Raw genomic sequence first — 72,089 nt, forward strand, 5'->3', positions numbered from 1 at the left:
AGGAGAGGAACATCAGAGAGGAGAGGAACATTAGAGAGGAGAGGAACATTAGAGAGGAGAGGAACATCAGAGGAGAGGAACATTAGAGAGGAGAGGAACATTAGAGAGAAGAGGAACATCAGAGAAGAGGAACATTAGAGAGGAGAGGAACATCAGAGGAGAGGAACATTAGAGGAGAGGAACATCAGAGAGGAGAGGAACATCAGAGAGGAGAGGAACATTAGAGGAGAGGAACATCAGAGGAGAGGAACATTAGAGAGGAGAGGAACATCAGAGAGGAGAGGAACATCAGAGAGGAGAGGAACATCAGAGGAGAGGAACATTAGAGAGAGAGGAACATTAGAGGAGAGGAACATCAGAGGAGAGGAACATCAGAGAGGAGAGAACATCAGAGAGAGAGGAACATTAGAGAGAGGAACATTAGAGAGGAGGAACATTAGAGAGGAGGAACATCAGAGGAGAGGAACATCAGAGAGGAACATCAGAGAGAGGAGAGGAACATCAGAGAGGAGAGGAACATCAGAGATGAGAGGAACATTAGAAGAGAGGAACATCAGAGATGAGAGGAACATTAGAGAGGAGAGGAATATCAGAGATGAGAGGAACATCAGAGATGAGGAACATCAGAGAGGAGAGGAACAGAGAGGAACATCAGAGAGGAGAGGAACATCAGAAGAGGAGAGGAACATGAGGAACATCAGAGGAGAGGAACATCAGAGAGGAGAGGAACATTAGAGGAGAGGAACATCAGAGGAGAGGAACATCAGAGAGGAGAGGAACATCAGAGAGGAGAGGAACATCAGAGGAGAGGAACATTAGAGAGGAGAGGAACATTAGAGGAGAGGAACATCAGAGAGGAGGAACATCAGAGAGAGGAACATTAGAGGAGAGGAACATCAGAGAGAGAGGAACATCAGAGAGGAGAGAACATTAGAGAGGAGAGGAACAGAGGAGAGGAACATCAGAGGAGGAACATTAGAGGAGAGGAACATCAGAGAGGAGAGGAACATCAGAGAGAGAGGAGAGGAACATCAGAGGAGAGGAACATTAGAGAGGAGAGGAACATCAGAGAGGAGAGGAACATCAGAGAGGAGAGGAACATCAGAGAGGAGAGGAACATTAGAGGAGAGGAACATCAGAGAGGAGAGGAACAGAGGAACATCAGAGGAGAGGAACATCAGAGAGGAGAGGAACATCAGAGAGGAGAGGAACATTAGAGAGGAGAGGAACATCAGAGGAGAGGAACATTAGAGAGGAGAGGAACATTAGAGAGGAGAGGAACATCAGAGAGGAGAGGAACATTAGAGGAGAGGAACATTAGAGAGGAGAGGAACATTAGAGAGGAGAGGAACATTAGAGAGGAGAGGAACATCAGAGAGGAGAGGAACATCAGAGAGGAGAGGAACATCAGAGGAGAGGAACATCAGAGGAGAGGAACATCAGAGAGGAGAGGAACATTAGAGGAGAGGAACATTAGAGGAGAGGAACATCAGAGAGGAGAGGAACATTAGAGAGGAGAGGAACATTAGAGGAGAGGAACATCAGAGGAGAGGAACATTAGAGGAGAGGAACATCAGAGAGGAGAGGAACATTAGAGGAGAGGAACATTAGAGAGGAGAGGAACATCAGAGGAGAGGAACATCAGAGAGAGAGGAACATCAGAGAGGAACATCAGAGAGAGAGGAACATCAGAGAGGAGAGGAACATCAGAGAGAGGGAGAGGAACATCAGAGAGGAGAGGAACATCAGAGAGGAGAGGAACATCAGAGAGGAGAGGAACATTAGAGAGGAGAGGAACATCAGAGAGGAGAGGAACATTAGAGAGGAGAGGAACATCAGAGGAGAGGAACATCAGAGGAGAGGAACATCAGAGAGGAGAGGAACATCAGAGGAGAGGAACATCAGAGAGGAGAGGAACATTAGAGAGGAGAGGAACATTAGAGGAGAGGAACATTAGAGGAGAGGAACATCAGAGGAGAGGAACATCAGAGAGGAGAGGAACATCAGAGGAGAGGAACATTAGAGAGGAGAGGAACATCAGAGAGGAGAGGAACATCAGAGGAGAGGAACATCAGAGAGGAGAGGAACATTAGAGGAGAGGAACATCAGAGAGGAGAGGAACATCAGAGAGGAGAGGAACATTAGAGGAGAGGAACATCAGAGAGGAGAGGAACATCAGAGGAGAGGAACATTAGAAGAGAGGAACATTAGAGAGGAACATTAGAGAGGAGAGGAACATCAGAGAGGAGAGGAACATCAGAGAGGAGAGGAACATTAGAGGAGAGGAACATTAGAGAGGAGAGGAACATCAGAGGAGAGGAACATCAGAGAGGAGAGGAACATCAGAGGAGAGGAACATCAGAGAGGAGAGGAACATCAGAGAGAAGAGGAACATCAGAGAAGAGGAACATTAGAGAGGAGAGGAACATCAGAGGAGAGGAACATCAGAGGAGAGGAACATTAGAGGAGAGGAACATCAGAGAGAAGAGGAACATCAGAGAAGAGGAACATTAGAGAGGAGAGGAACATCAGAGAGGAGAGGAACATTAGAGGAGAGGAACATCAGAGAGGAGAGGAACATCAGAGGAGAGGAACATCAGAGGAGAGGAACATTAGAGAGGAGAGGAACATCAGAGAGGAGAGGAACATTAGAGAGAGGAGAGGAACATTAGAGAGGAGAGGAACATCAGAGAGGAGAGGAACATTAGAGGAGAGGAACATTAGAGAGGAGAGGAACATCAGAGAGGAGAGGAACATCAGAGAGGAGAGGAACATAACATCAGAGGAGAGGAAACATCAGAGAGGAGAGGAACATGAGAGAGGAGAGGAACATTAGAGGAACATCAGAGAGGAGAGGAACATCAGAGAGGAGAGGAACATTAGAGAGGAGAGGAACATCAGAGGAGAGGAACATCAGAGGAGAGGAACATCAGAGAGGCGAGGAACATTAGAGAGGAGAGGAACATCAGAGAGGAGAGGAACATCAGAGAGGAGAGGAACATCAGAGGAGAGGAACATTAGAGAGGAGAGGAACATCAGAGGAGAGGAACATCAGAGAGGAGAGGAACATCAGAGAGGAACATTAGAGAGGAGAGGAACATTAGAGAGGAGAGGAACATTAGAGAGGAGAGGAACATCAGAGGAGAGGAACATTAGAGGAGAGGAACATCAGAGAGGAGAGGAACATCAGAGGAGAGGAACATCAGAGGAGAGGAACATTAGAGAGGAGAGGAACATCAGAGAGGAGAGGAGAGGAGAGGAACATCAGAGAGGAGAGGAACATCAGAGAGAGAGGAACATTAGAGGAGAGGAACATTAGAGAGGAGAGGAAACATTAGAGGAGAGGAACATGAGAGGAACATTAGAGAGAGAGGAACATCAGAGAGGAGAGGAACATTAGAGAGAGAGAACATTAGAGAGGAGAGGAACATCAGAGAGGAGAGGAACATCAGAGAGGAGAGGAACATCAGAGAGGAGAGGAACATTAGAGAGGAGAGGAACATCAGAGAGGAGAGGAACATCAGAGGAGAGGAACATTAGAGAGGAACATCAGAGAGGAGAGGAACAGAGAGAGAGGAACATCAGAGAGGAGAGGAACATTAGAGGAGAGGAACATTAGAGAGGAGAGGAACATCAGAGGAGAGGAACATCAGAGAGGAGAGGAACATTAGAGGAGAGGAACATCAGAGAGGAGAGGAACATCAGAGAGGAGAGGAACATCAGAGAGGAGAGGAACATTAGAGAGGAGAGGAACATCAGGAGAGGAACATCAGAGAGGAGTGGAACATGAGAGTGGAGAGGAACATCAGAGGAGAGGAACATCAGAGTATAGGAACATCAGAGAGGAGAGGAACATCAGAGGAGAGGAACATTAGAGGAGAGGAACATCAGAGGAGAGGAACATCAGAGAGGAGAGGAACATTAGAGAAACATTAGAGAGGAGGAACATCAGAGAGGAGAGGAACATTAGAGAGAGAGGAACATCAGAGAGAGGAACATCAGAGAGGAGAGGAACATCAGAGGAGAGGAACATTAGAGAGGAGAGGAACATCAGAGAGGAGAGGAACATTAGAGAGGAGAGGAACATCAGAGGAGAGGAACATCAGAGAGGAGAGGAACATCAGAGAGGAGAGGAACATCAGAGAGGAGAGAACATTAGAGAGGAGGTACATCAGAGAGAGGAACATTAGAGAGGAGAGGAACATCAGAGGAGAGGAACATCAGAGGAGAGGAACATCAGAGAGGAGAGGAACATTAGAGAGGAGAGGAACATCAGAGAGGAGAGGAACATTAGAGGAGAGGAACATTAGAGAGGAGAGGAACATCAGAGAGGAGAGGAACATTAGAGAACATTAGAGAGGAGAGGAACATTAGAGGAGAGGAACATCAGAGAGGAGAGGAACATAGAGGAGAGGAACATTAGAGAGGAGAGGAAAGAGGAGAGGAACATCAGAGGAGAGGAACATCAGAGGAGAGGAACATCAGAGAGGCGAGGAACATTAGAGGAGAGGAACATTAGAGAGGAGAGGAACATCAGAGAGAGGAACATGAGAGGAACATTAGAGAGGAACATTAGAGAGAGAGGAACATCAGAGAGGAGAGGAACATCAGAGAGGAGAGGAACATTAGAGAGAGGAACATTAGAGAGAGGAGGAACATCAGAGAGGAGAGGAACATCAGAGAGGAGAGGAACATCAGAGGAGGAGAGGAACATCAGGAGAGGAACATCAGAGAGGCGAGGAACATTAGAGGAGAGGAACATTAGAGAGGAGAGGAACATTAGAGAGGAGAGGAACATCAGAGAGGAGAGGAACATCAGAGAGGAGAGGAACATCAGAGAGAGGAACATCAGAGGAGAGGAACATCAGAGAGGAGAGGAACATCAGAGAGGAGAGGAACATTAGAGAGGAGAGGAACATCAGAGGAGAGGAACATCAGAGGAGAGGAACATCAGAGAGGAGAGGAACATTAGAGGAGAGGAACATTAGAGAGGAGAGGAACATCAGAGGAGAGGAACATCAGAGAGGAGAGGAACATTAGAGGAGAGGAACATCAGAGGAGAGGAACATCAGAGAGGAGAGGAACATCAGAGAGGAGAGGAACATCAGAGAGGAGAGGAACATCAGAGGAGAGGAACATTAGAGAGGAGAGGAACATTAGAGGAGAGGAACATCAGAGAGGAGAGGAACATCAGAGAGGAGAGGAACATTAGAGAGGAGAGGAACATCAGAGAGGAGAGGAACATCAGAGAGGAGAGGAACATTAGAGAGGAGAGGAACATCAGAGGAGAGGAACATCAGAGAGGAGAGGAACATCAGAGGAGAGGAACATCAGAGGAGAGGAACATCAGAGGAGAGGAACATTAGAGAGGAGAGGAACATCAGAGAGGAGAGGAACATCAGAGGAGAGGAACATCAGAGAGGAGAGGAACATCAGAGGAGAGGAACATTAGAGGAGAGGAACATCAGAGGAGAGGAACATCGAGAGATCAGAGGAGAGGAACATTAGAGGAGAGGAACATCAGAGGAGAGGAACATCAGAGAGGAGAGGAACATCAGAGGAGAGGAACATTAGAGAGGAGAGGAACATCAGAGGAGAGGAACATTAGAGAGGAGAGGAACATCAGAGGAGAGGAACATTAGAGAGGAGAGGAACATTAGAGAGAAGAGGAACATCAGAGAAGAGGAACATTAGAGAGGAGAGGAACATCAGAGGAGAGGAACATTAGAGGAGAGGAACATCAGAGAGGAGAGGAACATTAGAGGAGAGGAACATTAGAGAGGAGAGGAACATCAGAGAGGAGAGGAACATTAGAGGAGAGGAACATTAGAGAGGAGATGAACATTAGAGAGGAGAGGAACATCAGAGAGGAGAGGAACATTAGAGGAGAGGAACATTAGAGAGGAGATGAACATTAGAGAGGAGAGGAACATTAGAGGAGAGGAACATCAGAGAGGAGAGAAACATTAGAGGAGAGGAACATTAGAGAGGAGATGAACATTAGAGAGGAGAGGAACATTAGAGAGGAGAGGAACATTAGAGAGGAGAGGAACATCAGAGAGGAGAGGAACATTAGAGAGGAGAGGAACATTAGAGAGGAGATGAACATTAGAGAGGAGATGAACATTAGAGAGGAGAGGAACATTAGAGGAGAGGAACATTAGAGAGGAGAGAAACATTAGAGGAGATGAACATTAGAGAGGAGAGGAACATTAGAGAGGAGAGGAACATCAGAGAGGAACATCAGAGAGGAGAGGAACATTAGAGGAGAGGAACATCAGAGAGGAGAGGAACATTAGAGAGGAGAGGAACATTAGAGAGGAGAGGAACATCAGAGAGGAGAGGAACATTAGAGAGGAGAGGAACATTAGAGAGGAGAGGAACATCAGAGAGGAGAGGAACATTAGAGAGGAGAGGAACATCAGAGGAGAGGAACATTAGAGAGGAGAGGAACATGAGAGAGGAGAGAGGAGAGGAACATTAGAGGAACATCAGAGAGGAGAGGAACATGAGAGAGGAGAGAGGAGAGGAACATTAGAGAGGAGAGGAACATCAGAGAGGAGGAACATCAGAGAGGAGAGGAACATTAGAAGAGAGGAACATCAGAGAGGAGAGGAACATTAGAGAGGAGAGGAACATTAGAGAGCAGAGGAACATCAGAGAGGAGAGGAACATTAGAGAGCAGAGGAACATCAGAGGAGAGGAACATCAGAGGAGAGGAACATCAGAGAGGAGAGGAACATTAGAGAGGAGAGGAACATCAGAGAGGAGAGGAACATTAGAGGAGAGGAACATTAGAGAGGAGAGGAACATCAGAGAGGAGAGGAACATTAGAGAGGAGAGGAATATCAGAGAGGAGAGGAACATTAGAGGAGAGGAACATTAGAGAGGAGCGGAACATTAGAGAGGAGAGGAACATTAGAGAGCAGTGGAAGATCAGAGACGAGAGGAACATCACAGAGGAGAGGAACATCAGAGGAGAGGAACATCAGAGGAGAGGAACATTAGAGAGGAGAGGAACATTAGAGGAGAGGAACATCAGAGAGGAGAGGAACATTAGAGAGGAGAGGAACATTAGAGGAGAGGAACATCAGAGGAGAGGAACATTAGAGGAGAGGAACATCAGAGGAGAGGAACATCAGAGAGGAGAGGAACATTAGAGGAGAGGAACATTAGAGAGGAGAGGAACATCAGAGGAGAGGAACATCAGAGGAGAGGAACATTAGAGGAACATTAGAGGAGAGGAACATCAGAGAGGAGAGGAACATCAGAGGAGAGGAACATTAGAGGAGAGGAACATTAGAGAGGAGAGGAACATCAGAGGAGAGGAACATCAGAGAGGAGAGGAACATTAGAGGAGAGGAACATCAGAGGAGAGGAACATCAGAGAGGAGAGGAACATCAGAGAGGAGAGGAACATCAGAGAGGAGAGGAACATTAGAGAGGAGAGGAACATTAGAGAGGAGAGGAACATCAGAGAGGAGAGGAACATCAGAGGAGAGGAACATCAGAGAGGAACATCAGAGGAGAGGAACATCAGAGAGGAGAGGAACATTAGAGGAGAGGAACATTAGAGGAGAGGAACATTAGAGGAGAGGAACATCAGAGGAGAGGAACATCAGAGAGGAGAGGAACATCAGAGGAGAGGAACATCAGAGAGGAGAGGAACATTAGAGAGGAGAGGAACATCAGAGAGGAGAGGAACATCAGAGAGGAGAGGAACATTAGAGGAGAGGAACATCAGAGAGGAGAGGAACATCAGAGATGAGAGGAACATTAGAGAGGAGAGGAACATCAGAGATGAGAGGAACATCAGAGAGGAGAGGAACATTAGAGGAGAGGAACATTAGAGGAGAGGAACATCAGAGAGGAGAGGAACATCAGAGAGGAGAGGAACATCAGAGGAGAGGAACATCAGAGAGGAGAGGAACATCAGAGAGAAGAGGAACATCAGAGAAGAGGAACATTAGAGAGGAGAGGAACATCAGAGGAGAGGAACATCAGAGGAGAGGAACATTAGAGGAGAGGAACATCAGAGAGAAGAGGAACATCAGAGAAGAGGAACATTAGAGAGGAGAGGAACATCAGAGATGAGAGGAACATCAGAGAGGAGAGGAACATTAGAGAGGAGAGGAACATTAGAGAGGAGAGGAACATCAGAGAGGAGAGGAACATTAGAGGAGAGGAACATTAGAGAGGAGAGGAACATCAGAGAGGAGAGGAACATCAGAGGAGAGGAACATCAGAGAGGAGAGGAACATTAGAGAGGAGAGGAACATCAGAGGAGAGGAACATCAGAGAGGAGAGGAACATTAGAGGAGAGGAACAACAGAGAGGAGAGGAACATTAGAGAGGAGAGGAACATTAGAGGAGAGGAACATCAGAGGAGAGGAACATCAGAGAGGAGAGGAACATTAGAGAGGAGAGGAACATCAGAGAGGAGAGGAACATTAGAGGAGAGGAACATTAGAGAGGAGATGAACATTAGAGGAGAGGAACATTAGAGAGGAGAGGAACATTAGAGAGGAGAGGAACATCAGAGAGGATCATCAGAGAGGAGAGGAACATCAGAGAGGAGAGGAACATTAGAGGAGAGGAACATCAGAGAGGAGAGGAACATTAGAGGAGAGGAACATTAGAGAGGAGGAACATTAGAGAGGAGAGGAACATTAGAGAGGAGAGGAACATCAGAGAGGAGAGGAACATCAGAGGAGAGGAACATCAGAGAGGAGAGGAACATCAGAGAGGAGAGGAACATTAGAGGAGAGGAACATCAGAGGAGAGGAACATCAGAGAGGAGAGGAACATTAGAGAGGAGAGGAACATTAGAGGAACATCAGAGAGGAGAGGAACATTAGAGGAGAGGAACATTAGAGAGGAGAGGAACATCAGAGGAGAGGAACATCAGAGAGGAGAGGAACATCAGAGGAGAGGAACATCAGAGAGGAGAGGAACATCAGAGAGGAGAGGAACATCAGAGGAGAGGAACATCAGAGAGGAGAGGAACATCAGAGAGGAGAGGAACATTAGAGAGGAGAGGAACATTAGAGGAGAGGAACATCAGAGAGGAGAGGAACATCAGAGGAGAGGAACATCAGAGAGGAGAGGAACATTAGAGAGGAGAGGAACATCAGAGGAGAGGAACATCAGAGGAGAGGAACATCAGAGAGGAGAGGAACATTAGAGGAGAGGAACATTAGAGAGGAGAGGAACATTAGAGAGGAGAGGAACATCAGAGAGGAACATCAGAGAGGAGAGGAACATTAGAGGAGAGGAACATCAGAGAGGAGAGGAACATCAGAGAGGAGAGGAACATTAGAGGAGAGGAACATTAGAGAGGAGAGGAACATTAGAGAGGAGAGGAACATTAGAGAGGAGAGGAACATCAGAGAGGAACATCAGAGAGGAGAGGAACATCAGAGAGGAGAGGAACATCAGAGAGGAGAGGAACATTAGAGAGGAGAGGAACATCAGAGGAGAGGAACATCAGAGAGGAGAGGAACATGAGAGAGGAGAGGAACATTAGAGGAACATCAGAGAGGAGAGGAACATTAGAGAGGAGAGGAACATTAGAGAGGAGAGGAACATCAGAGAGGAGAGGAACATCAGAGAGGAACATCAGAGAGGAGAGGAACATTAGAGAGGAGAGAGGAGAGGAACATGAGGAGAGGAACATCAGAGAGGAACATCAGAGAGGAGAGGAACATCAGAGGAGAGGAACAGAGAGGAACATCAGAGGAGAGGAACATGAGGAGAGGAACATCAGAGGAGAGGAACATAGAGGGAGGAACATCAGAGGAACATTAGAGGAGAGGAACATTAGAGAGGAGGAACATCAGAGAGGAACATCAGAGGAGAGAGGAACATCAGAGGAGAGGAACATAGAGGAGAGGAACATCAGATCAGAGAGAGAGGAACATTAGAGGAGAGGAACATGAGAGGAACATCAGAGGAGAGGAACATCAGAGGAGAGGAGAGGAGAGGAACATTAGAGAGGAGAGGAACATCAGAGGAGAGGAACATTAGAGAGGAGAACATCAGAGGAGAGGAACATCAGAGAGGAGAGGAACATTAGAGGAGAGGAACATTGAGGAACAGAGAGGAACATCAGGAGAGGAACATCAGAGGAGAGGAACATCAGAGAGGAGAGGAACATTAGAGAGGAGAGGAACATCAGAGGAGAGGAACATCAGAGAGGAGAGGAACAACAGAGAGGAGAGGAACATTAGAGAGGAGAGGAACATTAGAGGAGAGGAACATCAGAGAGGAACATCAGAGGAGAGGAACATCAGAGAGGAGAGGAACATTAGAGAGGAGAGGAACATGAGAGAGGAACATCAGAGAGGAGAGGAACATTAGAGGAGAGGAACATTAGAGAGGAGATGAACATTAGAGGAGAGGAACATTAGAGAGGAGAGGAACATTAGAGAGGAGAGGAACATCAGAGAGGAACATCAGAGAGGAGAGGAACATTAGAGGAGAGGAACATCAGAGAGGAGAGGAACATCAGAGAGGAGAGGAACATTAGAGGAGAGGAACATTAGAGAGGAGAGGAACATTAGAGAGGAGAGGAACATTAGAGTGGAGAGGAACATCAGAGAGGAACATCAGAGAGGAGAGGAACATCAGAGAGGAGAGGAACATTAGAGAGGAGAGGAACATTAGAGAGGAGAGGAACATCAGAGGAGAGGAACATCAGAGAGGAGAGGAACATGAGAGAGGAGAGAGGAGAGGAACATTAGAGGAACATCAGAGAGGAGAGGAACATTAGAGAGGAGAGGAACATTAGAGAGGAGAGGAACATTAGAGAGGAGAGGAACATCAGAGAGGAACATGAGAGAGGAGAGAGGAGAGGAACATGAGAGAGGAGAGGCACTGGAGTTAGAGTTCAGAGGGTCACGATCCCACGCTGGAGTTCAGAGTGATGCCGAGGCTCCGAGGGGAGGAGCCGTCTCAACACGGCTGAAGATGCAGATCCTCCAACGGCCACCAGGGGGCGTCTCCACCAACAGTTCTCCACATAGAAACAAATACTCTGGATAGCTCATGTCTTCTTGGACCATCAAGGGATACACCGTGATGTAGTGTGGAGTAGGGAAACACACACATCCTGGATCCTGCATCTCCCATAATGCAATTCTGTGACACAACTCAGTTCAATTGACTTTTTAGTTCTTTTTTTACTCTAACTGACATGGAGGCAGCAGATGGAAACTCTGAGCTCAGACATGGCCTCTTAATGGCATTATGTTACTTCAGGTTGCTGCAGCGGCCGGTTGTGACGATGTGATGTTGTGACATTGTATCTTGTGATGTCGGGACGTTGTATATTTTGACGTTGAATGTTGTGACATTTTGACGTTGTGATGTTGTGATGTTGTGACATGTATGTTGTGATGTTGGGACATTGTATGTTATGTTGTGATGTTGTGACATTGTATGTTGTGACGTTGTGACATTGTATATTGTGATGTTGGGACGTTGTATATTTTGACGTTGTATGTTGTGATGTTGTTACATTGTATGTTATGTTGTGACGCTGTGCTGTTGTATGTTGTGACATTGTATGTTGTGACATTGTATGTTGTGACGTTGTGACATTGTATGTTGTGACATTGTATGTTCTGACATTGTGACATTGTATGTTGTGACGTTGTGATAGAACATGCTTCTTCTCCTCCTTTTAAACATTGTTGTTTTCCTACGTCTGACTGTTGCAGAACCATCACGAGGAGCAACCTGCACACCATCCAGGCCCGAGCGTTCTCCAAGAACCCCCACCTGCACTACATGTGAGTACACACACACACACACACACACACGAGTACACTGTAATGGAGCGCTGCAGCCAGCAGGGACACAACTCATCTCTCTAACGTCACCGCCCGGTGAGAGAGGGGCGTGGCCTGTGTGAGAGGGGCGTGTCCTGTCTGTCGCTCTGGAATCATGAAACAACGCTCACGCTGCGTGTCGAATGCCTAAGAAAAGCTCTCATCGTGATGGAGCCACTCGTCACCTCCTTCACCTGGTCCTCACTAGTCCCCTCACTAGTCCCCTCACTAGACCCCTCACTTGTCCCCTCACTTGTCCCCCTGAGTGTCCTGTGTTTTCCCGATGAAGCCCTCCAGTGCTCCTCTCGGTGCTCGTCTAGTTCTGCCTGTGTGGTTGCTGCCGGTCCTCTGAGACAAAGATCATTCTTTGCGGTGCTGTTGGGTTCCATCTCCTCGCTCCGTGACGGTCCAGTTGACCCGGTTCTGACCTGGCTGTGGATCGGTTCTGACCCGGCTGTGGATCGCTGCCCGGTGTCTCTGAATGTGACTGAGCCGGCGGATCAGAGAGTTTGTGGGTCACAGTCTTGGTTCCACCTCGCCGTCGTCAGAACCCTGTCCAGGAACAGCTCGGCGAAGACTTCAACTAGGGCAGGACGGACATGTACATGACCTTCAGTTGGCAGGTCACATGACCTTCAGTTACATATCACATGACCTTCAGTTACATATCACATGACCTTCAGTTGGCAGGTCACATGACCTTCAGTTGACATATCACATGACCTTCAGTTGGCAGGTCATGTGACCTTCAGTTGACATATCACATGCCCTTCAGTTGGCAGCTCACATAACCTTCAGTTACATATCACATGACCTTCAGTTACATATCACATGACCTTCAGTTGGCAGGTCACATGACCTTCAGTTGACATATCACATGACCTTCAGTTGGCAGGTCACATGACCTTCAGTTGACATATCACATGACCTTCAGTTGGCAGCTCACATAACCTTCAGTTGACATATCACATGACCTTCAGTTGGCAGCTCACATAACCTTCAGTTACATATCACATGACCTTCAGTTACATATCACATGACCTTCAACGGCATGTCCTTCAATGGACATAGAGACACACGACGAAGAGGACAGAGTCAAACTCTACGTGATGAAGATACACAGGAGGCCAGTGTTTTGAGTTTGACCTCCATTTCAGAATGGTTGTTATTGTCTCTGAGTCAGAGAGATGAGGACACAAGGGGACACAAGAGGACACGAGAGGACAGAAGTGGACACAAGGGGACATAAGTGGACACGAGAGGACACAAGGGGACAGAAGTGGACATGAGAGGACACAAGGGGACACTAGGGGACACGAGGGGACAGAAGTGGACACGAGAGGACACGAGGGGACACGAGAGGACACGAGGGGACACGAGGGGACACAAGTGGACACGAGAGGACACGAGAGGATACGAGGGGACACGAGAGGATACGAGGGGACACGAGAGGACACTAGAGGACACGAGGGGACACGAGAGGATACGAGGGGACACGAGGGGACACGAGGGGACACTAGGGGACACGAGAGGACACGAGGGGACACGAGAGGACACGAGGGGACAGAAGTGGACACGAGGGGACACGAGAGGACAGTGGTTGTGCTGCAGTGGCCTCAGCCCTCAACACCCTGCAGACCTCAGAGGTCAAAGACATTTGCCCTTCAAGAGAAGTTCCACTGGTGCACATGTCATGGATGTGATGGTGCCTCCAGGGCATCGTAGACCAGGTCTAGGGGTTTAGGGGTCTAGGGTCCTCATGTCTCCTCCTCCTCATGTCTCCTCCTCCTCCTCCTCATGTCTCCTCCTCCTCTACACTCACCTCCTCTACACTCTCCTCCTCTACACTCACCTCCTCTACACTCTCCTCCTCTACACTCTCCTCCTCTACACTCTCCTCCTCTACACTCTCCTCCTCTACACTCACCTCCTCTACACTCTCCTCCTCTACACGCACCTCCTCTAGACTCTCCTCCTCTATACGCACCTCCTCCCTCCTCTAGACTCACCTCCTCTAGACGCACCTCCTCTACGTTTGGGGCGATGCGATGTGGCCGACTCTGTCACGATTTCTCCACCTTCCTAGTTAAATTCATCCTGCTTACATGTTTAATGAACTCTCCTGTCCTTCCAGATCCTGTCCTCCTCACCTGATTGTCTCATTCCCTTCACCTGGTCCTCACTCCCTTCTCACCTGCAGCCCCTCCCCTCATTAGTCCCTCACTATTTAGCTCCCTCACTTCGACTTGTCCTCTGCCAGATTGTCTTGTGTGTTGCTGCCAAACTCTCCAGTGTATTCCTAGTTCTGATCTGCCTGTTCCGACCCTGTTTGCCTGTTAACCCGACTTCAGATGTTTTCCTGCCCCTTTTGGATTTGTTGCCCTGTTTGACTGACCACCTGGTTCTGACCCGCCTGAAACATTAAGTAAACAGCCTCCTCCTGCATTTCTATGTTTGCGGTGCTTTTGGGTTCCAGTACCTGTAACCTTTACAGACGCGTTGACAGCGGCGCGTTTTCGCCCCGAGTTGAAATATTTCCACTTTGAAGCGTCATCTCGTAACTCGGGCCAATCAGCTCTTGAGTTCTCTCTCGTAGCTGGAAGCGGAAGTCTTCCAGACGGAACAGTGACTTCATCGGTGAAAGTGACCGAGCTGAGTGAGCCTACGGGTGATGGCATGTATATATATATATTAATGTCATGAACCCAAGCACGAGGGCGTTGGTGTGTGGGACGTCTTCAACAAGTATAAAGCAGAACTAGTGGTGAGTTATTCTGGTAGATGAAGGACATGATAACGGTCTTTACGGAGACGAGACACAGAGATAAGCCCCGCCCCTCGCGGAGCGTCTCAACGCTTAAGGTGAGAACACGCGTTTTGGGCGACGCGAAAAATCTCTTTGCTTTTGGTGTGAACGCACATTTAGGAGGACGATGGCAGCCAATCAGGGATCAGCCGGCTCCTCGTGGGGGCGGCCATCGCTGCTGAGACTTCCCGAGCAGCAGGAAGTGGGCAGATGGTGTGTGCGTCTGTGTGTGTGTCTGCGTCTGTGTGTTGCTAGGATAGCTGCGCTCGTTGAGTTCAATTGAAATGTTGAGTAGATTATTCATAGAAAGGAACATTGGCATGAGCTCATGAGCCACTCGGTTGTCAGCCAATAAGGAGCCGGGATCCGTTGCTGCTGCAACTCCCCCCCGAGAGCGTGACGCTAACGATAGCCTCGCTCTTATGTCATCAGCACCACATCCACACACACTCTAAAAAAAAATAAGTTGAGTCAACTTAAAAAAGTGAGGCAACCAGCTGCAAAGCCTTTTTGAGTTCACTCAACTAAGGGCTAATGTGTTGTGTCAACTTATGATAAGAAGTTCACTCAAAGTGATATCTTAAGTTTGTCAAACGTAACATTACTATTCAGACGTACTTATGTATTTAAGTTAACACTACTTAAAATATTGCATTTGATAGTTACATCTACTCATGTACTTAAGTTAAGAACACTTAAAATATTAAATTGGAGAAACTTTAAATTGTGTGTTCTTGTAGATTGAAAACATACATCAACAGCACTTAACATTTTTTGTTGAGAAATGTTTTGTTGAGAGAACTTACTTTTAACTTAAAATGTTTTGTTGAGAGAACTTACTTTTAACTTAAAATGTTAAAAAGTTGTGCTGGACATACACTGAATTTTTTTAAATGTTGGATTCACTTAATTTTTTGGAGGTAAGTGATTGCACGAAATAAGATCATCTAAATCCAGACATATTTTTTAAGTTGAGTGTACTAATTATTTTCAACTAATTTCAGCCAAATTATATTTATATTTTCTGCTCAACGATTTTGATTAGTTAACTCAATTTTATTAAGAAATTCCAACTAAACTTTACTAAAATGGATTAAGTAACTTAAATAAAAAATTTTGTTTATATGCAAATCAATTTAATGTTTACATTTTGACATACTAAAATTAAGTTAAATTAAATACGATTCGCCATTATTAGCATCTTCTTTTATTCAAATAAAGCAAACAGTATATTTCAATACAACTGTTACTAAATGTTATTGAAACAAAATGTAATAGCACCATTCACTGAAATGGTGTACCATAAAAACAACTTCAGTGCCATTCATAACAACAAATATACCAATGGAAGTATTCCTACATGAAGCACGTAATTCACACATGAATTCAGCTCTTCTCCTCCTTCGCCCACTACAAATAGTGACAATGAAAACATCAGATCTGTTGAGCAATGGGGAAACCGTAACATTCCACACATGAAACAAAACACGAAGTGTCATATTTTCATGAAGATTTCCACATTTTTTTCCACAACTAGAAAAAAAAGAAAATAATCTCACATGTTTACTGAGATACAAAAGTTGGTGTATTAAAAAAAGGTGCATTGGGAACAGACTTGGCGAATAAATCAAGACGTAACATGAAACATGTGACTTAAACATCCAGATAAGCTTTTACTCTGAGATACTAGCGAAAAATGAAACAGTAGATCTGTGTGCAGCGATAACGAGACAAAAACCTTCACATCAATAAATGAAACAAACATTATAACATCCTCTTTTCATTAAGTGTGCCACATCGTTTACTCTGTTTGACTGGTGCTTTTTTCATTATCTTGACTCGTACCCTCTTCTTTTTGCAATGCTTTGATGGCACCAGTTCAAATAAGCGGCAAACGATTTCCTAGTCCAGCATATATGTTGTTCTTCAGTCCAAGGAGTTTGGGGGAAAGCTTTTCCCCATCTATTCGAAAGAGCACTTTCTGAATGAATTCATAGTAGTATCTTAGCTCTTTGGGGTAAGCCATGTTCAGAGCGAAGATGATTCCCAGCATTATTGCAGAAGCCTGGGCCACAGATCCACAGTTGTCGAGAATGATGAGTCCTTCAACAAAAATTCCAATGTCATCATCATGTCCCATTTCTCCACCCTCCTGGTTGATGACATATGCTATGCTTTTGCAAGTCTCTCAGGATATCATCTCCTTGGATATCCTGTATGTTTAAACAAAATAGAAGAAAAAAACCCACGTATTCATGAAATATATTTAATTTCAATGACATATACATTACTGTATGAACATTGCTACCACATATTAATCCCTGAAAAAGAATCTGATCATATTTTTTTATTAAACTATATATCTGTGAGGTGTTATTACAAATTTGACAGCTTCGTTCTGAGTGCCATAGATAAAATAGGATTGAGAGATGGACTTAGACATTGGTTAGTTAGAGTTTAAAAAAATGATTTAATTCAATTCAATTCAGTTTATTTGTATAGCCCAATTTCACAAATTACAAATTTGTCTCGGAGTGCTTTACAATCTGTGCATATAGACATCCCTGCCCCAAAACCTCACATCGGACCAGGAAAAACTCCCAAATAACCCTTCAGGGGGGAAAAAAGGGAAGAAACCTTCAGGAGAGCAACAGAGGAGGATCCCTCTCCAGGATGGACAGATGCAATAGATGTCATGTGACCAGAAGGACAGATTTAGAGTTAAAATACATTCAATGAATATGACAGAGTGGATGAATAGTTCATAGTCGGCATATTCCACGATGGAGACCTCCACGATCCATCAGATGGAGGTAGAGAGGAGGAGTGGGCGGAGTCTCAACAGTGGGCGGAGTCTCAACAGGACAGTGGCGTAGTCAGGAGCAGGAATTCCACGACCCAGACCTCGATGCTCCATCAGCAGATAGGATCTATGCCGTCTCATAGGGTCCGATGACCCCATGAGACGTGAAGTCAAAAGGACTCCGGGGAGAAAGCAGAGTTAGTAACGTCTGATTGAGAGATGAACATTCATCCATAAGGAGAGAAGAGGAGATAGGTACTCAGTGCATCCTAAACGTCCCCCGGCAGCTATAAGCCTATAGCAGCATATCAAGGCGCTGGACCAGGTGAACCTGATTCAGCCCTAACTATAAGCTATAAACTTCCTGTATGAAGTGAACACACATGTTCTACTTCCTGTGTGAAGTTTCTTAAAGTCTCGTTTACAGTGAGAGTTTTAAAACCCGATGGCTGGAAAACAGAGACAAGCACTCATGTGACTGACAGGTGAGGCAGCCGAAGCCCCGCCCACACACACAGAGAGAGACACACACACACACACACACACACGGAGACACATACACACACATACACACACACAGAGACACACACACACACACGGAGACACATACACACACACACACACACACACACAGAGACACACACACACACGGAGACACATACACACACACACACACATACACACACACACAGAGACACACACGGAGACACATACACACACACAGACACACAGACAGAATGACTGACAGTTTTAATTACCGTGGCAACACCTGTCATTTCACAGCCGCGTGAGTTGCTCTGAAAATAGCTCTTGCTAATCAAGTGTGTGCGTGTGTGTGTGCGTGTGTGCGTGTGTGTGTGCGTGTGTGTGAGCTTCATCGTTGACAGTCATGATAGATGATGAGCATGACTACCATATAAAGTATGCAGTAAATGGAGAAAACATTATAAACACAACGGAGCTGTTGGTGACCTCTATGGTGACCTCTATGGTGACCTCTACGGGGACCTCTACGGGGACCTCTATGGTGACCTCTATGGGGACCTCTATGGTGACCTCTACGGGGACCTCTATGTTGACCTCTATTGTGACCTCTACGGGGACCTCTATGGTGACCTCTATGGTGACCTCTACGGGGACCTCTATGGTGACCTCTGTGGGGACCTCTATGGTGACCTCTGTGGGGACCTCTATGGGGACCTCTATGGTGACCTCTACGGGGACCTCTGTGGGGACCTCTATGGGGACCTCTATGGTGACCTCTGTGGGGACCTCTATGGTGACCTCTGTGCGGACCTCTATGGTGACCTCTGTGGGGACCTCTATGGTGACCTCTATGGTGACCTCTGTGGGGACCTCTATGGTGACCTCTGTGGGGACCTCTGTGGGGACCTCTATGGGGACCTCTATGGTGACCTCTATGGTGACCTCTGTGGGGACCTCTATGGTGACCTCTGTGGGGACCTCTATGGGGACCTCTATGGTGACCTCTGTGGGGACCTCTATGGGGACCTCTATGGTGACCTCTGTGGGGACCTCTATGGTGACCTCTATGGTGACCTCTGTGGGGACCTCTATGGGGACCTCTATGGGGACCTCTATGGTGACCTCTATGGTGACCTCTGTGGGGACCTCTGTGGGGACCTCTATGGTGACCTCTATGGTGACATCTATGGTGACCTCTACGGGGACCTCTATGGTGACCTCTGTGGGGACCTCTATCGTGACGCACGTCTCTTTTAAAAGTCACGATGAAGGAAGTGGGACAAAGTTTAATCTGCTTGTGTGTACTGGGACTGCTACTCCTCCTCCTGCTCCTCCCCCTGGCACACGGCAGGAGGAGGAGCCTAGAGCTCTGACACTCTGACATCAGAGCCTGGTGTGTCTGGCCCTGTACGTCTTCATGCCACACGCTGCGTTGTTGATGTCACGGATGAAGCCGTGACCTCTGACCTGAGGGCCCCATGCAGCTCCTCTCAGGGTTCTCCTCTCTCCTCAGAAACCTGTCCAAGAACCCCACGCTGTCCTCGCTGTCCTGGCAGATCTTTGAACATCTGCAGGTCTTCGAACTGTAAGTTTGTTTGTTTGTTTGTTTGTTTGATGCCAATGTTCCCCACTATGTCCGTAACCAGGCTCCGCTTCTACTACCGCTTCATAACGTTGACCACGAGCAACAACAGAGCGCTGGTTCCAGCCCCACTGACCTCGCTGACCTCTCTGACCCCGCTGACCTCTCTGACCTCGGTGACCCCACTGACCTCTCTGACCCCACTGACCTCGCTGACCTCTCTGACCCCACTGACCACTCTGACCCCGCTGACCTCGGTGACCCCACTGACCTCTCTGACCCCGCTGACCCCGGTCACCTCGAGGGTTTGCAGCAGGTGGTTTTCCCTCCAGAAGGAACCAGACGTGTCTGAAGGCCGGCTGGTGACCCCGTGGTCATCTGGACGGTGACCTCACACGCCGTGTCACATGACCTCCAGGCTGAGGGCGTCCGTTGAGTCCGGCAGGAAGCGCTGCCTTCACTTCCTGTCCAGTCCCAGTGTGGCCCCCTGAGCGCTCAGTGGGGGTCCCTGTGGGGGTCTCAGTGGGGGTCTCAGTGGGGGTCCCTGTGGGTGTCTCAGTGGGGGTCCCTGTGGGGGGTCTCAGTGGGGGTCCCTGTGGGTGTCTCAGTGGGGGTCTCAGTGGGGGCCCCTGTGGGCCTGCTGATGTCCTCATCACTGTACACCCCCCCTCTCGGGCCCTCCTGACTCCTGCTCCCCTCAGGCTCCTGGAGGACGTGCTGTTCCTCTGCGGCTGTGAGGTCCGCTGGCTGCAGCTATGGCAACAGAGAGGGGAGGCGGGGCTTAGCAGCCAGCGGCTGTACTGTGCTGACGGAGAAACCCGGATACCACTAGAGGACATGAGCATCAGCAGCTGTGGTGAGACACACACACACACACTCACACACAGACACACTCACACTCACACACACACACAGACACACTCACACTCACACACACTCACACTCACACACAGACACACACACACACCTCTAGAGGATGTCTCTCATGTGACCTCTGACCTCTAGAGGATGTCTCTCATGTGTCCTCTGACCTCTAGAGGATGTCTCTCATGTGACCTCTGACCCCTAGAGGATGTCTCTCATGTGACCTCTGACCTCTAGAGGATGTCTCTCATGTGACCTCTAGAGGATGTCTCTCATGTGACCTCTGACCCCTAGAGGATGTCTCTCATGTGACCTCTGACCTCTAGAGGATGTCTCTCATGTGACCTCTGACCTCTAGAGGATGTCTCTCATGTGACCTCTAGAGGATGTCTCTCATGTGACCTCTGACCTCTAGAGGATGTCTCTCATGTGTCCTCTGTCCTCAGACCTTCCAGACATCAGCGTCAGCCACAGCAACCTCACCGTCGTCGAGGGCGACCGCGTGACGGCCATCTGCAACGGCTCCGGGTCCCCGTTACCCGAAGTGGACTGGCCCGTGACCGGCCTGCACTCCATCAATGCTCAGGAGGTGGAGGACACACACACACACACACGTGGTGGTCACATGTCACGTCGTGGTTGTTTTGTGTCTCATGGTCTATTCATACGTCGCCACGGTGACCTGTCCTCCACAGGAAGTCACTGGGGTACATGCTGAGAGGTCAAGGGTTACATTGGTCACTGTGGTGGAGGTCACGATGAGGTCAAGATGAGGTCATGATGAGGTCATGATGAGGTCAGGATGAGGTCAGGAGGTCATGATGATGTCAGGATGAGGTCATGATGAGGTCATGATGAGTTCAGGAGGTCATGATGAGGTCAGGAGGTCATGATGATGTCAGGATGAGGTCATGATGAGGCCATGATGAGTTCAGGAGGTCATGATGAGGTCATGATGAGGTCAGGAGATCATGATGATGTCATGATGATGTCATGATGAGGTCAGGATGAGGTCATGATGAGGTCATGATGAGGTCAGGATGAGGTCATGATGAGGTCAGGATGAGTTCAGGAGGTCATGATGAGGTCAGGATAAGTTCAGGATGAGTTCAGGATGAGGTCAGGATGAGGTCAGGATAAGGTCAGGATGAGGTCATGATGAGGTCATGATGAGGTCAGGATGAGGTTACGATGAGGTCATGATGAGGTCAGGATGAGGTCATGATGAGGTCATGATGAGGTCAGGATGAGGTTATGATGAGGTCATGATGAGGTCAGGATGAGGTCATGATGAGGTCATGATGAGGTCAGGATGAGGTCATGATGAGGTCATGATGAGGTCAGGATGAGGTCAGGATGAGGTCATGATGAGGTCATGATGAGGTCAGGATGAGGTTATGATGAGGTCATGATGAGGTCAGGATGAGGTCAGGATGAGGTTATGATGAGGTCATGTGAGGTCAGGATGAGGTCATGATGAGGTCATGATGAGGTCAGGATGAGGTCATGATGAGGTCATGATGAGGTCAGGATGAGGTCAGGATGAGGTCACGTGAGATGTCCGTCCTGTTGGGATGGAGCGTGGCGCGTTTGTTGTGGAGAAGCTCACATCCTGTCTCCTCTGTCCTTCTGTCCTCCCTCTGTCCTCTTTCCTCTGTCCTCTTCTGTCCTCTGTCCTGCTTCTGTCCTCTCTCCTCTTTCTGTCCTCTTCTGTCCTCTCTCCTCTTTCTGTCCTCTGTCCTCCTTCTGTCCTCTCTCCTCTTTCTGTCCTCCTTCTGTCCTCTGTCCTCTTTCTGTCCTCTGTCCTCTCTCCTCTTTCTGTCCTATTCTGTCCTCTGTCCTCTTTCTGTCCTATGTCCTCCTTCTGTCCTCTCTCCTCTTTCTGTCCTCTTCTGTCCTCTGTCCTGCTTCTGTCCTCTCTCCTCCTTCTGTCCTCTCTCCTCTTTCTGTCCTCTTCTGTCCTCTGTCCTCTGTCCTCTTTCTGTCCTCTTCTGTCCTCTGTCCTCTTTATGTCCTCTTCTGTCCTCTGTCCTCTTTATGTCCTCTTCTGTCCTCCCTCTGTCCTCTTTCTGTCCTCTTTCTGTCCTCTTCTGTCCTCCTTCTGTCCTCAGGCCCGAGTCCTCGACAACAACACCATCCACTCCATCAACATCACGCTGGTCAACGTGAGCCGGGAGGACAACAACTTCCTGTTGACCTGCAGGGCCACGAACATCGTGGGCATGAGCAACGCCACGGTGACGCTGACCGTGCACTGTGAGGACACACACACACACACACACACAGACACAGACACACACACACAGACACACACACACACACAGACACACACTCACACAGACACACACCTACACACACACGTGATGACCGCTCTGTCTCCTCAGTCCCTCCCTCCATCGTGAAGCTGAAGGAGCCGGAGCGTCGCCATGACACCTGCATAGAGTTCACGGTGCGGGGCTCGCCCCCCCCCACGCTGCAGTGGTTCTACCGGGACACGGTGAGCTCCAGCAGCCATGTGACCTGAACTGTTCCCTTAGAAGAAGAACAACGAGGAGCCCCGTGACCTCTGACCCTTCGTGGCTCCGGACTGAAGGCCTCTGGACGTCCACATGTTCTGAGTGACTGACGTGTTCACATCCTGGTCTTCACCGGTTCTGCTGGAGACGACCAGCAGCGGTCCAGTGGGTCTCGGTTCCGGCCTGACCCACGGCGTGCGGTTCCTCTCTTTTCCTCTGCAGGAGATCTCCCACACGGAGTACGTGCGTCCAGACATGGACGTCTACCAGGACTACACCGAGGGCTGCCTGACCTTCAAGAACCCCACGCACCACAACAACGGCAACTACACGCTGATCGCCAGCAACTACCTGGGCGTGGCGGCCGGCAGCGTGTACGGCCACTTCCTGGACACGCCCTTTGAAGGTGAGGCGGCCATGTTGACCCACCTGATCCCACAGAACCACCATGACGGATCGTGACGCACCGTGACGCATCGTGACGTATCGTGACGTGACGCACCGTGACGCATCGTGACGCACCGTGACGCACCGTGACGCACCGTGACGCACCGTGACGCACCGTGACGCATCGTGACGTATCGTGACGTGACGCATCGTGACGCACCGTGACGCACCGTGACGCACCGTGACGCACCGTGACGTGACGCATCGTGGCGTGGCGACGTGACGCACCGTGACGCACCGTGACGCACCGTGACGCACCGTGACGCACCGTGACGCACCGTGACTCACCGTGACGCACCGTGACGCATCGTGACGTATCGTGACGCATCGTGACGCACTGTGGCCGTCGTGGCACCGTGACGCACCGTGGCGTTTCGTGATGCACCGTGGCGTCGTGATGCACCGTGGCACCGTGCGCCGTGGCGTGAGCACCGGCGAACCGTGACGCATCGCGTGGCGCACCGTGACGCAACGTGACGCACCGTGACGCACGTGACGTGCGCACCGTGGCGCACCGTGACGCACCGTGACGCTTCGTGATGTATCGTGACGTGACGCACCGTGACTCGCCGTGGCGCACCGTGACGCACCGTGACGCCGTGACGCACCGTGACGCACGTGATGCACCGTGACGCACCGTGGCGCACCGTGACGTGATGCACCGTGACGTTTCGTGATGCACCGTGACGCACCGTGACGCACCGTGATGCACCGTGACGCACCGTGGCGCATCGTGATGTATCGTGACGCACCGTGGCGAACCGTGACTCACCGTGGCGCACCGTGGCGACGCATCGTGACGTGGCACCGTGGCGAACGTGACACGTGGCACCGTGACGCACCGTGGACGCACCGTGACGCTTCGTGATGCACCGTGACGTGGCGCAGCGTGACGCACCGTGACGCACCGTGACGCACCGTGACGTTACCGTGACGCACCGTGACGCACGTGGCGCATCGTGACATCGTGACGCACTGTGACGCGTCGTGACGCACCGTGACGCACCGTGACGTTTCGTGATGCACCGTGACGCACCGTGACGCACCGTGACGCATCGTGACGCATCGTGATGCATCGTGACGTGACGCACCGTGACGCACCGTGACGCACCGTGACGCACCGTGACGCACCGTGACGCACCGTGACGCACCGTGACGCATCGTGATGCCTCGTGACGTGACGCACCGTGACGCATCGTGATGTCGTGACGCACCGTGGCGTGCACCGTGATGCACGTGATGCCGTGACGCACCGTGACGCACGTGACGCACCGTGGCGCACGTGACGCATCGTGACGCACCGTGACGCACCGTGACGTCGTGACCGTGACGCACCGTGACGCACCGTGACGCACCGTGATGCACCGTGACGCACCGTGGCGCCGTGATGTATCGTGACGTGACGCACCGTGACGCACCGTGGCGTGACCGTGACGTATCGTGACGCACCGTGACTCACCGTGACTCACCGTGACGCACCGTGACGTATCGTGATGTATCGTGACGCATCGTGACGCATCGTGATGCATCGTGACGCATCGTGACGCACCGTGACTCACCGTGACTCACCGTGACGCACCGTGACGTATCGTGACGTATCGTGACGCACCGTGACTCACCGTGACTCACCGTGACGCACCGTGACGTATCGTGATGTATCGTGACGCATCGTGATGCACCGTGACGCACCGTGACGCATCGTGATGCATCGTGACGTGACGCACCGTGACGCATCGTGACGCATCGTGACGTGACGCACCGTGACTCACCGTGACGCACCGTGACGCATCGTGACGTATCGTGACACATCGTGACGCACTGTGACGCGTCGTGACGCACCGGGACGTTTCGTGACGCACCGTGACGCACCGTGACGCATCGTGACGTGACGCATCGTGATGCATCGTGACGTGACGCACCGTGACGCACCGTGACGCACCGTGGCGCACCGTGACGACGTGCACCGTGACGCATCGTGGCGCATCGTGACGTACGCACGTGACGCATCGTGACGCACCGTGACGCACCGTGATGCACGTGACGCGTGACGCATCGTGATGCACCGTGACGTGATGCACCGTGACGCACCGTGACGCACGTGATGCACCGTGACGCATCGTGGCGCACCGTGACGCGACGCACCGTGACGCACCGTGGCGCACCGTGGCGACGTGACGCACCGTGACGCACCGTGACGCACCGTGACGCATCGTGATATCGTGACGCACGTGGCGTGACGCACCGTGACGCGTGACGCACCGTGGCGCACCGTGACGCACGTGACGCATCGTGACGCACTGTGGCGTGACGCACCGTGACGCACCGTGGCGCACCGTGACGCACCGTGGCGCACCGTGACGCACCGTGACGCATCGTGACCGTGACGCACCGTGACGCACCGTGACGCACCGTGACGCATCGTGACGCATCGTGATGCATCGTGACGCACCGTGACGCACGTGACGCACCGTGACGAACCGTGACGCACCGTGATGCACCGTGACGCACCGTGACGCACCGTGACGCACCGTGACGCACCGTGACGTGATGTATCGTGGCGTGGCGCACCGTGGCATCGTGACGCACCGTGACGCACCGTGACGAACCGTGACGCACCGTGACGCACCGTGACGCACCGTGACGCACCGTGACGCATCGTGACGTATCGTGACACATCGTGACGCACTGTGACTCGTCGTGACGCACCGTGACGCACCGTGACGTTTCGTGATGCACCGTGACGTTTCGTGATGCACCGTGACGCACCGTGACGCATCGTGATGCATCGTGACGCATCGTGATGCATCGTGACGTGACGCACCGTGACGCATCGTGACGTGACGCACCGTGACGCATCGTGATGTATCGTGATGTATCGTGACGTGACGCACCGTGACGCATCGTGATGTATCGTGATGTATCGTGACGTGACGCACCGTGACGAACCGTGACTCACCGTGACGCACCGTGACGCACCGTGACGCACCGTGACGCATCGTGACGCATCGTGATGCATCGTGACGTGACGCACCGTGACTCACCGTGACGCACCGTGACGCACCGTGACGCATCGTGACGCATCGTGACGTGACGCACCGTGACGAACCGTGACTCACCGTGACGCACCGTGACGCACCGTGCGTATCGTGACGCACCGTGACGTGACGCACCGTGACGCACCGTGATGTATCGTGACGCATCGTGACGCATCGTGATGCATCGTGACGCATCGTGACGCACCGTGACTCACCGTGACGCACCGTGACGCACCGTGACGTATCGTGACGCACCGTGACTCACCGTGACTCACCGTGACGCACCGTGACGTATCGTGATGTATCGTGACGCATCGTGATGCACCGTGACGCACCGTGACGCACCGTGACGCATCGTGATGCATCGTGACGTGACGCACCGTGACGCATCGTGACGCATCGTGACGCACCGTGACGCACCGTGACTCACCGTGACGCACCGTGACGCATCGTGACGCATCGTGACGCATCGTGACGCACCGTGACGCACCGTGACGCACCGTGACGCACCGTGACGCACCGTGACGCATCGTGACGCATCGTGATGCATCGTGACGTGACGCACCGTGACGCATCGTGACGCATCGTGACGTGACGCACCGTGACGCATCGTGATGTATCGTGATGTATCGTGACGTGACGCACCGTGACGAACCGTGACGCACCGTGACGCACCGTGACGCACCGTGACGCACCGTGACGCACCGTGACGCACCGTGACGCACCGTGACGCACCGTGACGCATCGTGACGCATCGTGATGCATCGTGACGTGACGCACCGTGACTCACCGTGACGCACCGTGACGCATCGTGACGCATGGTGACGAGACGCACCGTGACGCACCGTGACGATCGTGATGTATCGTGACGTGACGCACCGTGACGAACCGTGACTCACCGTGGACGACCGTGATGCACCGTGACGCACCGTGACGCATCGTGACGTGACGCACCGTGACGAACCGTGACTCACCGTGACGCACCGTGACGCACCGTGACGCACCGTGACGCAACGTGACGCACCGTGACGCTTCGTGATGTATCGTGACGAACCGTGACGCACCGTGATGCACCGTGACGCACCGTGACGCACCGTGACGCACCGTGACGCACCGTGACGCATCGTGACGTATCGTGACACATCGTGACGCACTGTGACGCGTCGTGACGCACCGTGACGCACCGTGACGTTTCGTGATGCACCGTGACGTTTCGTGATGCACCGTGACGCACCGTGACGCATCGTGATGCATCGTGACGTGACGCACCGTGACGCATCGTGATGTATCGTGATGTATCGTGACGTGACGCACCGTGACGAACCGTGACTCACCGTGACGCACCGTGACGCACCGTGACGCACCGTGACGCTTCGTGATGTATCGTGACGTGACGCACCGTGACGAACCGTGACTCACCGTGACGCACCGTGACGCACCGTGACGCACCGTGACGCACCGTGACGCACCGTGACGCACCGTGACGCACCGTGACGCACCGTGACGCACCGTGACGCACCGTGACGCACCGTGACTCACCGTGACGCACCGTGACGCATCGTGACGTATCGTGACACATCGTGACGCACTGTGACGCGTCGTGACGCACCGTGACTCACCGTGACTCACCGTGACGCACCGTGACGTATCGTGACGTATCGTGACGCACCGTGACTCACCGTGACTCACCGTGACGTATCGTGATGTATCGTGACGCATCGTGATGCACCGTGACGCACCGTGACGCACCGTGACGCACCGTGACGCACCGTGACGCATCGTGATGCATCGTGACGTGACGCACCGTGACGCATCGTGACGCATCGTGACGTGACGCACCGTGACTCACCGTGACGCACCGTGACGCATCGTGACGTATCGTGACACATCGTGACGCACTGTGACGCACCGTGACGCACCGTGACGCACCGTGACGCACCGTGACGCATCGTGACGCATCGTGATGCATCGTGACGTGACGCATCGTGACGCATCGTGATGCATCGTGACGTGACGCACCGGGACGTTTCGTGACGCACCGTGACGCACCGTGACGCACCGTGACGCACCGTGACGCATCGTGATGTATCGTGACGCACCGTGACGCACCGTGACGCACCGTGACGCACCGTGACGCACCGTGACGCACCGTGACGCACCGTGACGCATCGTGACGTATCGTGACGCACCGTGACGAACCGTGACTCACCGTGACGCACCGTGATGCACCGTGACGTTTCGTGATGCACCGTGACGTTTCGTGATGCACCGTGACGCACCGTGACGCACCGTGACGCATCGTGACGCATCGTGACGTGACGCATCGTGACGCATCGTGATGCATCGTGACGTGACGCACCGTGACTCACCGTGACGCACCGTGACGCATCGTGACGTATCGTGACACATCGTGACGCACTGTGACGCGTCGTGACGCACCGTGACGCACCGTGACGCACCGTGACGCACCGTGACGCATCGTGACGTGACGCACCGGGACGTTTCGTGACGCACCGTGACGCACCGTGACGCATCGTGACGCATCGTGACGTGACGCACCGTGACGCATCGTGATGTATCGTGATGTATCGTGACGTGACGCACCGTGACGCACCGTGACGCACCGTGACGCACCGTGACGCATCGTGATGCATCGTGACGCACCGTGACGCACCGTGACGCACCGTGACGCACCGTGACGCATCGTGATGCATCGTGACGTGACTCACCGTGACGCACCGTGACGCACCGTGACGCACCGTGACGCACCGTGACGCTTCGTGATGTATCGTGACGTGACGCACCGTGACGAACCGTGACTCACCGTGACGCACCGTGACGCACCGTGACGCTTCGTGATGTATCATGACGTGACGCACCGTGACGCACCGTGACTCACCGTGACGCACCGTGACGCACCGTGACGTATCGTGACGCACCGTGACTCACCGTGACTCACCGTGACGCACCGTGACGTATCGTGATGTATCGTGACGCATCGTGATGCATCGTGACGCATCGTGACGCACCGTGACTCACCGTGACTCACCGTGACGCACCTTGACGCACCGTGACGTATCGTGACGCACCGTGACGCACCGTGACTCACCGTGACTCACCGTGACGCACCGTGACGTACCGTGACGCACCGTGACTCACCGTGACTCACCGTGACGCACCGTGACGTATCGTGATGTATCGTGACGCATCGTGACGCATCGTGACGCATCGTGACGCACCGTGACTCACCGTGACTCACCGTGACGCACCGTGACGCACCGTGACGCATCGTGATGCATCGTGACGCTTCGTGACGCATCGTTCCCCCCCGTCGTCCTGTGTTATTCCTGATGCCCACCCCCGCTCCTCGTGAAGCGTTTCCTCTCAGATGCCGGTCCTCCTCCTCCTCCTCATCCTCCTCTCTTTCCTCCACAGACCCGTACACAGACTATGATTATGGTGAGTGAAGTTCCTTTTGTTCCCTTCCAGTGGAGTGTCATAGAACCAGCTGCTCAGTGGGACTTCCTCGACAGTTTGACATTGTTTACTAGCTTGTTAGCGTTCATGTGATATTCGTTAGCCGGAGTCTGACCAATCAAATCAGTCAGAAAGTATCGTCGGCTGAATTTTAAATCCAGGTTATTGTATGAGATGTAAAGCGATCCACTCGGCAGCTCATAGGTCACAACTCTCTGGACGTTGTGTCGCTCACAGAGACGTCTCCACTCAGGATCACGTCCTCTCGTTCCTGACCGGAGAATATCTCTGCATGACTTCATCTCTCACTTCTGTGTCCTCTACCGCCTTTTGTCTCCAGCTCTGTTGGTTATGGATTTCCTTCTGTTGCTGTAGTTGTTGTTGTTGTTGTTGTGATGACTTCTCTGCTCAGCTTCCCTGCCTGTTAACTGTTGTGATTTTTGTTGTTCCACCAGTTACCCCGACGGCCGAGACTCACAAGCCAGAGGAGGATCACTTTGGGGTGAGCTGTGTTTGTGTTCTCAGGCCTCAGGTATCAGGCCTCAGGTCTCAGGTCTCAGGTCTCAGGTCTCAGGCCTCAGGCCTCATGTCTCAGGTCTCAGGTCTCAGGCCTCAGGTCTCAGGCCTCAGGTCTCAGGTCTCAGGCCTCAGGCCTCAGGTCTCAGGTCTCAGGTCTCAGGTCTCAGGTCTCAGGCCTCAGGCCTCATGTCTCAGGTCTCAGGTCTCAGGTCTCAGGCCTCAGGTCTCAGGCCTCAGGTCTCAGGTCTCATGTCTCAGGTCTCAGGTCTCAGGTCTCAGGCCTCAGGTCTCAGGCCTCAGGTCTCAGGCCTCAGGTCTCAGGCCTCAGGTCTCAGGTATCAGGCCTCAGGCATCAGGTATCAGGTATCAGGCCTCAGGTCTCAGGTCTCAGGTCTCAGGTCTCAGGTCTCAGGCCTCAGGTCTCAGGTCTCAGGTCTCAGGCCTCAGGCCTCAGGTCTCAGGTCTCAGGCCTCAGGTCTCAGGCCTCAGGTCTCAGGTCTCAGGTCTCAGGTCTCAGGCCTCAGGCCTCAGGTCTCAGGTCTCAGGTCTCAGGTATCAGGCCTCAGGCCTCAGGTATCAGGTATCAGGCCTCAGGTCTCAGGTCTCAGGTCTCAGGTCTCAGGCCTCAGGTCTCAGGTCTCAGGCCTCAGGCCTCAGGCCTCAGGTCTCAGGTCTCAGGTCTCAGGCCTCAGGTCTCAGGTCTCAGGCCTCAGGTCTCAGGCCTCAGGTCTCAGGTATCAGGCCTCAGGCCTCAGGTATCAGGTATCAGGCCTCAGGTCTCAGGTCTCAGGTCTCAGGTCTCAGGCCTCAGGCCTCAGGCCTCAGGTCTCAGGTATCAGGCCTCAGGTCTCAGGCCTCAGGTCTCAGGTATCAGGCCTCAGGTCTCAGGTATCAGGTATCAGGTCTCAGGTCTCAGGTCTCAGGTCTCAGGTCTCAGGTCTCAGGTCTCAGGCCTCAGGTCTCAGGTCTCAGGCCTCAGGTCTCAGGCCTCAGGCCTCAGGTCTCAGGTCTCAGGTCTCAGGCCTCAGGTCTCAGGCCTCAGGTCTCAGGTCTCAGGCCTCAGGTCTCAGGTCTCAGGTCTCAGGTCTCAGGCCTCAGGCCTCAGTTCTCAGGCCTCAGGTCTCAGGCCTCAGGTCTCAGGTCTCAGGTCTCAGGCCTCAGGCCTCAGGTCTCAGGCATCAGGTATCAGGTCTCAGGTCTCAGGCCTCAGGTCTCAGGCCTCAGGCCTCAGGTCTCAGGCCTCAAGCCTCAGGCCTCAGGTATCAGGTCTCAGGTCTCAGGTCTCAGGTCTCAGGCCTCAGGCCTCAGTTCTCAGGCCTCAGGTCTCAGGCCTCAGGCCTCAGGCCTCAGGTCTCAGGTCTCAGGTCTCAGGTCTCAGGCCTCAGGTCTCAGGTCTCAGGTCTCAGGTCTCAGGCCTCAGGTCTCAGGCCTCAGGCCTCAGGTCTCAGGTCTCAGGTCTCAGGTTTCAGGTCTCAGGTCTCAGGTCTCAGGCCTCAGGCCTCAGGTCTCAGGCATCAGGTATCAGGTCTCAGGCCTCAGGCATGTAGGGAGGACTATAAAACCAGAAGAGGCCTTTGAATCCACGTTGTCACACGTTTGACAGGAAGAGAGGAGTCGCTCAACGGGAGGAAACGTCCTGACCGATGAGCCTGACTCATCAGCTCAAAGTCTACTGGGACTAAGCGGTTCTGAATCAAAGGCGCGTTCCATTGTGGCTAATTGGAGGTGCTTCATGTTTGATTTACATATAATTGCTTGGTTTCTTCCAATAAATCACAATATTTGGCCTTTTTTTAAAGATCTGTATGAAATGCTACTTTAGATCAAAGTTTATGGTTTCAATCATTCTCCTTTGTGAGTAAATCTCCATATAGATGACGTTGCAGCGCATTTAGTTGATAACAATAAAGGCTACCGTCTCAAAATCAAAGAATACATGTTTTAATCAGAGCACCAGGCGTAAGAACATCGCGCTGTCTGAGCGTGAGATGTGTCTCTGAGGTCTGCTGGGGTGGCTCTCTGAAATAAGTCTTTGAAACTTACACTTCTCTCTCTTGTAAAAACCTGTCTGGGAATGTAGTTTAGGAAGCAGATGGCGCTATTTCAATACTGTTATCTGCCGTTAGCTGCTGTCTGCCGTTAGCTGCTGTCTGCCGTTAGCTGCTATCTGCCGTTAGCTGCTGTCTGCCGTTAGCTGCTATCTGTCATTAGCTGCTATCTGCCGTTAGCTGCTATCTGCCGTTAGCTGCTATCTGCCGTTAGCTGCTATCTGTCATTAGCTGCTATCTGCCGTACACACTCACACACTCACTCACACTCACACACACAGGCCTTATTGACATGCACGACGAGGGCCTCTGCACATTCACAGCTAACTTAAAGGGGAGCAACCGCCTTAAAATATGACAACGGTATTTGTGGAACAAAACAAGATGGCGACGGGCAGAATGCCGTCGAGTTTGGAATTTGGCCATCGCCTTCCTAGTTTTGGGTGACCACGAGTGACACGAGAGGGCGGAGCCTAGCACAATTGACCGCCTAACGCACGATCACGAGGTGAACGTTTATCGTGAAAGACAAAAACAACCTGTCCATCACCTTGTCGCCCCGCCCCCTCAGGCCCCGCCCCTCCAGTCCTAACTGCCTCCTCCTCCGCAGGTGTCCGTGGCTGTGGGCCTGGCCGGCTGCGCCTGCCTGCTGCTCGTGGTCCTCTTCCTGCTCGGCAACAAGTACGGACGGCGCTCCAAGTTTGGCCTGAAAGGTAAGAAGTGACCCTCAGTCTGTGAGGAGTGAGGCAGAGGAGGGTCCCTCTTCCTCAGGGCACAGGGACCCTCTGTCTGTGAGGAGTGAGGCAGAGGAGGGTCCCTCTTCCTCAGGGCACAGGGACCCTCTGTCTGTGAGGAGTGAGGCAGAGGAGGGTCCCTCTTCCTCAGGGCACAGGGACCCTCTGTCTTCAGGACTCTGGAGGGTCCAACACCGAGACCAGGTCACGGCTCGGGAAATCACCAGAGAGGGAGCAACTCTTAAAGAGGCAGGAGTACTCAGAACCATCAGAACATCAGAACCATCAGAACACCAGAACATCAGAACCATCAGAACACCAGAACATCAGAACCATCAAAACCATCAGAACACCAGAACATCAGAACCATCAGAACACCAGAACATCAGAACCATCAGAACACCAGAACATCAGAACCATCAGAACACCAGAACATCAGAACATCAGAACCATCAGAACACCAGAACATCAGAACCATCAGAACACCAGAACATCAGAACCATCAGAACCATCAGAACACCAGAACATCAGAACCATCAGAACACCAGAACATCAGAACATCAGAACCATCAGAACATCAGAACCATCAGAACACCAGAACATCAGAACCATCAGAACACCAGAACATCAGAACCACCAGAACATCAGAACCATCAGAACACCAGAACACCAGAACCATCAGAACACCAGAACCATCAGAACCATCAGAACACCAGAACCACCAGAACACCAGAACCATCAGAACACCAGAACCATCCGAACCACCAGAACACCAGAACCATCAGAACACCAGAACACCAGAACACAGAAATGGTAAACAACAATCTAAAACTAGAACATGGAGATAGTGTGGCTTCTACCGAGAGGTGTTTCTATACGTGTATTATAAACATATTATAAACATGTGTATTATAAACAAGTATATAATACACATGTGTATTATACATGTGTATTATATACTTGTGTATATTATACATGTGTATTATACACGTGTATTATACACGTGTATTATACACGTGTATTATACACGTGTAATATACTTGTGTATATTATACATGTGTATTATACACGTGTATTATATACTTGTGTATATTATACATGTGTATTATACACATTGTGGCAACCCGGGGGACTTGGAGGTGAGAATGTGAATGACATCATGAAACCAGGAGGTTCAGAGACGTAGAGCATGAAGACTTGTGATGAGGGGGGGGGGGGTGTCACGGCAACAGAGGCCTCTCCCCGTCGGGTCTTTGGTCTTTGTCTCTCTCCTGTGAGGGACGAGCAGAGGAGGAGAGAGGGTCAGTCACCTCCACTCTGTAGCGGCTCCTCTCCTGAGGTTCTCCTCTCCTGAGGTTGCTCCTCTCCTGAGGTTCTCCTCTCCTGAGGTTCTCCTCTCCTGAGGTTGCTCCTCTCCTCAGGTTGCTCCTCTCCTCAGGTTCCTCCTCCTCTCCTCCTCGTGTTCAGGCTGCTCTCCCCTGATGCCGTCCAGTGCCGGGGAGATATCCTCTCTCCCTCTCATCAGCTGATGGGCTGCAGGTGTGACCACGCCCATGTGCCCATTGGCTGCAGCCCCTGCACTGGGAGGTACGCCCCCTGGATCACTTCCCCCACCTGAGCTTTGGGATCCGCCTCCTGGGCCCTGGTCTGCCCCCCCCCCCCCTCCACTAGCTCCAGGTGGCGGCTGGGAGCGTCGACCAAACAGCATTCATATCTCCCTGACAGGGCATCTGCATTTCCATGGCTTTTCCGGACCTGTGCTCAACAGAAAAATTAAAGTTTTGCAACTCCAAGAACCAGCGTGTAACCCGTGCATTAGTGTCCTTGGCTGTTGACATCCATCTTAATGGTGCATGATCCGTTATCAGGGTGAATTTTCTGCCAAGGAGGTAATATTTCAGCTTGGTTAGGGCCCATTTAGTTGCTAGACATTCTTTCTCAACAGTCCAATAGTTCATTTCATGTTTCAGAAACTTACGGCTAATGTAAGTCACTGGGTGTTCCTCCCTCACCTGGGACAGCACGGCTCAGCCCCTGATCCTGAGGCCCCTGATCCTGAGGCCCCTGATCCTGAGGCCCCTGATCCTGAGACCCCCGATCCTGAGACCCCCGATCCTGAGGCCCCCGATCCTGAGGCCCCCGATCCTGAGGCCCCTGATCCTGAGGCCCCTGATCCTGAGACCCCCGATCCTGAGACCCCGATCCTGAGGCCCCCGATCCTGAGGCCCCTGATCCTGAGACCCCCGATCCTGAGACTCCTGATCCTGAGGCCCCTGATCCTGAGGCCCCTGATCCTGAGACCCCTGATCCTGAGGCCCCCGATCCTGAGACCCCCGATCCTGAGGCCCCTGATCCTGAGACCCCCGATCCTGAGACCCCCGATCCTGAGGCCCCTGATCCTGAGACCCCCGATCCTGAGACTCCTGAGGCGTCTGCATGGATGACCAACGCGTCCCCAAAGCTCGGAGCACAAGGCTTCGGCCCTCCAGACGACACGGTGCGGGGCAGGCGGCTGTTTCTGGTCATTTGGTGTCGGGGGGCTGCAATGGGAGCAAAGTGAGGGACACAACACTGATACCATCCCACCTGTGCCAGGAACCTCTTTACTTGCCGCTTCGTTGCTGGCTTTGGCCAGGTGGTAATGGCTTCCACCTTCCGGAGTCGGGGTCTTACGACGCCTCTCCCAATCGTGTAGCCACGGTACTGGGCCTCTTCTAGACCCAGGGGCACTTCTGCGGTTGGCAGTCAGGCCTGCTTGCCGTACGCTTCCCAAGACAGCTCTCAACTGGCTTACATGGGAGGTCCAGTCGGGACTGTGGATTACTACATTGTCTAAGTAGGCCGCTGCATACTCACGATGCGGTCGCAGTACTTGATCCATCATCCTCTGGAAGGTGGCTGGTGCTCCATGGACCCTGAAGGGCAGGACTTTATAGTGGTGCAGGCCCTCCGGGGTAGCAAAGGCCGTCTTCTCCTTGTCTCTCTCTGTGAGGGGAACCTGCCAGTAACCCTTGGTGACGGGCCGAGTCGCTCTATCAACTCATCCACTCTCGGCATGGGGTCGGCTTCACATTTTGAGATTTCATTTACTTTCCTAAAATCGTTACAGAATCTCTCAGTGCCGTCCGGTTTGGGGATCAGAACAATGGGGCTGGCCCAGGCCCTGTGGGACTCCTCAATGACCCCCTTTCCAACATCTTCCTCACCTCTTCTATGATGGTCTTCCTCTTTGCCTCTGGGATGCGATAGGGCCGAAGCCTCACTTTCTTTCCTCGGTGATTATGTCATGTTGGATCACATGGGTGCATCCCGGAAGGTCGGAAAGCACATCCTGGAACTGACTGGTCAGCTCGAACATGTCTTGCCGGTGGGCCGGCCCCAACTGGGGGCCTAGAGGTACCTGTGAAGCAACAGGATTGGGGACTTCGACAGTAAATGTTGGTCGCGGAACATTGTCAGGGGCGTGCCATCTCTTCAGAAGATTGATGTGATAGAGTTGGCAGGGTTTCCTTCTCCCAGGTTGTCTCACCTTGTTGTTGACCTCGCTCACCTTTTCGACCACTTCATAGGGCCCATGCCACTTGGCAAGGAACTTGCATTCGGCCGTTGGCACCAGGACCAGTACAAACTCACCGGGCTGGAACTCCCGCACTGGAGCTTTCAGGTTGTTGATTCGGGCTTGAGCCCGTTGTGCTTGCTGCATATGCTCCCGCACTATAGGCCATATTTTACCCATCCTGTCTTGCATCTGGTCCACATACTCAATCATAGAGCGGTGGGCTGATGGCTGTTGTTCCCAGGCTTCTTTAGCCAGATCCAGCAGGCCCCTGGGTCTCCGTCCATACAGCAACTCAAATGGTGAAAACCCTGTGGAAGCTTGGGGAACTTCTCTGATTGAAAACAAGACAAACGGGATTAATTGGTCCCAGTTTTTTCGATCCGCATCAATAGTCTTTCGCAACCTTTGTTTTAGGGTCTTATTGAAGCGTTCTACCAGGCCATCCGTCTGCGGGTGGTACACTGAGGTTCTTATTTGGCTTACCTTCAACAACTTGCACATCTCCTTCATTACCCGAGACATGAAGCTGCTTCCCTGGTCCGTTAGGACCTCTTTTACAATGCCTACTCGACTACACAGGAGGAATAGTTATTTGGCGACAGCCTTAGCACGGTGCGTAACGGGACTGCCTCTGGGTAGCGGGTGGCATAGTCCGTGATGACCAGGATGTAACGATGTCCCCTACTGGACTTCGGAAGGGGTCCTACGATATCCTTGGCCACTCTCTGGAAGGGAACATCAATTAAAGGTAACGGGATCAAGGGATTCTGATATTGTACCTTTGGCGCGGTCTTCTGGCGCTCCCGGCAGCTTCTGCAGTATTCCTGGACAGCCCTCTTCACGCCTGGCCAGGAGGAGGGCCCAGGATTCTGTCATCTCTCCTCTCTAATCCCGGATGAGCTCCCAACAGGTGTGAATGGGCCAAGGACAACACCTTTGGAACATAGCGTTTAGGGACCAACGCAGGACACGCTGTGATGCGTTCAGGGACACGTAGGACGCGCTGCAGTTTGGTTGCCCCAGAACAGTTCTTTGGGTGTTGTTGCTAGGCAACCGTCCACGAGGTCTCGGGCCAATGCTCCAGCGAGGCAAATGTACAACGGGATGAATTTGCCCTGCAATCGATTGTAATTCCGTTATTTACATCCCTCATTTTTATTTTATACAGAATATTATTGAATGTGTGAAAGTGAAAGTAAATTATTGAAGAAATATTATTACAAATATAAATAAAGTATAATAAATGAAGTTTAAAGCCTCGCTCACTCTTCAATTACATGTTGTGTTGCTTTACTGCCGTTGAATACTTAACCAGTATTTTAGGAGCACATGCATGTCTCTGTCTCTCTCTCTCTCTGTCTCTCTCTCTCACACACACACACACACACACCCCGTGTCTTAAGGGCACACACACACAGAAACACCAACCATCTGTTGATTACTTCCATCTGTTCATTCAGCCAACCTACTCCTGCCTGTAGGGGAACTGTGCACTTAGACCCACACACATACACACACACACACACACTCAGATATAGTGTGCTGATACGGACTCTCAGACGCACCAGAATGGATGCTTTTATCAAAAGAAGCCGATGATTCCATTACCTCCTCCTCCTCATCTTCCTCCTCCACTGATCTGTCTCCAGGAGAAAGAGACATCTTTGTCTTCCTCTCAGGAGGAATAAATTAATCTTCATCGCGCTGTAATCCGCTTAACATCCACCAGTCTGCTCCGGTCCCGAGGCTGAGCCTCGTGGATCATGTGAGCCCCACAGCTCTGTCCCTCCATGAGGCTCCACCTGGATGAGGCTCCACCTGGATGAGGCTCCACCTAGTTGAGGCTCCACCTAGATGAGGCTCCACCTAGTTGAGGCTCCACCTAGTTGAGGCTCCACCTGGATGAGGCTCCACCTGGATGAGGTTCCACCTAGATGAGGCTCCACCTAGTTGAGGCTCCACCTAGTTGAGGCTCCACCTGGATGAGGCTCCACCTGGATGAGGTTCCACCTAGATGAGGCTCCACCTAGTTGAGGCTCCACCTGGTTGAGCCTCCACCTGGATGAGGCTCCACCTAGATGAGGCTCCACCTAGATGAGGCTCCACCTAGTTGAGGCTCCACCTGGATGAGGCTCCACCTAGATGAGGCTCCACCTAGTTGAGGCTCCACCTGGATGAGGCTCCACCTGTATGAGGTTCCACCTAGATGAGGCTCCACCTAGTTGAGGCTCCACCTAGTTGAGGCTCCACCTGGATGAGGCTCCACCTAGATGAGGCTCCACCTAGATGAGGCTCCAACTAGTTGAGGCTCCACCTAGTTGAGGCTCCACCTGGATGAGGCTCCACCTAGATGAGGCTCCACCTAGATGAGGCTCCACCTAGTTGAGGCTCCACCTGGATGAGGCTCCACCTAGTTGAGGCTCCACCTAGATGAGGCTCCACCTAGTTGAGGCTCCACCTAGTTGAGGCTCCACCTAGATGAGGCTCCACCTGGATGAGGCTCCACCTGGATGAGGCTCCTCAGCACCACCATGTGACGTCCATGAGCAGAACGTGATCCCTGCAGCACATCTCAGACTACAGAACATTGCAACGGGGATAAAGATGAATAAGCAGAAGCTGATGGGGACAGGTGGACAGGAAGTACAGGACCACAGGTGGACTGCGCGGCATGTGAATTGACCCCCATCATGAATAGAATCAGTCAATAAGATCAACCGCTGAACCCAATGCTGGTCCCTAATCCCCTGCTCATGTGCTATGGATGTAAGTGAAACATGATTCAAAACAAAGCTCCCAGACCTTCTGCTCTTCACCTGCTTTACATTACAAAACACCGACTCAGCATGTTCACCAAAGAACATCTGAACCCCAGAGAGGAGGAAAGAAGACGTAACACGGTTCTGTAGAACCAGTTCAACCCAGAACCTCTTTCCTTAGGGCACTTCAGACACAACGTCCAACAGCACAACGGGTGACCTTCCAAGGTCATGGAGTCCTATCACCTTCCAAGTCATGGAGTCCTATCACCTTCCAAGTCATGGAGTCCTATCACCTTCCAAGGTCATGGAGTCCTAATGCCTTCCAAGGTCATGGAGTCCTATCACCTTCCAAGGTCATGGAGTCCTATCACCTTCCAAGTCATGGAGTCCTATCACCTTCCAAGTCATGGAGTCCTAATGCCTTCCAAGGTCATGGAGTCCTAACACCTTCCAAGGTCATGGAGTCCTATCACCTTCCAAGGTCATGGAGTCCTAATGCCTTCCAAGGTCATGGAGTCCTATCACCTTCCAAGGTCATGGAGTCCTATCACCTTCCAAGTCATGGAGTCCTAATGCCTTCCAAGGTCATGGAGTCCTAATGCCTTCCAAGGTCATGGAGTCCTATCACCTTCCATGGTCATGGAGTCCTAACACCTTCCAAGGTCATGGAGTCCTAACACCTTCCAAGTCATGGAGTCCTAACGCCTTCCAAGGTCATGGAGTCCTAACGCCTTCCAAGTCATGGAGTCCTAACGCCTTCCAAGGTCATGGAGTCCTATCACCTTCCAAGGTCATGGAGTCCTATCACCTTCCAAGGTCATGGAGTCCTATCACCTTCCAAGGTCATGGAGTCCTAACGCCTTCCAAGGTCATGGAGTCCTAACACCTTCCAAGGTCATGGAGTCCAATCACCTTCCAAGGTCATGGAGTCCTAACACCTTCCAAGGTCATGGAGTCCTAACACCTTCCAATGTCATGGAGTCCTATCACCTTCCAAGGTCATGGAGTCCTAACACCTTCCAAGTCATGGAGTCCTGACGCCTTACAAGGTCATAGAGTCCTAACACCTTCCAAGTCATGGAGTCCTAACGCCTTCCAAGGTCATGGAGTCCTAACGCCTTCCAAGTCATGGAGTCCTATCACCTTCCAAGGTCATGGAGTCCTATCACCTTCCAAGCTCATGGAGTCCTATCACCTTCCAAGGTCATGGAGTCCTAACGCCTTCCAAGGTCATGGAGTCCTAACACCTTCCAAGGTCATGGAGTCCAATCACCTTCCAAGGTCATGGAGTCCTAACACCTTCAATTCAATTCAATTCAATTCAGTTTATTTGTATTGCCCAATTTCACAAATTACAAATTTGTCTCGGAGTGCTTTACAATCTGTACACATAGACAACCCTGCCCCAAAACCTCACATCGGACCAGGAAAAACTCCCAAATAACCCTTCAGGGGGAAAAAAAGGGAAGAAACCTGGAGGAGAGCAACAGAGGAGGATCCCTCTCCAGGATGGACAGATGCAATAGATGTAATGTGTACAGAAGGACAGATTTAGAGTTTAAATACATTCAATGAATATGACAGAGTGTATGAATAGTTCATAGTAGGCATATTCCACGATGGAGACCTCCACGATCCATCAGGCAGATGGCGGTGGGGAGGAGGAGTGGGCGGAGTCTCAACAGTAGGCGGAGTCTCAACAGGACAGTGGCGTAGTCAGGAGCAGGAATTCCACGACCCAGACCTCAATGATCCATCAGGCAGATAGATCTATGCCGTCTCATAGGGTCCGATGACCCCATGAGACGTGAAGTCAAAAGGACTCCGGGAGAAAGCAGAGTTAGTAACGTGTGATTGAGAGATGAAAATTCATCCTTAAGGAGAGAAAAAAGAGGAGATAGGTACTCAGTGCATCCTAAACGTCCACCGGCAGCTATAAGCCTATAGCAGCATATCAAGGGGCTGGACCAGGGCAAACCTGATTCAGCCCTAACTATAAGCTCTGTCAAAGAGGAAGGTCTTAAGTCTACTCTTAAACGAGGTGACTGTGTCTGCCTCCCGGACTGAAATTGGAAGCTGGTTCCATAAAAGAGGAGCTTGATAACTAAAGGCTCTGGCTCCCATTCTACTTTTTAAGACTCTAGGAACTACAAGTAGTCCCGCATTTAGTGAGCGTAGCTCTCTAGTGGGGCAATATGGTACTACAAGCTCCTTAAGATATGATGGTGCATCACCAATCAAGGCTTTGTACGTTAAGAGAAGAATTTTAAAAGTGATTCTTGATTTTACTGGGAGCCAGTGCAGAGCAGCTAGTGCAGGAGTGATGTGATCTCTTTTCTTAGTTTTAGTGAGAACACGAGCTGCAGCATTCTGGATCAACTGAGGGACCTAAGAGACTTATTAGAGCAGCCTGATAATAAGGAGTTGCAGTAATCCAGTCTCGAAGTAACGAGTGAAACAATTTTTCTGCATCTATTTGAGACAAGATGTGCCTGATTTTTGAAATATTACGTAGATGAAAGAATGCAGTCCTTGAGATTTGCTTTACGTGGGAGTTAAAGGACAAGTCCCGATCAAAGATAACGCCAAGATTCTTTACAGTGGTGTTGGATGCCAGGGCAATGCCGTCTACAGAATCCACATCACCAGATAATTGATCTCTGAGGTGCTCAGGGCCGATTAAAATTACTTGGTTTTGTCTGAGTTTAACATCAAGAAATTGCAGGTCATCCATGTTTTTATGTCTTTAAGACATGCTTGAATTTTACCGAGTTGGTTGCTCTCCTCTGGTTTTATCGATAAATATAGTTGAGTATCATCTGCATAACAATGAAAGTTTATGGAGTGTTTCCTGATAATATTGCCCAAAGGAAGCATGTATAAGGTAAATAAAATTGGTCCAAGCACAGAACCTTGTGGAACTCCGTGATTAACGTTAGTGGTTATCGAGGCGTCATCGTTTACAAATACAAACTGAGATCGATCTGATAAATAGGATTTAAACCAAATTAGTGCCGTGCCTGAAATGCCAATCGACTGCTCCAGTCTCTGTAACAGGATGTCATGGTCAATGGTGTCGAATGCAGCACTAAGGTCTAACAAGACCAGGACAGAGAGGAGTCCTTTATCTGCTGCCATTAAGAGGTCATTTGTAATTTTCACCAGTGCCGTCTCGGTGCTGTGGTGTTTTCTAAATCCTGATTGAAACTCCTCAAATTAACAATTATGATGTAGAAAGTCACACAACTGATTTGCGACCACTTTCTCAAGGATCTTGGAGAGGAAGGGGAGGTTAGAGATCAGTCTGTAGTTAGCCAACACCTCTGGATCCAGAGTGGGCTTCTTCAGGAGAGGTTTAATAACAGCCACTTTGAAGGAGTGTGGTACGTGGCCTGTTAGCAGAGACACATTGATAATATCTAATAGAGAGCCGCCAATTAAAGGCAAAACGTCTTTAAGCAGCCTCGTCGGGATGGGGTCCAAGAGACAGGTAGACGTGTTCGAAGTAGAAACCGTTGAAGATAATTGGTCACGGTTGATGGGAGAAAAGCCTCCAAATATACACCAGGGCATACAGCGGTTTCCAAGGCCATTCCACTTGAGGACAGATTGGCACTGGTTATGGGCAAGAGAATATTAATCTTGTCCCTAATAGTTAAAATCTTTTCATTAAAGAAGTTCATGAAGTCATTACCACTGAGGTTTATAGGAATGCTCGGCTCCACAGAGCTGTGACTCTCTGTCAGCCTGGCTACAGTGCTGAAGAGAAACCTGGGGTTGTTTTATTTTTCTATTACTGATGAGTAATAGGCTGCTCTGGCATTACGGAGGGCCTTCTTATATGTTTTAAGACTATCTCGCCAAACTAAGCGGGATTCTTCGAGATTAGTTGAACGCCATATGCGTTCAAGCTTTCGTGACGTTTGCTTCAGTTTGCGGGTCTGAGGGTTATACCAGGAGCAAACCTCCTCTTCCTCACTGTCTTCTTCTTCAGAGGGCTATCGAGTCCAGTGTCATTCTCAGAGAGCCTATGGCACTGTCAACAAGATGATCAATCTGGGACGGACTAAAGTTAGACCAGGAGTCCTCTGTTATATTGAGACGTGGTATCGAATCAAAACAGAAGGAATCGCTTCTTTAAATTTAGCTACAGCACTGTCAGTTAGACATCTGGTGTAGAAAATTTTGACTAACGGAGTACACTCCGGTAGTATAAATTCAAAAGTTATGAGGTTGTGGTCTGACAGAAGAGGATTCTGTGGGAAGACGTTCAAATGCTCAATGTCAACGCCATAAGTAAGAACAAGATCAAGCGTGTGGCCAAAGCTGTGAGTGGGTTTCTGTACTCTCTGACAGAAGCCAATCGAGTCCAACAAGGAGATGAATGCAGCACTAAGGCAATCATTATCAACATCCACATGGATATTAAAATCTCCAACAATAATAACTTTATCGGTTTTAAGAACCAAACTTGATATAAATTCTGAGAATTCAGATATAAACTCTGAATATGGACCTGGTGTCTGGTACAGAATCACAAATCGAATTGGCTGTAGTGTTTTCCAGGTTGGATGTGAAAGACTAAGAACAAGGCTTTCAAATGAGGTGTAGTGTAATTTTGGTTGAGGATTAATGAATAGGCTCGATTCAAAGATGGCTGCTACTCCACCTCCTCGACCGGTGCCTCGAGGAATGTGAGTATTAATATGACTTGGAGAGTCGATTCATTCAGGCAGACATATTCTTCATGGCTCAGCCAGGTTTCAGTTAGGCAACATAAATCAATGTGATTATCTGATATTAAATCATTTAGTAACACAGCTTTAGATGACAGAGATCGAATATTTAGGAGACCACATTTAATAGTCCTGTTTTGTTGCACTGCTGAAATAATGGTGTTAACTTGTATAAGGTTATTGTGTACGACTCCTCTTCTGCTTACTTTTGATTTATTTAATTGAAGTGGCCGTGGGACAGACACAGTCTCTACTCTAAAGTCAAGGGTGGGTAACTGCTCGAATGGAAGAGCAGAGAAGGGTGTTAAACTACAACTCTGCTCCCGGTTCCTGATCTGAACCCTGGGTTGTCATAGATTAAGTCCGGTGATCAACTTGGTCATATTCGCAGAAATGAGACGCGTTCCGTCCAACGTGGGATGGATGCCGTCTCTCCTCATCAGATCAGGCTTTCCCCAGAAAGTCTTCCAGTTGTCTACGTAGCCCACATTATTCGCTGGGCACCACCTCGACAGCCAGCGGTTGAAAGACGACATTCGGCTATACAATTCGTCTGTCTGCAAATTTGGGAGAGGGCCAGAGAAAATGACGGTGTCCGACAACGTCTTGGCATAAGCACACACCGATTCCACATTAATTTTAGTGACTTCCGACCGACGGGCTCGGGCGTCATTACCACCGGCGTGTATTACAATCTGACTGTATCTCCGCTTGTCCTTAGCCAGCAGCTTCAAACAAGACTCCACGTCGCCCGCTCTGGTCCCCGGGAGGCACACGACTCTGGTCCGCGGCTTCGCTAACGTCACGTTCCTGACTATAGAGCTCCCGATAACCAGGGTGTGTTCCTCAGCGGGTGTGTCGCTGAGCAGGGAAAACTGGTTCGAAACGTGAAGTGGTTGGTGCACAGCGGGCTTCTGTGTAGACTTACTACTCCTGGAACAGTTACCCAACCACCCGGCTGCACGGTTACCGCCGGGGAACAGCTAACAGCTGACTGTAGCTCCGCGCCGACTACGGGAGAAGGCGGGCTAACGAGCATAGCTGTCTGAGCTTCGATGGAGCTGTGCATCTAACCCACTTAGACCTGCCTCCAACCTAGCAAATAAACTACACTTGTTGCATGTATCGTTATCATTAAGGGAGGCAGGGGGATAACTATACATGAGACACACTGAGCAAGAGGGAGCGGGAGGGAGAGAAGAAGAAGTCATGCTCGCTGTTGAGCTGGCAACCAGAGCTTACCGGAAGAGTGAGATGATGCGTTCAGGAGCAGCTGGGAAAATACACACAAAGAGCAGCAAGCTCATGGAGTCCTAACACCTTCCAATGTCATGGAGTCCTATCACCTTCCAAGGTCATGGAGTCCTGACGCCTTCCAAGGTCATAGAGTCCTAACACCTTCCAAGGTCATGGAGTCCTATCAGCTTCCAAGGTCATGGAGTCCTAACACCTTCCAAGGTCATGGAGTCCTAACACCTTCCAAGGTCATGGAGTCCTATCACCTTCCAAGGTCATGGAGTCCTAACGCACCATGTGATGTGCCGTTCTTTGTTTCCATAGACCAGGCACCACATACATGACATATGAATATGAAGCTAGATTTTGCCTCCTGGTGCTGAGTGTGTGACTCTGTGTTCTCAGGACCGGTAGCCGTGATTAGTGGCGAGGATGACTCCGCCAGCCCTCTTCATCATGTAAACCATGGGATCATCAGTCCCTGCACTCTGGACGCCGGGCACGACGCCGTGGTGATCGGAATGACCCGGATCCCCGTCATCGAGAACCCACAGTACTTCAGACACGGACACCACTGTAACAAGCCAGCCACCTGTAAGTACATCTGCATGACCACGTGGTCAGCTGTCAGGATGACCACATGGTCAGCTGTCAGGGTGACCACATGGTCAGCTGTGTGCATGACCACGTGGTCAGCTGTGTACATGACCACAGTAGAGAAGTGAAACGTCTCCGTGTGCTAAGCATGAATAGAAGAAGAGAGTGGATATTATTTGTGTTGATATGTTTGTCTCTAAAGGCCACAGAGAGCAGTCCCTTGTTTGGATGTGTGCCAGATGTCACGACGCTCGTCTCTCTGGGTTCACAGATCTCTGAAGATCAGCAGCTCTGTTAACATTTAAAACAGATATTACAGTTTTAGTCGTCAGACACTAAACCAGAGGAGACATGTTCCACAGGCAGGCCTTCACGCCACAGATGTCTTCACAGGGAGTTCTGGGGGCTGGACTATAGCCCAGACCTGAAGACCAGTCCTCTAGACCAGTCCTCCATCCCAGTCCCCCAGCCCAGTCCTCCAGCCCAGTCCTTTAGCCCACTCCTCAAACCCAGTCCTCAAACCAAGTCCTGTATCCCAGTCCTCCAGCCCAGTCCTTTAGCCCAGTCCTCCAGCCCAGTCCTTTAGCCCACTCCTCAAACCCAGTCCTCAAACCAAGTCCTGTATCCCAGTCCTCCAGCCCAGTCCTTTAGCCCAGTCCTCCATCCCAGTCCTTTAGCCCACTCCTCAAACCAAGTCCTGTATCCCAGTCCTCCAGCCCAGTCCTCCTGCTGTTACTCCGCCTTATGTCAGTCGTGGTTCTGACTCACAGACCTCTTCTACGCTCCGTTGATCTAAAGACATAAAAGATGAGCAGAGGTTGTGATGTGGTTCTGATTCATGTGACTTAGGCTCCACCTCCAAACAGCACCGGGTATGTGTGTCTCAGTCCGGTGTCTCAGTCCGGTGTCTCAGTCCGGTGTCTCAGTCCGGTGTCTCAGTCCGGTGTCTCAGTCCGGTGTCTCAGTCCGGTGTCTCTGTCCGGTGTCTCTGTCCGGTGTCTCAGTCCGGTGTCTCAGTCCGGTGTCTCTGTCCGGTGTCTCAGTCCGGTGTCTCTGTCCGGTGTCTCTGTCCGGTGTCTCTGTCCGGTGTCTCTGTCCGGTGTCTCAGTCCGGTGTCTCTGTCTGGTGTCTCAGTCCGGTGTCTCAGTCCGGTGTCTCAGTCCGGTGTCTCAGTCCTGTGTCTCAGTCCTGTGTCTCAGTCCGGTGTCTCAGTCCGGTGTCTCTGTCCGGTGTCTCAGTCCTGTGTCTCAGTCCGGTGTCTCTGTCCGGTGTCTCAGTCCTGTGTCTCAGTCCGGTGTCTCTGTCCGGTGTCTCAGTCCGCTGTCTGTCCCTCAGACGTCCAGCACATCAAGAGGAGGGACATCGTCCTGCAGAGGGAGCTCGGAGAAGGAGCCTTCGGGAAAGTCTTCCTGGCCGAGTGCTACAACCTGAGCCCCACCAAGGACAAGATGCTGGTGGCTGTGAAGGTGAGGGGGGGGGGGGGTTCTGTTCAGGGTCCCGGTGTCTCTGCTCCTATAGGACCGTACGGCCCGCTCATACAGCGTGAGCAGAGAGGGAGGCGGTTACCATGGCTACAGGGCTATTAACGCTAATCTGAGCGTTTGGACCACGATGGAGAGATTACCCAGCCGCCTCTCTGGTTTGCCCTTCTTTGTGTCATGAATGGGGAGGTTTCTTCTCTTTGCTCTGGCCCTCGAGAATCTGTGTGTGTGTGTGTGAAGAGCAGTGGAACACATTCAGGCCGAGTGAGGGTGTTTCCATGGCTACCGAAGGCATGGCTTGGTTGTGTGACCGTCTCTCTCTCCCCCCCCCCAGACCTTGAAGGACCCCACCCTCTCGGCCAGGAAGGACTTCCAGCGTGAGGCCGAGCTGCTGACCAACCTGCAGCACCAGCACATTGTGCGGTTCTTCGGGGTCTGCGTGGACGGGGACCCGCTCATCATGGTGTTTGAGTACATGAAGCACGGGGACCTCAACAAGTTCCTCAGGTGAGCCTGGCAGAGGGCCCGGCCCCCAGCTGTCAGTAATGAACGGTTCCTGTGGTATGATCAATAACTGTTGATGAGGATCACATTAACACCCCCGTACAGGCTCCCAGTTGGTTTAGTCCACCGTGTCTTATGAAGGATAAGAACACTGACATCTAAAGTGAAACTGTTTTGTGCATCAACGTCATGAAGATGAGGAGATGAAGTGATGGAATGTAGGTCCAGGGGCCACCTGGAACCTCAAGGGCCTCCAGGGGCTCCATGGGCCACCTGGGGCGGACAGGGGCCACAAGGGGGCTCCAAGGGCCACCAGGGCCCACCAGGGGCTCCGGGACCCACCAGGACCCCCTAACCCTCTTCTTAACCTAAACTAAACCTAAACTAGGGTATCCCTCATTCATTCATATGAGGGTGAGGGTAACTCTAACTTTAAGCCTCATTCATTCACATGAAGGATGTCACCACATACCTACCTGTGATCTTTCCATCTATTTGATCTTAAAATGGGCCGTGGGGCGTGTGGCGTGGGGCGTGTGGCGTGGGGCGTGTGGCGTGGGGCGTGTCCTCACTGTGAGACTCTGACCCCGTCCACCTCCGTCCTCAGAGCCCACGGGCCGGACGCCCTCATCCTGGTGGACGGCCAGCCGCTGCAGACCAACGGGGAGCTGGGGGCGTCCCAGATGCTGCACATCGCCAGTCAGATCTCGGCGGGGATGATCTACCTGGCCTCCCAACACTTCGTGCACCGGGACCTGGCGACCAGGAACTGCCTGGTCGGGACCGGCCTGCTGGTGAAGATCGGTGACTTCGGCATGTCCAGAGACATCTACAGCACCGACTACTACCGGGTGAGCTTCGGGTCCATGCTGACCCGGTTCTGTGTGACTCATCTCCACATGCACACTCAGGATCACTTGTCCAACCCGTCGGCAGCTAACGGAAATAGCTTCTTAGCTTCTCAGTGAAACAAGCGTCCTTTCCAATGTGTGGTATGTGGACGTCCGAAACCGACCGGGTCCGCTCGGCTCAGGAGACCCTCGAGCCCGTGAGGACGGCCTTCAGCTAGGAGACCGCCGCTCAGGTTCCACATTCCTCGTTAGCTTGAGGACGTCTTCACAAAGTTAAATACGACTACAATCTGTACGATGTATTTGACCTCTCGCGGACGCCTTCTTCCTTATCCAATGCATGTGATGCTGCGTAGGGGTCATGACCTTCAGAGCTGTTCGTGGTGCTCTGGATAAGTCCCCAGTGGACAGATGGAGGACAGACATCCGGTTGTGTTCTGCCAGTGTGTGATGGCTGCAGGAGAGGAGGCTGCAGTACCGGGACTGGCCACTGCTCTGAGTACCTTTGTCTCCATCGGTTTAGCGTGCGTCGTGTTTTATGGATGAGTGATGTTTTACTGAGGGTCCGGAGAGAGGACGAGGAGAAGCCGCTACGCGTCCTGCTGTGCCGGTGAGGCTCGTCTTCATCAGCGGCTCAGAGGGATGTTCAGACTCATCGGCACGGTGGGAAATCATTTGTGTTTGGCAGTAAATGTCAAGGAGTCCATCGAGTCCCATCCCCCGAAGCAGCTTCTGAGGACGTCTGAATGGCTGCTCCTCCATGTCACGGCCCCCTGGTGGAGGAGGACTGTAGTGGTGTTTACATTCCTCATGTCTCTCCTTCATGCAGCATGATGTGGTCTCAGTTTAATTAGCTGCATGTCAGCTTAAAGGTACCATGTGTCCTAGATCTGGACCTCTAGTTCGAGGAGACGACCGTCTGGACGTCAAACACCTCTTCTGCTTCTAGATCAGTCCCTAAGAAGACGCAGGGCGTAGCTTTGGTGAGAGGTCAACAGGTCGACCTGAGTACATCTTCAGCTTCCTCTTCATGCTAACACATGACACGTGACTGGGACTTTATGACCGTATGACTCCAGCCTGAGTCCAGAGGTCCAACTGGACCCTGAAGACATGCTGTCTGCTGTGAGGTCACGGCGTTGTATGAGCATGTGCCACATGTACGTTTGACTAATTTGTGTGTGTCCCTTAATAATTGTGGCGTTTCATTGATGGCGATATCATCCCCCAAAGGCATCATGGGTAAGATCTTCATCACACACTTCATCACAGCCGGTTGCTGCCCCTCTCTAAGCCCCGCTGTGTGTGTGTGTGTGCAGGTGGGCGGTCACACCATGCTGCCCATCCGCTGGATGCCTCCGGAGAGCATCATGTACAGGAAGTTCACCACGGAGAGCGACGTGTGGAGCCTGGGGGTCATCCTGTGGGAGATCTTCACCTACGGCAAGCAGCCCTGGTTCCAGCTCGCCAACAACGAGGTGAGCAACGAGGGACATGTGCAGCGCTACATGTAGCGCTACATGTAGCGCTACGTGTGCAGCGCTACATGTAGCACTACGTGTGCAGCGCTACATGTAGCGCTACGTGTGCAGCGCTACATGTGCAGCGCTACGTGTGCAGCGCTACATGTGGCGCTATGTGTGCAGCGCTACGTGTGCAGCGCTACGTGTGCAGCGCTACGTGTGCAGCGCTACATGTGCAGCGCTACATGTAGAGCTACATGTGCAGCGCTACATGTAGAGCTACGTGTGCAGCGCTACGTGTGCAGCGCTACGTTTGCAGCGCTACATGTAGAGCTACGTGTGCAGCGCTACATGTAGAGCTATGTGTGCAGCGCTACATGTAGAGCTACTTGTGCAGCGCTACATGTGCAGCGCTATATGTAGAGCTATGTGTGCAGCGCTACATGTAGAGCTACGTGTGCAGCGCTACATGTGCAGTGCTACATGTAGAGCTATGTGTGCAGCGCTACATGTAGAGCTACGTGTGCAGCGCTACGTGTGCAGCGCTACGTTTGCAGCGCTACATGTAGAGCTACGTGTGCAGCGCTACATGTAGAGCTATGTGTGCAGCGCTACATGTAGAGCTACTTGTGCAGCGCTACATGTGCAGCGCTACATGTAGAGCTATGTGTGCAGCGCTACATGTAGAGCTACGTGTGCAGCGCTACATGTGCAGTGCTACATGTAGAGCTATGTGTGCAGCGCTACATGTAGAGCTACGTGTGCAGCGCTACATGTGCAGCGCTACATGTAGCACTACGTGTGCAGCGCTACATGTAGCACCACGTGTGCAGCGCTACATGTAGCGCTACGTGTGCAGCGCTACATGTAGCAGCGCTACGTGTGCAGCGCTACATGTAGCACTACGTGTGCAGCGCTACATGTAGCACTACGTGTGCAGCGCTACATGTAGAGCTACGTGTGCAGCACTACATGTAGCGCTACGTGTGCAGCGCTACATGTAGCACTACGTGTGCAGCGCTACATGTAGCGCTACGTGTGCAGCACTACATGTAGCACTACGTGTGCAGCGCTACATGTGCAGCGCTACGTGTGCAGCGCTACATGTAGCACTACGTGTGCAGCGCTACATGTAGCTCTACGTGTGCAGCGCTACATGTAGCGCTACATGTGCAGCGCTACGTGTGCAGCGCTACATGTAGCACTACGTGTGCAGCACTACATGTAGCGCTACGTGTGCAGCACTACATGTAGCGCTACGTGTGCAGCGCTACATGTAGCACTACGTGTGCAGCGCTACATGTGCAGCGCTACGTGTGCAGCGCTACATGTGGCGCTATGTGTGCAGCGCTACGTGTGCAGCGGTACGTGTGCAGCGCTACATGTGCAGCGCTACATGTAGAGCTACGTGTGCAGCGCTACATGTAGAGCTACGTGTGCAGCGCTACGTGTGCAGCGCTACGTTTGCAGCGCTACATGTAGAGCTACGTGTGCAGCGCTACATGTAGAGCTATGTGTGCAGCGCTACATGTAGAGCTACTTGTGCAGCGCTACATGTGCAGCGCTACATGTAGAGCTATGTGTGCAGCGCTACATGTAGAGCTACGTGTGCAGCGCTACATGTGCAGTGCTACATGTAGAGCTATGTGTGCAGCGCTACATGTAGAGCTACGTGTGCAGCGCTACATGTGCAGCGCTACATGTAGAGCTATGTGTGCAGCGCTACATGTAGAGCTACGTGTGCAGCGCTACATGTAGCACCACGTGTGCAGCGCTACATGTAGCGCTACGTGTGCAGCGCTACATGTAGCAGCGCTACGTGTGCAGCGCTACATGTAGCACTACGTGTGCAGCGCTACGTGTGCAGCGCTACATGTAGCACTACGTGTGCAGCGCTACATGTAGCTCTACGTGTGCAGCGCTACGTGTAGCGCTACGTGTGCAGCGCTACGTGTGCAGCGCTACGTGTAGCACTACGTGTGCAGCGCTACATGTAGCACTACGTGTGCAGCGCTACATGTAGCTCTACGTGTGCAGCGCTACGTGTAGCGCTACGTGTGCAGCGCTACGTGTAGCACTACGTGTGCAGCGCTACATGTAGCACTACGTGTGCAGCGCTACATGTAGCACTACGTGTGCAGCGCTACATGTAGCACTACGTGTGCAGCGCTACATGTAGCTCTACGTGTGCAGCGCTACATGTAGCGCTACGTGTGCTGAGTGCATGCCGATGCCTCGTGGGAACACGGCCTGCTGTGTGACGGAGTGTCCTCGGCCCTCCAGGTGATCGAGTGCATCACTCAGGGCCGGGTCCTGGAGCGCCCCCGGCTCTGTCCCCAGGAGGTCTACGACATGATGCTGGGCTGCTGGCAGCGGGAGCCCCAACAGCGCCTCAACATCAAAGACATTCAGAAGATGTTGCTCACCATGATGAAAGCCACGCCGGTCTACCTGGACATACTGGGATAGGAATGGAATACGAGGGCAAGGAATCGGATGCCTTTTGGGTTGGACTAGATCTTCACTGGAATAGAAACCAGGAGACTGGATCAGAAGTAAATGGATTGCCTTGGAGGGGTACCCTGGCCTCGTAGTCTGCGATAGAACCATGTGGTTTGGGATGAGAAATGGACCTTATTGCATCCAACTGCCTGACAGATACGGATCGGGATGATCGAACTAAAGTGGATTAAAGTGTGTTTAACTGGATTGGAATGAACTGGATGGCATTGCATCACGTAGTAATCAAAGGGAACGTCATGGTCCTCAACGGTGGCGCCGAGGCCTCTCAGGTTCGTCCAGTCTCGTTCCGTTGTGAATTAATCATGAATAAAAGACTATGAAGAATGGATTGCATCACGTTGGACTGCACTGGATTACCCTGGTTGTACTGGTCCGGTATGGTTGGCTTTCCAATCCTAAGGATGTAGGTAACATAAATTATTGTCGTCATTTCACTAAATAACAGCGGTTTTGGTTCAAAGTCCGGTAGAATCTGGATCTGCTTGGTTACATTTCAAATATCCTGTCCTAGGTTGTACTGAGCTCATGCTAACACAGGTTGTATGCATTAGCGCAACAATGGTTTCCCTTGGCTCGGTTTCACTGACCCGACATGGGAGCCATCGTAACTGCTCGGCCTCACTTGGCTTGTACTCATGCTGGTCCTCTCACAGTAAACCAGACTCACCTTCTACTGTATGTAATGTAGACATTCAGAAGGTTGACCTGCTCAGAGGAACCTGAAGACACCTTGGTGGAAGCGCATGTGTTCCAGGACATCTTGCCCAGGCTCGTCTGTAACTTTACTTCAGTGCTTGGCCAGATTGGACTCAATGCACCTCATGTAGAACTTGACAGTGTCTATGGCAAACGTTCTGCAAGATCTTCATCAACCCACTCAGATTATAGCACTAACATGTACTTAACATGTCTGTGAAGTAAATATGTGAGGGAAATCGGTTCATGAAACAGGAGTCTGCTCCGGATACTCTATGATAGATGGTTCCTGTTAAAACCACGGAGAGCGGAGCAGTAGTGCTGCATCATTTCATCTCTGCACCTGAAACAGGCTGCACCTTGGTCCAGGTACGAAGACTAAACTGCTGACGAAGAAAACCCCATATTCTAAACATAACGTAGTCACCGAAGGACCAGGTTTTGATAAACATTGTCGGAATGGACTGTTCACTTGATAACCTGTAGGATACCAGCCATTGAAACGTAGAGGAAGTGGGCCAACAAGAGAGGACACCGTGCATGAATCAAACATACCCTGTGCAACAGCTGTGGTGTTCTTTAGTGTGAGTCCCTCAGCCTGTTCATCTGCCTTCATAGGTACTCCTTCTAGTCCCGTCTACCAGGCCTTCATAGGTACTCCTTCTAGTCCCATCTACCAGGCCTTCATAGGTACTCCTTCTAGTCCCGTCTACCAAGCCTTCATAGGTACTCCTTCTAGTCCCGTCTACCAAGCCTTCATAGGTACTCCTTCTAGTCCCGTCTACCAGGCCTTCATAGGTACTCCTTCTAGTCCCGTCTACCAAGCCTTCATAGGTACTCCTTCTAGTCCCGTCTACCAGGCCTTCATAGGTACTCCTTCTAGTCCTGTGTTCCAAGCCTTCATAGGTACTCCTTCTAGTCCCGTCAACCAGGCCTTCATAGGTACTCCTTCTAGTCCCGTCTACCAAGCCTTCATAGGTACTCCTTCTAGTCCCGTCTACCAAGCCTTCATAGGTACTCCTTCTAGTCCTGTCTGCCAAGCCTTCATAGGTACTCCTTCTAGTCCCGTCTGCCAAGCCTTCATAGGTACTCCTTCTAGTCCTGTCTGCCAAGCCTTCATAGGTACTCCTTCTAGTCCCGTCTGCCAAGCCTTCATAGGTACTCCTTCTAGTCCTGGACTCACTTCTGCAAGAGCCCGACCAGACCTTCCAATCCTTAGCCAGAAAATGTGGCCTGAGTGACTGTCTGTCACCATAGAGATGGACCTAAGTGCCTCATACTTCTTTCTAAACACTGACAACAAAATGAAAACAAAATCTTTCAAAATAAGAGCACTTTTACATTTTGTTTACCTGCTTAAAAAAAGTACACTTGCTGTAAACCTTCCTTGTTTTTCTTACAAACTTTCAGCACTATGTATTTCAAAGAAACATCAACTCATAAAAAAGAACAAATTTTTGGAAAACTATCCAGAAAAAAAAGTTTAAACCCTTGGAGGAAAAGCTTAAATGAATGGAAAAAGGAGGCCTTTTTGTACCCTTTGCAACTTGACCAGGACGTTGAAACACTACCCAAGTTGAAGTTACATTTTAGGATTTAAAAAATATATACATATTCTATATATTTTTATTTATTTTTATTTCAAATCGAAGAGTGGACCTCTGCCATGCTCCAAAGCCATTGGAATATTCTGCCACTGGGTAGGACCGAAGTGACCACCACTGGAAGACGAGCACTGGGCTGCAGGGCGACTCCAGGAAGCCGTTGCTGCTCCTGGATCCGCTGCACGGCCACAGGAAGTCTGACCTGAAGGACAACCAGACCAGTCCATCAACGCTATCTCTTTTAAAGAATGTATAGACTGTAAATCTCTACGTCTTGAGATATGTTAACTTATTTCCTTTTTCTCCATTTTTTTTTATTTGTAGCTCGTTGATGTGTTGTTATACGGTCCAGTGAAAGCCAATAGGTCTTTGATAACCTTTCTTTCAACTTTTAGTCACACAATGTCCTTTCAACCTTTTAACAAGATAATCTACATTGAAATCATTTGCGTTTATTTTCCTTTTAGTTGCTCATTTGATGGTAATGAGTCAGGCCGGTGAGTCCTGGTGCTCTTCTGGGATCACAGACCGTTTGGGGATTCCCTTTGTTCAGCATCACCACTCGGCCCCAAAGAAATGATTCCATTTCAGCTCTGCTTGTCCGTGAATGGATGTGTTCACCCCTTGAGGACGCAGGTGGAATGGCTGTGCCCAGCGGCCCCACTCAAGGGAAACAGTGAATCCTCCGCCGTCTCCTGAGCTCACCAACATGTTTTATGAATAAAACTCAACATGTATCTTTCATTTTGGGCATTCTGGGATCCTTTCTTTCTAACTTTGTTTTTGTAAACTGCTTATTGTTCTTGTTAAATTGTATTTGCCACCCAACAGTTTGACCGGTTTGTAAAGCATCACTTTGACTGAGGCCTGATGACACATGACCTTTGTGTTCTGACCTTTCATATGCTTCCTCATGTCCTCGAGGAGGTCCGGTGCTTCCTCATGTCCTCGAGGAGGTCCGGTGTTTCCTCATGTCCTCCAGGAGGTCCGGTGTTTCCTCATGTCCTCCAGGAGGTCCGGTGTTTCCTCATGTCCTCGAGGAGGTCCGGTGCTTCCTCATGTCCTCGAGGAGGTCCGGTGCTTCCTCATGTCCTCGAGGAGGTCCGGTGTTTCCTCATGTCCTCCAGGAGGTCCGGTGTTTCCTCATGTCCTCCAGGAGGTCCGGTGCTTCCTCATGTCCTCGAGGAGGTCCGGTGCTTCCTCATGTCCTCGAGGAGGTCCGGTGCTTCCTCATGTCCTCCAGGAGGTCCGGTGCTTCCTCATGTCCTCGAGGAGGTCCGGTGTTTCTTCATGTCCTCCAGGAGGTCCGGTGTTTCCTCATGTCCTCGAGGAGGTCCGGTGCTTCCTCATGTCCTCGAGGAGGTCCGGTGCTTCCTCATGTCCTCGAGGAGGTCCGGTGCTTCCTCATGTCCTCGAGGAGGTCCGGTGCTTCCTCATGTCCTCCAGGAGGTCCGGTGCTTCCTCATGTCCTCGAGGAGGTCCGGTGTTTCTTCATGTCCTCCAGGAGGTCCGGTGCTTCCTCATGTCCTCGAGGAGGTCCGGTGCTTCCTCATGTCCTCGAGGAGGTCCGGTGTTTCCTCATGTCCTCGAGGAGGTCCGGTGTTTCCTCATGTCCTCGAGGAGGTCCGGTGCTTCCTCATGTCCTCGAGGAGGTCCGGTGCTTCCTCATGTCCTCGAGGAGGTCCGGTGCTTCCTCATGTCCTCGAGGAGGTCCGGTGCTTCCTCATGTCCTCCAGGAGGTCCGGTGTTTCCTCATGTCCTCGAGGAGGTCCGGTGCTTCCTCATGTCCTCGAGGAGGTCCGGTGCTTCCTCATGTCCTCGAGGAGGTCCGGTGCTTCCTCATGTCCTCGAGGAGGTCCGGTGTTTCCGCTGAGACTCCAACAGGACAGGCTCTGGAAAGTCATGGCATTAGCATTAGCGTTAGCATAGCTGTCACCAGTTAGCATAGCTGTCTCTCCCTAACCGGCCTGAATCTTGTGGGGTCAGGTGGTACTGGCTCAGAGCGACAACGTGGTGGAAGGCTTCAGGGTTCAGGGTCAGGGTTCAGGGTCAGGGTTCTGCCGGGCCGCAGGTCCACACATAACAAGACTCACCAGGGGTTGGACGTCTTCCTGGAGGCCTCATGGTGGAGTCCATCTTGTATTCTGACCACGAGACACACCTCTTCTTGAGTCGTGTCTCCACGTTGGACATCCTCAACACATTCCTCCGTCTTCATGCATTTTCAATATTCAGAATTACTTTTTGGGGATCTGGAATGTTTTTTCCCTTCATTCTGGAAATCTAAAATTAAAATTACGATCGGATAATTAGAATTATTTAGAAAACATCCCAAATGTTAATCTGACGTTCCTGTGAGAGCGAGGTCGTGGACGCCTAGAGGTCGTGGACACCTAGAGGTCGTGGACGCCTGGAGGTCGTGGACGCCTAGAGGTCGTGGACACCTAGAGGTCGTGGACGCCTAGAGGTCGTGGACGCCTGGAGGTCGTGGACACCTAGAGGTCGTGGACGCCTAAAGGTCGTGGACGCCTAGAGGTCGTGGACGCCTAGAGGTCGTGGATGCCTGGAGGTCGTGGACGCCTAGAGGTCGTGGACGCCTGGAGGTCGTGGACGCCTAGAGGTCGTGGACGCCTAGAGGTCGTGGACGCCTAGAGGTCGTGGACGCCTGGAGGTCGTGGACGCCTAGAGGTCGTGGACGCCTAGAGGTCGTGGACGCCTAGAGGTCGTGGACGCCTAGAGGTCGTGTACGCCTAGAGGTCGTGGACGCCTGGAGGTCGTGGACGCCTAGAGGTCGTGGACGTCTAGAGGTCGTGGACGCCTGGAGGTCGTGGACGCCTGGAGGTCGTGGACGCCTAGAGGTCGTGGACGCCTAGAGGTCGTGGACGCCTAGAGGTCGTGGACGCCTGGAGGTCGTGGACGCCTAGAGGTCGTGGACGCCTAGAGGTCGTGGACGCCTAGAGGTCGTGGACGCCTAGAGGTCGTGGGCGCCTGGAGGTCGTGGGCGCCTAGAGGTCGTGGGCGCCTAGAGGTCGTGGGCGCCTAGAGGTCGTGGGCGCCTAGAGGTCGTGGGACGCCTGGAGGTCGTGGGCGCCTGGAGGTCGTGGGCGCCTAGAGGTCGTGGCGCCTAGAGGTCGTGGGACGCCTAGAGGTCGTGGGCGCCTGGAGGTCGTGGGCGCCTAGAGGTCGTGGACGCCTGGAGGTCGTGGACGCCTAGAGGTCGTGGACGCCTAGAGGTCGTGGACGCCTAGAGGTCGTGGACGCCTAGAGGTCGTGGACGCCTAGAGGTCGTGGACGCCTGGAGGTCGTGGACGCCTGGAGGTCGTGGACGCCTGGAGGTCGTGGACGCCTAGAGGTCGTGGACGCCTGGAGGTCGTGGACGCCTGGTGGTCGTGGACGCCTAGAGGTCGTGGACGCCTAGAGGTCGTCGTGGACAGCTGGATGTGACTCTGAAACATCATGGAGGATATGAGCTGACAGCTCCAGGCTCCCCCCTCACAGCGCTGCTCCTCATCCAGGGGTTCACTCCTCCTTATCCAGGGGTTCAGTGCTCCTCATCCAGGGGTTCACTGCTCCTCATCCAGGGGTTCACTCCTCCTCATCCAGGGGTTCAGTGCTCCTCATCCAGGGGTTCAGTGCTCCTCATCCAGGGGTTCACTGCTCCTCATCCAGGGTTTCACTGCTCCTCATCCAGGGGTTCACTCCTCCTCATCCAGGGGTTCAGTGCTCCTCATCCAGGGGTTCACTGCTCCTCATCCAGGGGTTCACTCCTCCTCATCCAGGGGTTCACTCCTCCTCATCCAGCGGTTCACTGCTCCTCATCCAGGGGTTCACTCCTCCTCATCCAGGGGTTCACTCCTCCTCATCCCGTTGCTCGCCTCATGTGTACTCTGTGTTCTCCATGTATTTATTCACAGTACTCACCTCATGTACTCTGTGTTCTCCATGTATTTATTCACAGTACTCACCTCATGTACTCTGTGTTCTCCATGTATTTATTCACAGTACTCGCTCATGTACTCTGTGTTCTCCATGTATTTATTCACAGTACTCGCCCCATGTACTCTGTGTTCTCCATGTATTTATTCACAGTACTCACCTCATGTACTCTGTGTTCTCCATGTATTTATTCACAGTACTCGCTCATGTACTCTGTGTTCTCCATGTATTTATTCACAGTACTCGCCCCATGTACTCTGTGTTCTCCATGTATTTATTCACAGTACTCGCCCCATGTACTCTGTGTTCTCCATGTATTTATTCACAGTACTCACCTCATGTACTCTGTGTTCTCCATGAATTTATTCACAGTACTTGCTCATGTACTCTGTGTTCTCCATGTATTTATTCATAGTACTCGCCTCATGTACTCTGTGTTCTCCATGTATTTATTCACAGTACTCGTCTCAAGTACTCTTCCTCTTAACATTTCCTGCATCATGTTGCCATACAGTACAAAGTATTTAAACTGAATATCTTACACCATCGTTACTCAATAATTCTCTCGTGTATCTGTCTCCATGCTATCATTTATGCTTCTATTAGATTTATTTGACAATGTGTATAATGTCTTTTTAAAAAGCTGAGATGATTCTGACTCATTAAAAGTTCATCTTTCAACACTTGTGTCCTCCTTTGTCTTTCCTTCCCTCCTCCCTTTAGTGGTGAATTATATTTATATCACAGGTTCAAACGAGGAAGCTCAGGTGCAGAAGAACTGTCCGACTCCAGGTTTGAGAAACAAATGTTTTTACTTCAAAACAGACTGGTCACACAACACACAACCATCTGTCAGGGGACAAGGTGAAGACTGGGAGAATATAGAAGGGGGAACACAGGTGTGGGACATCGGGGGGCAGGAAGACGGGTGTGACTGGGGCAGGTGATGGGAATGAACCAATCAGGAGAGGCTGAGGGCAGGTGAAGGGAATGAACCAATCAGGAGAGGCTGAGGGCAGGTGAAGGAAATGAACCAATCAGGAGAGGCTGAGGGCAGGTGAAGGAAATGAACCAATCAGGAGAGGCTGAGGGCAGGTGACGGGAATGAACCAATCAGGAGGCTGAGGGCAGGTGACGGGAATGAACCAATCAGGAGAGGCTGAGGGCAGGTGAAGGGAATGAACCAATCAGGAGAGGCTGAGGGCAGGTGAAGGAAATGAACCAATCAGGAGAGGCTGAGGGCAGGTGACGGGAATGAACCAATCACGAGAGGCTGAGGGCAGGTGACGGGAATGAACCAATCAGGAGAGGCTGAGGGCAGGTGAAGGAATGAACCAATCAGGAGGCTGAGGGCAGGTGACGGGAATGAACCAATCAGGAGAGGCTGAGGGCAGGTGAAGGGAATGAACCAATCAGGAGAGGCTGAGGGCAGGTGAAGGGAATGAACCAATCAGGAGAGGCTGAGGGCAGGTGACGGGAATGAACCAATCAGGAGAGGCTGAGGGCAGGTGAAGGGAATGAACCAATCAGGAGAGGCTGAGGGCAGGTGAAGGGAATGAACCAATCAGGAGGCTGAGGGCAGGTGAAGGGAATGAACCAATCAGGAGAGGCTGAGGGCAGGTGAAGGGAATGATGAATCACTGGCGAGACAGACACAACATTAAAAGGGTGTTGCAGTACGCATGGTCCTAGGGAGTTCTAACCGGACCGCTGCCGGGTTAATCCCTCTGGAGATGGGGAATGGGCCGATGATCCTGGTGCCAGACTCCCCCCGAAGGGTCAGCTCCTTTGTGGACAGCCAGACCCTCTGTCCCACCTGGCGGCGAGGAGCAGGGGGCGGTGCTCGTCCGCTACTCTCTTGTAGCGGTCCGACGTCCGAAGCAACACGGCCCGTGCGGACGGAACCGCCACCTCCCCCTCGAGGTCTGGAAACAAGGGAGGCAAGTAAACACACCGCAAGGGGGGAGACCTGTGGCAGAGACGGGAGAGAAGGATGGGCTGATCCACCCAGTGGAGGGGTGGGCTCCAGAGGTGGCGTCCTGACTCCATCTCCTGACTGTCAGGCCGGCCATCGGACTGGGGATGGACCCCGGAGGAGAGGCTGGCCCCCCATTGTGGGCAGAACTCCTTCCAGAACCCGGCCACCAACCGGGGACCCCGGTCGGAGACGACGTCCTGTGGGAGACTGTAACGTAATTCAGAATTGACAGCCTGGAAGAGCTTCTACAATAATACGATCCACAGTCTGCTGTAGTTCTCTCCTTTAGGGAGACGTTTATTCACTGATCAAAAGCAAAGTACAAACGCTCACCAGCGATTGCAATCACACGGGGAGCTCTCCTCAACACACAAGTCTTGGCCCAGAAAACCACACTCCCTCCTCACATTAAGATTCAATCTTTTATACCCAGATCTCATCACAGGTGCATATCCCACCCGCCCTGAGATCTTCTTGACTCTTGTCATCTCATGAGAATTCACTCTTACCCCCGGGTGGGGGCTGTCTCTTGGTATGTGTAAATACTGATAACAAGTGTGAATGTTGAATACTGTCAGGCGTGTAGCTGCCCTTGAGCTGCAGACACAATATCTCTGTCTCCTCACAGGCAAAGTGCCGTCTCTTCTGATGTTTTGCCGGAACCTAGACATTACGGTCCCTTCAATAAATCAGATTAATATTAACAGAGACCGTGAAGGCGAAACACCTGGTAGAGCCACACCGTCACTGAGCGCGTTTACATGCAATCAAATTATTGGCTTAGTCGGACTGAAATCGAATTATCCGTTTCATGTAAACACCTTTGTCGGACTATGTGCGGTCCGACTTCGATCCGATTAACACCCTGGATAGCTCGATCCGATCCAGTTGATAATTCGACTCTCGCGGCAGGTAACGGTGAATTCGATTCGGAACTGGACTTTGCGTCTTTGCGCATGCTCGAGATCCCGCCGCCCTCCTCCCTCCCTCCCTCCCACCCATGTCATGACCCGGAAGTCGAAAGAGACGATAAATTTAATTCTCCGTGTACCTTCGGCGACGGCGTCTTCTCTCCGTTATCAACTCAGCCAATAGCGCCATTTGCATTTGCTGTACTCCTATGAACACCATGGAAGAATAGTAGAGGGATGTAGCTTCGCCTCGCTCTCTGTTCGCCATCTTTCTCCAAATGTTGTTGTTGGTGGTGGTGAAGAGGTCAAGCGGAAATGGCTGCATCACCACGAGTTGTAATGAAAACAGCGCCGCCTATCGTATCGTATATGACATGCTTTCAAAGGCCAATGAATCACTCACTGCATGTATATCGGGATAACAGCAGATCCCCCAAAAGATAGCAGAGTCCGACTAAAGCAAGATGAGAATTATACCATCATGTAAACGCACTGAGTGAGCCACACCGTCAATGAGCCACACCGTCACACCATCACTGAGCCACACCGTCACTGAGCCACACCGTCAATGAGCCACACCGTCACACCGTCACTGAGCCACACCGTCACTGAGCCACACCGTCACTGAGCCACACCGTCAATGAGCCACACCGTCACTGAGCCACACCGTCACACCGTCACTGAGACACACCGTCAATGAGCCACACCATCACTGAGCCACACTGTCACTGAGCCACACCGTCAATGAGCCACACCATCACTGAGCCACACCGTCACTGAGCCACACCGTCACTGAGCCACAGTCACCGAGCCACACCGTCACTGAGCCACACCGTCAATGAGCCACACCGTCACTGAGCCACACCGTCACTGAGCCACACCGTCAATGAGCCACACCATCACTGAGCCACACTGTCACACCGTCACTGAGCCGCACTGTCACTGAGCCACACCGTCAATGAGCCACACCATCACTGAGCCACACCGTCACTGAGCCACACCATCAATGAGCTACACCGTCACTGAGCCACAGTCACCGAGCCACACCGTCACTGAGCCACACCGTCAATGAGTCACACCGTCACACCGTCACTGAGCCAAACCGTCACTGAGTCACACCGTCAATGAGCCACACCGTCACTGAGCCACACCGTCACACCGTCACTGAGCCACACCGTCACTGAGCCACACCGTCAATGAGCCACACCGTCACACCATCACTGAGCCACACCGTCACTGAGCCACACCGTCAATGAGCCACACCGTCACACCGTCACTGAGCCACACCATCACTGAGCCACACCGTCAATGAGCCACACCGTCACTGAGCCACACCGTCACACCGTCACTGAGCCACACCGTCAATGAGCCACACCATCACTGAGCCACACTGTCACTGAGCCACACCGTCAATGAGCCACACCATCACTGAGCCACACCGTCACTGAGCCACAGTCACCGAGCCACACCGTCACTGAGCCACACCGTCAATGAGCCACACCGTCACTGAGCCACACCATCACTGAGCCACACCGTCACTGAGCCACACCGTCACTGAGCCACACCGTCACTGAGCCACACCGTCAATGAGCCACACCATCACTGAGCCACACTGTCACACCGTCACTGAGCCGCACTGTCACTGAGCCACACCGTCAATGAGCCACACCATCACTGAGCCACACCGTCACTGAGCCACACCGTCAATGAGCTACACCGTCACTGAGCCACAGTCACCGAGCCACACCGTCACTGAGCCACACCGTCAATGAGTCACACCGTCACACCGTCACTGAGCCACACCGTCACTGAGTCACACCGTCAATGAGCCACACCGTCACACCGTCACTGAGCCACACGTCACACCGTCACTGAGCCACACCGTCACTGAGCCACACCGTCAATGAGCCACACCGTCACTGAGCCACACCGTCACTGAGTCACACCGTCACTGAGCCACACCGTCAATGAGCCACACTGTCACTGAGCCACACCGTCACTGAGCCACACCGTCAATGAGCCACACCCAATGAGCCACACCGTCACACTGTCACTGAGCCACACCGTCACTGAGCCACACCGTCAATGAGCCACACCGTCACTGAGCCACACCGTCACACCGTCATTGAGCCACACCGTCAATGAGCCACACCATCACTGAGCCACACTGTCACTGAGCCACACCGTCAATGAGCCACACCATCACTGAGCCACACCGTCACTGAGCCACACCGTCACTGAGCCACACCGTCAATGAGCCACACCGTCAATGAGCCACACCGTCACTGAGCCACACCGTCACACCGTCACTGAGCCACACCGTCACTGAGCCACACCGTCAATGAGCCACACCATCACTGAGCCACACCGTCACTGAGCCACACCGTCAATGAGCTACACCGTCACTGAGCCACAGTCACCGAGCCACACCGTCACTGAGCCACACCGTCAATGAGTCACACCATCACACCGTCACTGAGCCACACCGTCACTGAGTCACACCGTCAATGAGCCACACCGTCACTGAGCCACACCGTCACACCGTCACTGAGCCACACCGTCACTGAGTCACACCATCAATGAGCCACACCGTCACACCGTCACTGAGCCACACCGTCACTGAGCCACACCGTCAATGAGCCACACCATCACACCGTCACTGAGCCACACCGTCAATGAGCCACACCATCACTGAGCCACACTGTCACACCGTCACTGAGCCGCACTGTCACTGAGCCACACCGTCAATGAGCCACACCATCACTGAGCCACACCGTCACTGAGCCACACCGTCAATGAGCTACACCGTCACTGAGCCACAGTCACCGAGCCACACCGTCACTGAGCCACACCGTCAATGAGTCACACCATCACACCGTCACTGAGCCACACCGTCACTGAGTCACACCGTCAATGAGCCACACCGTCACACCGTCACTGAGCCACACCGTCACACCGTCACTGAGCCACACCGTCACTGAGTCACACCATCAATGAGCCACACCGTCACACCGTCACTGAGCCACACCGTCACTGAGCCACACCGTCAATGAGCCACACCATCACACCGTCACTGAGCCACACCGTCAATGAGCCACACCATCACTGAGCCACACTGTCACACCGTCACTGAGCCGCACTGTCACTGAGCCACACCGTCAATGAGCCACACCATCACTGAGCCACACCGTCACTGAGCCACACCGTCAATGAGCTACACCATCACTGAGCCACAGTCACCGAGCCACACCGTCAATGAGCCACACCGTCACACCATCACTGAGCCACACCGTCACTGAGTCACACCGTCAATGAGCCACACCGTCACACCGTCACTGAGCCACACCGTCACTGAGCCACACCGTCACTGAGCCACACCGTCACTGAGCCACACCGTCAATGAGCCACACCATCACTGAGCCACACTGTCACACCGTCACTGAGCCGCACTGTCACACCGTCAATGAGCCACACCATCACTGAGCCACACCGTCACTGAGCCACACCGTCAATGAGCTACACCGTCACTGAGCCACAGTCACCGAGCCACACCGTCACTGAGCCACACCGTCAATGAGTCACACCGTCACACCGTCACTGAGCCACACCGTCACTGAGTCACACCGTCAATGAGCCACACCGTCACACCGTCACTGAGCCACACCGTCACTGAGCCACACCGTCACTGAGCCACACCGTCAATGAGCCACACCGTCACTGAGCCACACCGTCACTGAGTCACACCGTCACTGAGCCACACCGTCAATGAGCCACACCGTCACTGAGCCACACCGTCACTGAGCCACACCGTCAATGAGCCACACCCAATGAGCCACACCGTCACACTGTCACTGAGCCACACCGTCACTGAGCCACACCGTCACTGAGCCACACCGTCAATGAGCCACACCATCACTGAGCCACACCGTCACACCGTCATTGAGCCACACCGTCAATGAGCCACACCATCACTGAGCCACACTGTCACTGAGCCACACCGTCAATGAGCCACACCATCACTGAGCCACACCTTCACTGAGCCACACCGTCACTGAGCCACAGTCACTGAGCCACACCGTCACTGAGCCACACCGTCAATGAGCCACACCGTCAATGAGCCACACCGTCACTGAGCCACACCGTCACACCGTCACTGACCCACACCGTCAATGAGCCACACCATCACTGAGCCACACCTTCACTGAGCCACACCGTCACTGAGCCACAGTCACTGAGCCACACCGTCACTGAGCCACACCGTCAATGAGCCACACCGTCAATGAGCCACACCGTCACTGAGCCACACCGTCACTGACCCACACCGTCAATGAGCCACACCATCACTGAGCCACACCGTCACTGAGCCACACCGTCAATGAGCTACACCGTCACTGAGCCACACCGTCACTGAGCCACACCGTCAATGAGTCACACCGTCACTGAGCCACACCGTCACTGAGTCACACCGTCAATGAGCCACACCGTCACACCGTCACTGAGCCACACCGTCACACCGTCACTGAGCCACACCGTCAATGAGCCACACCGTCACTGAGCCACACCATCACTGAGCCACACCGTCAATGAGCCACACCGTCACTGAGCCACACCGTCACTGAGCCACACCGTCAATGAGCCACACTGTCACTGAGCCACAGTCACTGAGCCACACCGTCACTGAGCCACACCGTCACTGAACCACAGTCACCGAGCCACACCGTCACTGAGCCACACCGTCAATGAGTCACACCATCACACCGTCACTGAGCCACACCGTCACTGAGTCACACCGTCAATGAGCCACACCGTCACTGAGCCACACCGTCACACCGTCACTGAGCCACACCGTCACTGAGTCACACCATCAATGAGCCACACCGTCACACCGTCACTGAGCCACACCGTCACTGAGCCACACCGTCAATGAGCCACACCATCACACCGTCACTGAGCCACACCGTCAATGAGCCACACCATCACTGAGCCACACTGTCACACCGTCACTGAGCCACTGTCACTGAGGCACACCGACAATGAGCCACACCATCACTGAGCCACACGTCACTGAGCCACACCGTCAATGAGCTACACCGTCACTGAGCCACAGTCACCGAGCCACACCGTCACTGAGCCACACCGTCAATGAGTCACACCATCACACCGTCACTGAGCCACACCGTCACTGAGTCACACCGTCAATGAGCCACACCGTCACACCGTCACTGAGCCACACCGTCACACCGTCACTGAGCCACACCGTCACTGAGTCACACCATCAATGAGCCACCGTCACACCGTCACTGAGCCACACCGTCACTGAGCCACACCGTCAATGAGCCACACCATCACACCGTCACTGAGCCACACCGTCAATGAGCCACACCATCACTGAGCCACACTGTCACACCGTCACTGAGCCGCACTGTCACTGAGCCACACCGTCAATGAGCCACACCATCACTGAGCCACACCGTCACTGAGCCACACCGTCAATGAGCTACACCATCACTGAGCCACAGTCACCGAGCCACACCGTCACTGAGCCACACCGTCAATGAGCCACACCGTCACACCGTCACTGAGCCACACCGTCACTGAGCCACACCGTCACTGAGCCACAGTCACCGAGCCACACCGTCACTGAGCCACACCGTCACTGAGCCACACCGTCAATGAGCCACACCATCACTGAGCCACACTGTCACACCGTCACTGAGCCGCACTGTCACTGAGCCACACCGTCAATGAGCCACACCATCACTGAGCCACACCGTCACTGAGCCACACCGTCAATGAGCTACACCGTCACTGAGCCACAGTCACACCGTCACTGAGCCACACGTCACTGAGCCACACCGTCAATGAGTCACACCGTCACTGAGCCACACCGTCACTGAGTCACACCGTCAATGAGCCACCGTCACACCGTCACTGAGCCACACCGTCACTGAGCCACACCGTCACTGAGCCACACCGTCAATGAGCCACACCGTCACTGAGCCACACCGTCACTGAGTCACACCGTCACTGAGCCACACCGTCAATGAGCCACACCGTCACTGAGCCACACCGTCAATGAGCCCCCCCCAATGAGCCACACCGACACACTGTCACTGAGCCACACCGTCACTGAGCCACACCGTCACTGAGCCACACCGTCAATGAGCCACACCATCACTGAGCCACACCGTCATTGAGCCACACCGTCAATGAGCCACACCATCACTGAGCCACACTGTCACTGAGCCACACCGTCAATGAGCCACACCATCACTGAGCCACACCTTCACTGAGCCACACCGTCACTGAGCCACAGTCACTGAGCCACACCGTCACTGAGCCACACCGTCAATGAGCCACACCGTCAATGAGCCACACCGTCACTGAGCCACACCGTCACACCGTCACTGACCCACACCGTCAATGAGCCACACCATCACTGAGCCACACCGTCACTGAGCCACACCGTCAATGAGCTACACCGTCACTGAGCCACAGTCACCGAGCCACACCGTCACTGAGCCACACCGTCAATGAGTCACACCGTCACTGAGCCACACCGTCACTGAGTCACACCGTCAATGAGCCACACCGTCACACCGTCACTGAGCCACACGTCACACCGTCACTGAGCCACACCGTCAATGAGCCACACCGTCACACCGTCACTGAGCCACACCATCACTGAGCCACACCGTCAATGAGCCACACCGTCACTGAGCCACACCGTCACTGAGCCACACCGTCAATGAGCCACACTGTCACTGAGCCACAGTCACTGAGCCACACCGTCACTGAGCCACACCGTCACTGAGCCACAGTCACTGAGCCACACCGTCACTGAGCCACACTGTCAATGAGCTACACCGTCACTGAGCCACACCGTCACACCGTCACTGAGCCACACCGTCAATGAGCCACACCATCACTGAGCCACACTGTCACACCGTCACTGAGCCGCACTGTCACTGAGCCACACCGTCAATGAGCCACACCATCACTGAGCCACACCGTCACTGAGCCACACCGTCAATGAGCTACACCGTCACTGAGCCACAGTCACCAAGCCACACCGTCACTGAGCCACACCGTCAATGAGCCACACCGTCACACCGTCACTGAGCCACACCGTCACTGAGTCACACCGTCAATGAGCCACACCGTCACACCATCACTGAGCCACACCGTCACTGAGCCACAGTCACTGAGCCACAGTCACTGAGCCACACCGTCACTGAGCCACACTGTCACTGAGCCACAGTCACTGAGCCACAGTCACTGAGCCACACCGTCACTGAGCTACACCGTCACTGAGCCACACCGTCACTGAGCCACACCGTCACTGAGCCACAGTCACTGAGCCACACCGTCACTGAGCCACAGTCACTGAGCCACAGTCACTGAGCCACACCATCACTGAACCACAGTCACTGAGTCACACCGTCACTGAGCCACAGTCACTGAGCCACACCGTCACTGAACCACAGTCACTGAGCCACACCGTCACTGAGCCACAGTCACTGAGCCACACCGTCACTGAGCCACAGTCACTGAGCCACACCGTCACTGAGCCACACCGTCACTGAGCCACAGTCACTGAGCCACAGCCACTGAGCCACACCGTCACTGAGCCACACCATCACTGAGCCACAGTCACTGAGCCACACCATCACTGAGCCACACTGTCAATGAGCTACACCGTCACTGAGCCACAGTCACCGAGCCACACCGTCACTGAGCCACAGTCACTGAGCCACACCGTCACTGAGCCACAGTCACTGAGCCACACCGTCACTGAGCCACACCGTCACTGAGCCACAGTCACTGAGCCACAGCCACTGAGCCACACCGTCACTGAGCCACACCGTCACTGAGCCACAGTCACTGAGCCACACCGTCACTGAGCTACACCGTCACTGAGCCACACCGTCACTGAGCCACAGTCACTGAGCCACACCGTAACTGAGCCACAGTCACTGAGCCACAGTCACTGAGCCACACCGTCACTGAGCCACAGTCACTGAGCCACAGTCACTGAGCCACACCGTCACTGAGCCACAGTCACTGAGCCACACCGTCACTGAGCCACAGTCACTGAGCCACACCGTCACTGAGCCACAGTCACTGAGCCACACCGTCACTGAGCCACACCGTCACTGAGCCACAGTCACTGAGCCACAGCCACTGAGCCACACCGTCACTGAGCCACACCGTCACTGAGCCACAGTCACTGAGCCACACCGTCACTGAGCCACAGTCACTGAGCCACACCGTCACTGAGCCACACCGTCACTGAGCCACAGTCACTGAGCCACAGTCACTGAGCCGAGTGCAGAGAGGCGTTGGTCATTGAAGCCACATTTAAAAAGGCTCTCATGCCCACACCCTGGCTGTGATTACCGCTCATTGATCGTTGCCTATTGATCATTGCTTATTGATCGTTGCTTATTGATCTGGGCTTATTGATCGTTGCTTATTGAACGTGGCTTATTGATCGTGGTTTATTGATCGTTGCTTATTTACTCCTGTTCTTCCTCCTCAGGTTCTCATGGTTCCATTGAACCCGATCAGCTCCTCTTCCTCTCTATTCATTTTATTTCTCTGTTCTTCAGTTCATGTCCTGATTGAAGTGATGATGATTTATTTTAGTCTGCAGATATTTAATGACCACTTCCTTTTCTTTAAATGTGAGTGGTCACCAGGAAGCTTCTGTCCGGCGGGGTGGAGGCGTGGTTTCAACTGGAGGCTCCTCCCACATGAGGACAGGATCATGTCTGAGTAACTCAAGCTTCACTGTCCAGCTCGATCCTGTCCCCATGTCACCCACACACACACACACACTCACAAACGCACACACACACACACACACACCCTGTGCCTGTGGTTTAGAGTTGCATGGTGAAGCCGTCGGTGAACATGTGCAGCAGCTTTATGAGTATTAATATTTAAAGGCAGACGGACCTCAGAGAACAGATGGAGCTCAGCAGATCGTTTACACAGCGTGTGTGTGTGTGTGTGTGTGTGTGTGTGTGTGTGTGTGTGTCTGAGTGGGTATCATTCCTCCACCTCTAGACCTCAGGAGTCTCTTGATTCTACATCACTTTCTTCACTCATCTGGTAGTTTCTCACGTTTCATGAGCTTCAGCTGCCTCGGTTTACACACACACACACACACACACACAGGCTCTGGTGGACTCCGGATCAGAACCAAACTTCATGGACTCTGAGTTTCTAACCAGAGCCCAGATTCAGGGGAGACTCCGCCCCCTAGTGGTGACAACCGGTATGGCAGGAGAGAGGATTCACTTCGATGCTCTTGTCCGCCCCAGAGTCCTCGAGTTCTGGTCCTCTAGTTCTACCACTCTACCCCTCAGCTGGACTGGAAGGTGGGTAGGAGAGTTTCCCGGAGTCCGTACTGACATGCTAGTGTAACCCCTGTGAGATGTCTCCTGGTCAATGAATCTCCCTGGAGCTGGGCAGCTGGTAGCAACTGTTTATTCTGCATTCACACAAAGGGACAGAGGACGTCGTCAGCTTCTGTGGGCAGCGTGCTCCGCTCTCTTGGGGAATCCCGAGTCACTCTCGTTACCCATTTAAATACAGTTACATTAAATAATATACAAAACAGTGAACTAAAGAAACAGTGATCGTATAGTGGATTTACACTGTCTTTCTTGACTAATTAATTATTCATATTTACAACAACTCACTCATTAATAACACACTCATAAGAACAACACACTGTAACATACCTGCATTCACAAAAAGGGACAGAGGACGTCGTCTGTGGGCAACGTGCTCCGCTCTAGAGAAACGGAGCCACGTTCCTGTTAGCTAGGTTAGCTACTATTAACATTTATGACTGGCGACGAAACATATAAAACTAATACATAACCTAATGAAAACATGACAAATACAATCTAAGACAATTACTAAACAAACAAATAAAGCCAGCTCACTTTTCATTCACTATTCCTATCTATTACCCCGATATAGCCCACAGACCGTTCAGACAGACGTTACCTCTTGGGGAATCCCAAGTCACTCTGGGGATCCCCCACAATCCCTTGCGTCTTGTTATGAACTGCAAGTGCACCTTAACCA

General features: G+C 52.3%; 1 protein-coding gene and 1 long non-coding RNA gene across 3 annotated transcripts; both read left to right on the forward strand.

Annotated features, from left to right (window-relative positions):
* Nucleotides 1-19,392: 19,392 nt before the first annotated feature.
* Nucleotides 19,393-53,645, forward strand: LOC130195768 (NT-3 growth factor receptor-like). The gene is made up of 15 exons (XM_056417475.1): nt 19,393-19,511; nt 20,210-20,364; nt 20,819-20,961; nt 22,484-22,628; nt 22,757-22,869; nt 23,111-23,294; nt 29,806-29,829; nt 30,303-30,349; nt 33,025-33,127; nt 45,847-46,035; nt 47,374-47,504; nt 47,854-48,026; nt 48,631-48,874; nt 50,194-50,352; nt 52,621-53,645. The coding sequence occupies exons 1-15, from the start codon at nt 19,405-19,407 to the stop codon at nt 52,804-52,806; spliced, it is 2,103 nt and encodes a 700-aa protein (XP_056273450.1). The 5' UTR covers nt 19,393-19,404; the 3' UTR covers nt 52,807-53,645.
* Nucleotides 31,186-31,899, forward strand: LOC130195769 (uncharacterized). 2 transcript variants are annotated; one of them, XR_008832123.1, is made up of 3 exons: nt 31,186-31,331; nt 31,626-31,639; nt 31,885-31,899. It is a non-coding gene; the product is annotated as an uncharacterized LOC130195769 (long non-coding RNA). The 2 variants fall into 2 exon arrangements; XR_008832122.1 differs by lacking the exon at nt 31,885-31,899 and adding an exon at nt 31,710-31,844 and having other exon boundaries at nt 31,626-31,653.
* Nucleotides 53,646-72,089: the final 18,444 nt, after the last annotated feature.

The sequence above is a fragment of the Pseudoliparis swirei genome, chromosome 6 (assembly GCF_029220125.1).
Source record: "Pseudoliparis swirei isolate HS2019 ecotype Mariana Trench chromosome 6, NWPU_hadal_v1, whole genome shotgun sequence".
NCBI classification, from domain to species: domain Eukaryota; kingdom Metazoa; phylum Chordata; class Actinopteri; order Perciformes; family Liparidae; genus Pseudoliparis; species Pseudoliparis swirei.

Coding starts and splice junctions, on each gene's coding strand:
- LOC130195768 (XM_056417475.1), top strand. CDS start 19,405: ATGCAGCTCCTCTCAGGGTTCTCCTCTCTCCTCAGAAACCTGTCCAAG. Junction 33,128..45,846: donor CTCCAAGTTTGGCCTGAAAG/GTAAGAAGTGAC, acceptor CTGTGTTCTCAG/GACCGGTAGCCGTGATTAGT. Junction 48,875..50,193: donor ACAGCACCGACTACTACCGG/GTGAGCTTCGGG, acceptor GTGTGTGTGCAG/GTGGGCGGTCACACCATGCT.